The sequence below is a fragment of the Pelodiscus sinensis genome, chromosome 15 (assembly GCF_049634645.1).
Source record: "Pelodiscus sinensis isolate JC-2024 chromosome 15, ASM4963464v1, whole genome shotgun sequence".
NCBI classification, from domain to species: Eukaryota; Metazoa; Chordata; order Testudines; family Trionychidae; genus Pelodiscus; species Pelodiscus sinensis.
Window position 1 is genome coordinate 4,855,004 of NC_134725.1, and position 63,897 is coordinate 4,918,900.

The 63,897-nt window shown below is 62.8% G+C and overlaps 4 protein-coding genes and 1 long non-coding RNA gene across 5 annotated transcripts; 3 read left to right on the top strand and 2 right to left on the bottom strand.

Annotated features, from left to right (window-relative positions):
* The first annotated feature begins 266 nt into the window (after positions 1-266).
* Positions 267-3,777, top strand: LOC142818441 (ubiquitin-like protein ISG15). Its single transcript, XM_075897870.1, has 2 exons — positions 267-388; positions 2,057-3,777. Exons 1-2 carry the CDS (start codon positions 386-388, stop codon positions 2,837-2,839), a joined length of 786 nt encoding a protein of 261 aa, XP_075753985.1. The 5' UTR covers positions 267-385; the 3' UTR covers positions 2,840-3,777.
* A 10,748-nt stretch (positions 3,778-14,525) lies between these two features.
* PLA2G3 (phospholipase A2 group III) lies at positions 14,526-19,762 on the top strand. Its single transcript, XM_075897892.1, has 6 exons — positions 14,526-15,235; positions 16,334-16,466; positions 16,581-16,715; positions 17,067-17,404; positions 17,553-17,811; positions 19,531-19,762. Exons 1-6 carry the CDS (start codon positions 14,785-14,787, stop codon positions 19,691-19,693), a joined length of 1,479 nt encoding a protein of 492 aa, XP_075754007.1. The 5' UTR covers positions 14,526-14,784; the 3' UTR covers positions 19,694-19,762.
* Positions 19,763-20,438: 676 nt separating this feature from the next.
* INPP5J (inositol polyphosphate-5-phosphatase J) lies at positions 20,439-43,749 on the bottom strand. The gene is made up of 13 exons (XM_075897882.1): positions 43,645-43,749; positions 41,727-42,256; positions 39,887-39,997; positions 39,200-39,308; positions 38,451-38,567; positions 38,070-38,245; positions 35,770-35,881; positions 29,536-29,645; positions 25,767-25,956; positions 25,050-25,187; positions 23,556-23,633; positions 23,278-23,382; positions 20,439-22,300 (listed from the first exon to the last, which is right to left on the bottom strand). The coding sequence occupies exons 1-13, from the start codon at positions 43,693-43,695 to the stop codon at positions 21,740-21,742; spliced, it is 2,388 nt and encodes a 795-aa protein (XP_075753997.1). The 5' UTR covers positions 43,696-43,749; the 3' UTR covers positions 20,439-21,739.
* Positions 43,750-49,611: 5,862 nt separating this feature from the next.
* Positions 49,612-58,019, top strand: LOC142818442 (selenoprotein M-like). The gene is made up of 5 exons (XM_075897871.1): positions 49,612-49,774; positions 56,127-56,162; positions 56,284-56,318; positions 56,430-56,508; positions 57,669-58,019. Exons 1-5 carry the CDS (start codon positions 49,673-49,675, stop codon positions 57,855-57,857), a joined length of 441 nt encoding a protein of 146 aa, XP_075753986.1. The 5' UTR covers positions 49,612-49,672; the 3' UTR covers positions 57,858-58,019.
* Positions 58,020-58,745: 726 nt separating this feature from the next.
* Positions 58,746-60,233, bottom strand: LOC142818443 (uncharacterized). The gene is made up of 2 exons (XR_012895913.1): positions 59,322-60,233; positions 58,746-59,263 (listed from the first exon to the last, which is right to left on the bottom strand). It is a non-coding gene; the product is annotated as an uncharacterized LOC142818443 (long non-coding RNA).
* Between the last annotated feature and the right edge of the window lie 3,664 nt (positions 60,234-63,897).

Below are 63,897 nucleotides of genomic sequence, written 5' to 3' on the forward strand. Positions count from 1 at the left end.
CCCTGGGTCTGGGCCCCAGTGTGCTGGGTTGGGGGGTGTCCTATGGGTCGGGGCCGCAGTGTGCGGGTTGGGGGGGGGGGTCGTATGGGTCCGGGCCCCAGTGTGCCGGGATGGGGGGTGCCTTGTGGGTCCGGGACCCAGGGTATGGGTTGGGGGATGCCCTATGGGTCCGGGCCCCAGTGTGTGGGGCGGCGGGTTCCCGGGGCGCCGCGCCGCGGGTCAGTTTCGTTTCCCGGCGGATGCGGGGGGGGGGGGGGGGATCGAAACCGACCCGGGGCCGCGGCTGGTTTCGGTTCCCGGCCGGGGGGGCGGAGCCGGGGGGGATAAAAGCGGAGCCGGCGGCGGGGCCGGGCAGAGCGGAGCGAGAGACCCGCGGGCTGCGGACATGGTGAGTCGGGGCGGGCGGCCCGCGGGACACAGGGGGGCGGCCCGCGGGCCGGAGCGAGAGCGCGGAGCGGCTGCCTGCCCCGGGGGGCCCAGCCCCACCGATCCGCTTCTTCCCCGTCCCGGGCCCGGCCGGGCAGCGGCTGCAGCCTGGATCCCTGCCCCTGCCAGCCCCACATCTCCTGGTGACCCCCAGATCCAGCGCCCCACGGCCCCTCCCACCCCATCTCTTAGTGACCCCCAGATCCAGCGCCCCACGGCCCCTCCCACCCCATCTCCTAGTGACCCCCAGATCCAGCGCCCCACGGCCCCTCCCACCGCATCTCTTAGTGACCCCCAGATCCAGCGCCCCACGGCCCCTCCCACCTCATATCTTAGTGACCCCCAGATCCAGCGCCCCACGGCCCGTCCCACCGCATCTCTTAGTGACCCCCAGATCCAGCGCCCCACGGCCCCTCCCACCCCATCTCTTAGTGACCCCCAGATCCAGCGCCCCACGGCCCCTCCCACCTCATATCTTAGTGACCCCCAGATCCAGCGCCCCACGGCCCCTCCCACCCCATCTCTTAGTGACCCCCAGATCCAGCGCCCCACGGCCCCCACCTCATCAACCCCTCCCACCCCATCTCTTAGTGACCCCCAGATCCAGCGCCCCACGGCCACCCACCCCATCAGCCCCTCCCAACCCATCTCTTAGTGACCCGCAGATCCAGCGCCCCACCGAACCCCACCCCATCAACCCCTCCCACCCCATCTCTTAGTGACCCCCAGATCCAGCGCCCCATGGCCCCCACCCCATCTCTTAGTGACCCCCAGATCCAGCGCCCCACGGCCACCCCACCCCATCAGCCCCTCCCACCCCATCTCTTAATAGCCCCCCAGGTCCAGCGCCCCCCCACCCTCCCGCGTAACCCCGAGCAGCCTCCTCCTCCTCCGACGTAACACGATGGGGCGAGTGTTCCCCAAGCCCTCGTGCACTCGCACGCCACTCGTGCAAACGGGGTGAGCGGTCGGTCACGTACCCCTGCAGGGGCTCTGGGGTACGGCGGCACCAGGTGCTGGCCAGCCGGGGTGGGAGCCTGATCCCGATGGTACCGGGCCCCTGAGTCCCTGCGGGGTGGGTGCCCAATGCCCCTGGATCAGATGACTCCAGGGATCTGAGTCTCTGCGGGTCTGGTGCCCGATCCCCCTGGGTCCTGACAGCTCCGTGGCTCTGACTCCCTGAGGAGTCGGTGCCCAATCCCCCTGGGTCCTGACAGCTCAGGGGTTCTGAATCCCTGAGGGGCAGGTGCCTAATCCCCCTGGCTTCTGATCGCTCTGGGGTGCTGAGTCCCTGAGGGGCGGGTGCCCGATCCCCCTGGGTCCCTACAGCTCCGGGGCTCTGACTCCTTGAGGGGCGGGTGCCCGATCCCCTTGGGTCCCGACAGCTCCGGGGCTCCGACTCCCTGAGGGGCGGGTGCCCGATCCCCCTGGGTCCTGACAGCTCCGGGGCTCCGACTCCCTGAGGGGCGGGTGCCCGATCCCCCTGGGTCCTGACAGCTCCGGGGCTCTGACTCCCTGAGGGGCGGGTGCCCGATCCCCCTGGGTCCTGACAGCTCCGGGGCTCTGACTCCCTGAGGGGCGGGTGCCCGATCCCCCTCGGCTCTGACGGCGCCGGGTGTCTCCTCCCCAGGCGTTGTCGCTGCGGGTGACGCTGCTGACGGGCGAGACCCACACGGTGGCGGCCTCCGGCGCCACCCCCCTGGCGGCGTTCAAGGCCCAGCTGGCCCGGCAGACGGGGGTGCCCGCGGCCCAGCAGCGGCTGGCCTGCCCCGACGGCGTGGAGCTCCGCGACGGCTCCCGATTGGCCGACTACCCGCTGGCGCCCGGCGACACCGTGCTGCTGATGGTGAGGAGGGAGGAGCCCTGCCCCGTTTTCGTGAAGAACCCCAAAGGCCGCACCAGCACCTACAGCGTCCTGCCCTCCGAGGGGGTCGCCTCCTTCCGGGCCCGGGTCCAGCGGCAGGAGAACGTCGACGCCGGGCAGTTCTGGCTCAGCCTGGAGGGGAAACCGCTGGAGGACGGCCACACCCTGGGGGACTACGGCGTGGCCCCCCACTGCACCATCTTCCTGCACCTGCGGCTGCGGGGGGGGCCGAGCCCCACGGAATGGTCCTGCCTCCCTGCCCCCTTCCTCGGGTCTGATCTCGACTTCGTAGCTACACCCCCCTCACCCAGCTGTGGACTCGTGGAGGGGGGACCTCTTGAGGTTCGGGGTGGAGCGGTGCCCGGATCTGACACTTATGGGGTGCGGAGGGGGCACCGGGAGAGGGTCCTCCCTCCAGCTCCTCCTCCGCCGTCCGTCCGTCACGCTCCAGCCGGGCCTGGTGGCCAACCTAAGACTGGGCTGGAGAACGTGGTGGAGATATCTCCCATAGCTTCGCTCAGCTCCTACATGGGAACGAGGACTTCCTGACCCTCCCTGTCTGTTGTGCGACCTTTTGTGGTGCCACCTGTGTAGCAAGTTGTGTGTGTTGTGGGTCCCCTGGAGGGCCGAGTGGCCGACATCGGGCTGGGTTGGAGAACGTGGTGGAGATATCTCCCATAGCTTTGCTCAGCTCCTACATGGGAACGAAGACCTCATGACCCTCCATGTCTGTTGTGCGATCCTTTGTGGTGCCACTTGTGTAGCAAGTTGTGTGTGTTGTGGGTCCCCTGGAGGGGCGGGGGGCCGACCTCCATCTGGACTGGAGAACGTGGTGGAGATATCTCCCATAGCTTTGCTCAGCTCCTACATGGGAACGAAGACCTCACGACCCTCCATGTCTGTTGTGCGATCCTTTGTGGTGCCTCTTGTGTAACAAGTTGTGTGTGTTGTGAGTGCCCTGGAGGGGCGGGGGGCTGACCTCCATCTGGACTGGAGAACGTGGTGGAGATATCTCCCATAGCTTTGCTCAGCTCCTACATGGAAACGAGGACCTCCCGACCCTCCCCGTCTGTTGGGCGACCTTTTGTGGTGCCACTTGTGTAGCAAGTTGTGTGCGTTGTGGTTCCCGGGGAGGGGCGGGAGGGAGCCAGGTCCCAATCTCGCTGCACCAGGATCGAACTCACCACCCCACAATCGTCCCGAAAAGGTGCCCCACCCGTCCCCGCCGCTGCTCCCTGGCGGCCGCCCTGTGCCGTCCCGGTGGGCGGGTCTGGCGTGAATAATTGCTTAGGGGCGGGGCTAAGCTCAGCCCTCCCACCAGGGGGCGTGGCCTGTGAAGCGAGGAGCCGGCGGATCCGGCCGGGTCCGTGTGGGGATTGGTCGGGACTGTACGTGGTGGGTCGGCCGGCCAGGGGGGGGTGTTACGCCGGGCGATGGGGGTACGCGGCGAGGTCAATAAAGAAATTTCACATCCCACCTCTTCCTTTCGTGTCTGATTGGGATCAACTCTTCTGGGGGGCTGGCCCCCAAAAGAGAGCGGGGTCCCCCACTAATTTTTGATGGGAGGGGCCACACCAAGAATTCGGTCAGTGGCCAAGGGTCGGGCTCTTCCTACGATTTGAACGGAGGAGGTGCCGGGTCTGGGGTGTAGGAGGGGGCTCGGGGTAGGGGAGTGGGGTGCGGGGTCTGGCTAGGAGCTGGGGCGAAGGAGGGGGTGGTGACATGGGGCAGAGTCTGGGATGGGCGTGGCTTCCGGAGCGGCTGCCGTGTGGGAGGCGGGAGTGCCAGGGGCTCAGCTCCGGCCCGGCCTGGGCGTGGGCATGGGTGCCGAAATCTCTCCAGCCCGCCCGTCTCGCCCCGACATAGCCTGCATCGGGGCTGGAAACCCCGGATGGAAGCATCTGGGAAAGGTGCCCCAGAGGATCTATGGTCCCCCAAATATTTTCCAGCCGTCGGTAGATTTTTTTCCCACCCATGTGCGGAATAATTTTATGAGCACCTGGGAGCGCGGATGTGCACCACCCAGGGACACACCAAACCTAGCAGTGGGGGCTTTGCTGATCCTTTGCTCCTGATGCTTCCACACCCCAGCTGATCCATCCGCAACCGCCCGGGGGTGAAGCTGCCCCACCCAGGGTCCCTAATTCCCATCTCTGGGGCAGATCCTCTGCAGGGAACAAGGCAGCAGCTGTCTTGCTGGTCCTGCTTTTTTGATGCAGGCAGAACGACCCATAGGCTGCCCTCCAAGTGTGGGTTGTGGCGGGGTGCCACAGACCCGGCCAGGACCCGTTCCCATCTCAGGCTCCGACTGCACCCTGGGGTGCCACCTTGCGACACACACACACACACACACACACCCCGCCACAGGTCGGGCAGTCTGAGGGTCCAGCAGGAGGCGTGGCATCCAGCTCTTGGCCCGGCCGCCCGCCCGCTGCACGTGCCTCAGTTTACCCCACTGTCCAACCAGGCCACAGCTTGGACAGCAGCTGCAGGCAGGCAGATGGCCACTAGGGGGTGGCAGAGAGCGGCTCCCACCTGAGGTGGGGGGCGGGGTTTGCCAGAGGGCGGGACCAGGCGGCGGAGGGCGGAGCCAAGCCAGCTGCCCCAGCACAGGGGGGATATCTCCCCCTGGCCCAGGCCTGGCAGCGTGGGGCTGGCACACTGGGGCTCAGATGGGGACTCTAAGGCCGGGGAGGGGGGGGCTGGCTTGCCTGGCGTTGGCCCCCAAGGCTCAGGTCTCCCCCCCCCCGCCTCCAGCGTGGGGCAGTCGATGTTGGCCCCCACCCAGACCTCCCCCCCACCTTCCCAGCCCGACCTGGCCCCCCCCCCACTCCGCTCCTGCACCCTCCCCACAGCCCCCAACTCCTGACCCCCTCCTGGACCCTTCCCCCCCTTCCTGTGCCCCCAACTCCCCACCCAATCCGCCACCCCCCTCCTGCCCAATCCCCCCCCCTCCCAAGTCTCCTTCCCGGCAGCCCCCCCTCCCTCACACAGAGCCCCTCAATTTTGCCCCACAAAAGCCACTCCCCCCCCCCAGGCTCTGTGGGCGAGGGGAACGTGGGGAGGGGCTTTTTCCTTCTCAGTTGGGGGCCGCGTCAGTGACGTGTTGGGCGAGGGGGGGGTGGTGTGGCCCTGGACTGGTTTTTCTGTGGGTCCCCAACCCCCCCCCCCCAGGCAAGGGGGCGGGGGGTGCTGCTGGGGCACTGGAAAGGGGAGTCGACAGGGTCGTGTGGGGCACCCCAGTGGGAGTAGGCCTGGCGAGAAGTCCTGGCCCGTCTGCCCCCCAGCTGGGGCACCGGAAAGGCGAGTCGACAGGGTCGTGTGGGGCACCCCAGTGGGAGTAGGACTGCAGAGACGGCCCGGCGCGTCTGCCCCCCAGCTGGGGCACCGGAAAGGCGAGTCGACAGGGTCGTGTGGGGCACCCCAGTGGGAGTAGGACTGCAGAGACGGCCCGGCGCGTCTGCCCCCCAGCTGGGGCACCGGAAAGGCGAGTCGACAGGGTCGTGTGGGGCACCCCAGTGGGAGTAGGCCTGCAGAGACGGCCCGGCCCGTCTGCCCCCCAGCTGGGGCACCGGAAAGGCGAGTCGACAGGGTCGTGTGGGGCACCCCAGTGGGAGTAGGCCTGGCGAGAAGTCCCAGCCCGTCTGCCCCCCAGCTGGGGCACCGGAAAGGCGAGTCGACAGGGTCGTGTGGGGCACCCCAGTGGGAGTAGGACTGCAGAGACGGCCCGGCGCGTCTGCCCCCCAGCTGGGGCACCGGAAAGGCGAGTCGACAGGGTCGTGTGGGGCACCCCAGTGGGAGTAGGCCTACAGAGACGGCCCGGCCCGTCTGCCCCCCAGGAGCCGGGCGGGAGGAGCCGGGCTCTTTGGACTCCGAGAATTGCCTGGCGGAGTCACCCCGGGGCGGTGACACGGCAGCCGGGAGACCTTTGCGACACCTCAGGTGAGGGCCTGGCGTGGGGGCCGTTTCACCGCCGGGCCCTGGACTCTGCCCCCCGGGTCTGTTGGCCTCCCGGCGTGTGGGGATCAGCTGGCAGCCACCCAGCGAGGCCTCGCCTGCGCGGGTCCCGGAGCTCGCGGGGCTCTTCGGGGCAGGGGCCTGCCTCATGCTGAGGGATGTGTGGGGCTGACTGGGGGGGCTGTACCCACCTCATGCTGTGGGGCTGACTGGGGGGGGGGGCCGTGCCCAGCTTACACTGAGGGGGTCATGTGGGGCTGACTGGGGGGGCTATACCCACCTCATGCTGTGGGGCTGACTGGAGGGGCCGTGCCCACTTTACGCTGAGGGCGTCATGTGGGGCTGACTGGGGGGGCTATACCCACCTCATGCTGTGGGTCTGACTGGGGGGGGCCGTCCCCGCCTCACACTGAGGGGTGTGTGGGTCTGACTGGGGGGGGGGTGCCCGCCTCATGCTGAGGGGCTGACTGGGGGGGGCCGTGCCCAGCTTACGCTGAGGGGGTCATGTGGGGCTGACTGGGGGGGCTATACCCACCTCATGCTGTGGGTCTGACTGGGGGGGGCCATCCCCGCCTCACACTGAGGGGTGTGTGGGTCTGACTGGGAGGGTGTGCCCGCCTCACGCTGAGGGGCGTGTGGGTCTGACTGGGGGGGTGTGCCCGCCTCACGCTGAGGGGTGTGTGGGTATGACTGGGGGGGTGTGCCCGCCTCACGCTGAGGGGCGTGTGGGTCTGACTGGGGGGGTGTGCCTGCCTCATGCTGAGGGGTGTGTGGGTCTGACTGGGGGGGTGCCCGCCTCACGCTGAGGGGTGTGTGGGTCTGACTGGGGGGGTGCCCGCCTCACGCTGAGGGGCGTGTGGGTCTGACTGGGGGGGTGCCCGCCTCACGCTGAGGGGTGTGTGGGGCTCACTGGGGGGGTGCCCGCCTCACGCTGAGGGGTGTGTGGGGCTCACTGGGGGGGTGCCCGCCTCACGCTGAGGGGCGTGTGGGTCTGACTTGGGGCCGTGCCCACCTCATAATGTGGGGGATGACTGGGGGGCGGGGCCGTGCCCACCTCACAGTGTGGGGCCATGTGGGTCTGACTGGTATTTAGACACAGCCCCCCAATTCTCCCCACTTTTTCAGCTGCCCCCAAACTGCTCCAGAGAGTTCAGACCAACGCCGGCTGTGACGTGCTCCAAACCGATCTCCCCAAACGACGGGATTGGCCCACCAGACGACACCCGAAATTTAACGCTGGGCTATGCAAAGTCACGCCCACGGGAAAACACCCCCCCCCCCCAGCTGGCCGGACAATTTGAGGGGGGCTCATTTGGCTGCAACTCCACCAGAGAGATGGGGGCGTCGTTGGGGCGCAGGCGCACGAGGAGGAGTCACCGAAAAAGGATCGAGCCCGAGACCGAAAATCTCTCTGTATAAATCTCGAGGTCCCTTCCAGGCCTCGTAGTCTAGGATTCGAGGAAAATTGTGACAGGCGTGGAAAAAACGAATCAGGAAACGTTAGTTGCTTCGTCCCACGTGAGAATGAGGGACCGTCGGAGGAAAGGAATAGGTTTCCAACAAACAGAGGGACGTTTTTCCGTCGCGCGGCGCACCGTTAACCTGTGGAACTCCTCGCCGGAGGAGGTGGCGACGGCCGGGACTTGAACGGGGTTTCAAAAAAAGCCTAGATAGATTCATGGAGGTGAGGTCCAGGGGTAAAGACACAGCCCCTCCACTTGGCCCCCCCCCCCCGCCCCCAGCGACATGGGACAGGCCCGCCCAGCAGTACCCACCCCCCATCCCCGCTGCCGCTTCTCTGGCCAAGTCCTTCTGGCTGCTTTATCAGCCACGTCAGGTGATCTGTCAGCGCCACGTCACCCGCTCCTTGTACACAAACAGCCGCTGGCCAGCGCACAACCGCACTGCCCCAGGGACAGCACCCAAACACCGTCCCCGCCCCACAACAGCCTTGTAAAACAACCCCCACCAATGGTCTGCTAGCACTTTAGAGACTAAGAAAACATGGCGATGCTGTCATGAGCTTTCGTGGGCACAGCTCACTTCTTCAGACGCCCTCCTCCGACACCTGCTAGAGACAGCCGCACACATAGACACAACACCCCTGTACCAACACCCCACCAACACCCCCCAGAGACAGCCACACACACAGACACAACACCCCTGTACCAGCACCCCACCAACACCCCCCAGAGACAGCCATACAGACACAACATCCTGTAAGAACACCCCTCAACACCCCCCCAGAGACAGCTGCACACACAGACACAACACTCCTGTGACAGCACCCCACCAACACCCCCCAGAGACAGCCGCACACACAGACACAACATGCCTGTACCAGCACCCCACCAACACCCCCCAGAGACAGCCATACAGACACAACATCCTGTAAGAACACCCCTCAACACCTCCCCAGAGACAGCCGCACACACAGACACAACATTCCTGTACCAGCACCCCACCAACACCACCCAGAGACAGCCGCACACACAGACACAACATGCCTGTACCAGCACCCCACCAACACCCCCCAGAGACAGCCATACAGACACAACATCCTGTAAGAACACCCCTCAACACCCCCCCAGAGACAGCTGCACACACAGACACAACACTCCTGTGACAGCACCCCACCAACACCCCCCAGAGACAGACACATACAGACACAACACTCCTGTGACAGCACCCCCTCAACGCCCCCCAGAGACAGACACATACAGACACAACACTCCTGTAACAGCACCCCCTCAACATCCCAAGACAGACACATACAGACACAAACACCCCTGTAACAGCAGCCCCTCAACACCCCCCAGAGACAGCTGCACACACAGACACAACACTCTGTAGGACCACTCCCCAGGGACAGCTGCACACACAGACACAACACCCTGTAAGACCACCCCGCTAACATCCCCCAGAGATAGCCACACACAGAGACACAACACCCCTGTAACAGCACCCCCTCAACACCCCAAGACAGACACACGCAGCCACAACCCTCCTGTAACAGCACCCCACAAGCACCCTCCAGAGACAGCCGCACACACAGACACAGAGACACAACACCCAGTAAGACCACGCTGCAAACACCCCCCCGGAGACAGCCGCACACATGGCCACAACACCCTGTAACAGCCTCACACACACAGACTTAGAGACACACCCCTAAGGGAGGCCTCCGCCCCAAACTAACCTCTGCTGTCCCAAACTACACCCGCCTGCAACACAATCGTTCTGACAGATGGCACACCATGCCACCAGCCACCCTGCCACATTGTGCCTGCTCACAGTCACCAACACCCGGAACACCGCCTGTACAAGACACCACCAGCCAGCCCCTGACAGGATCCCTCCCAGCTGGTCACAAGCAGGGGTCTTGGACTGGCTTCTCCCACTTCCCCCCCAGTGGGGACAGATGCCTGACACATTAAAATTTCATGGACACAACGCCCTCCCCCCCCCCCCCCCCCACACACACACGCACACACATTCTCTGCAGGAGAAAAAGAAAAGGGCTATGTCTAGACTGCAGGCGGATCTTTCGAAAGAGAAATCCGCTTTTTCGAAAGAGAGCACCCAGCGAGTCTGGATGCTCTCTTTCGAAGACGGCCTCTTTACATTGAAGAACGCCTTCTTTCGAAAGAGGAACTGTCGAAGGAAGGCGTTCTTCCTCGTGAAACGAGGTTTACCGCCATCGAAAGAAAAGCCGCGTTCTTTCGAAATAATTTCGAAAGAACGCGGCTTGAGTCTGGACGCAGGGGAAGTTTTTTTGGGAAAAGGCTACTTTTCCCGAAAAAAACCCTGAGCCTGGACACGGCCAAGGAAAAAAGAGAGAGAAGAGAGAAAAAGGAGGAAAAAAGAAAAAAGAGAAAAAGAGAGAGAAAATGAGAGAGAGAAAAGACAAAAGCAAGAGAAATAAGAGAGGGAATAAAGAAAACAGAGGGAAAAAAGAGAGGGAGAAAGAAAAAAGAGGAAGAAGAAAGAGAAAGAGAGAGAGAAAAAGGAGAACAAAAGAAAAGAGAGAAAGAGAGCAAGAGAGAGAGAAAATGAGAGAGAGAAAAGAAAAAAGAGCGAGGTAAGCAAGAAAAAGTGGGGGAGAAAAAAGAGAGAGGGAGAAAGAAAAAAGAGGAAAAGGAGAGAAAGAGAGAGAAAAGAAGAAAGAGAGGGAAGCAAGAAAAAAGAGAGAGAAGGAAGGAAAAAAGAAAAAAGAGAAAAAGAGAGAGAAAATGAGAGAGAGAAAAGAAAAAAGCAAGAGAAAAAAGAAAAGAGAAAGAGAGAGAAAAGAAAAAAAGGAGGAAAAAAGAAAAAAAGAGAGAAAATGAGAGCGGGAGAAAGAAAAAAGGAAAAAAGAGAAAAAGAAAAAAGAAAAGAGAGAGGAAAGCAAGAAAAAAGAGAAAGAGAAAAAGAGAGAGAAAAGAAAAGAGAGGGAGAAAGAAGAAAAAAGAGAGAGGGAGAAAGAAAAAAGAGGAAAAGGAGAGAAAGAGAGAGAAAAGAAGAAAGAGAGGGAAGCAAGAAAAAAGAGAGAGAAGGAAGGAAAAAAGAAAAAAGAGAAAAAGAGAGAGAAAATGAGAGAGAGAAAAGAAAAAAGCAAGAGAAAAAAGAAAAGAGAAAGAGAGAGAAAAGAAAAAAAGGAGGAAAAAAGAAAAAAAGAGAGAAAATGAGAGCGGGAGAAAGAAAAAAGGAAAAAAGAGAAAAAGAAAAAAGAAAAGAGAGAGGAAAGCAAGAAAAAAAGAGAAAGAGAAAAAAAGAGAAAAAGAGAGAGAAAAGAAAAGAGAGGGAGAAAGAAGAAAAAAGAGAGAGGGAGAAAGAAAAAGGGAAAAAAGAGAAAAAGAGCAAAAAAAAGAGAAAAGAGAAAAAGAAAAAAGAAAAGAGAGAGGAAAGCAAGAAAAAAGAGAAAGAGAAAAAGAGAGAGAGAAAAGAAAAGAGAGGGAGAAAGAAGAAAAAAGAGAGAGAAAAAGAAAAAAGACAAAAATTAGAGGGAAGCAAGAATAAAGAGACAGAGAAAAAAGAGAGAGAAAAGAAAAACAGAGTGAGGGAGAAAGAAAAGAGAGAGAAAAAAGAGAGAGAGAAAAGCGAGTGAGAAGCAAGAAAAAAAGAGAGAGGAAAAGAAAAACAGAGCGAAGGAGAAAGAAAAGAGAGAAACAAGAAAAAAGAGAGAAAAAGAGGAAAGAGCAAGAAGCAAGAAAAAAGAGAGAGAGAGAGAGAGAGAGAGAGAGAAAAGAAAGGATCGGGCCCACTCCAGCCCTGTGAGAAGTACCCATTCCCCACCCCCACCAGCTGCTCCTCTGGCCAAGACCTTCCGGGTGTTTTATCAGACACGTCAGGTTATCTGTCAGCACCACATCACCTGCTCCTTGTACACAAACAGCCGCTGGCCAGCGCACAACCGCACAGTCCCCGCCCCACGACATCCTTGTAGAGGCCCTCCTCCAACACCCCCCAGAGACAGCTGCACAGAGACACACACAGACACAACCCCCCTGTAACAGCACCCCACCAACACCCTCCAGAGACAGCCGCACACACACAGACACAGAGACACAACACCCTGTAAGACCACGTTGCAAACACCCCCCAGAGACAACCACACACACAGACACAACACCCTGTATGACCACCCTGCAAACACCCCCCAGAGACAGCCGCACACACAGACACAACAACCTGCATGACCACCCTGCAAACACCCCCAGAGACAGCCGCACACACAGACACAACACCCTGTATGACCACCCTGCAAACACCCCCAGAGACAGCCGCACACACAGACACAACACCCTGTATGACCACCCTGCAAACACCCCCAGAGACAGCCGCACACACAGACACAACACCCTGTATGACCACCCTGCAAACACCCCCCAGAGACAGCCGCACACACAGACACAACACCCTGTATGACCACCCTGCAAACACCCCCCAGAGACAGCCTCACACACAGACACAACAACCTGTATGACCACCCTGCACACCCCCCCCCCGAGACAGCCGCACACACAGACACAACACCCTGTATGACCACCCTGCACAGACACCCCCGAGACACACAGACACAACACCCTGTAACACCCTCACACGCACAAACCTAGAGACACCCCCCTAACGGAGGCCCCATCCCCAAACGACACCCTGCTGTCCCAAACTACACACACCTGCAACACAACCATTCTGACAGAGGGCACATGCCTCCTGCCACATTGTACCCGATCACAGCCGCCAACACCCGGAACACCGCCTGTACAAGCAACACCAGCCAGCCCCTGACAGGAGCCCTCCCAGCTGGTCACAAGCAGGGGCCTTGGACTGGCTCATCCCATGTGACCCCAGATCCGCCGGCCCAGATTGACCCAGGCAGATGGTTGACACTGAACTCGGCTCTGCACAGCGGCCGGCTGCCTACCCGGGCCAAGTTCTCCCCGGCCCTCGCCTCTCAGCTGCAGCGGGGCGAGGGCCAGATCCCAGAGATCCAGGGGCCAGATCCCAGGGGGCGAGGGCCAGATCCCAGTGATCCAGGGGCCAGATCCCAGGGGGCGAGGGCCAGATCCCAGTGATCCAGGGCCAGATTCCAGGGGGCAAAGGCCAGATCCCAGTGATCCAGGGCCAGATCCCAGGGGGCGAGGGCCAGATCCCAGTGATCCAGGGCCAGATCCCAGGGGGTGAGGGCCAGATCCCAGTGATCCAGGGCCAGATCCCAGGGGGCGAGGGCCAGATCCCAGGGGGCGAGGGCCAGATCCCAGTGATCCAGGGCCAGATCCCAGTGATCCAGGGCCAGATCCCAGTGATCCAGGGCCAGATGCCAGGGGGCGAGGGCCAGATCCCAGTGATCCAGGGCCAGATCCCAGGGGGCGAGGGCCAGATCCCAGGGGGCGAGGGCCAGATCCCAGTGATCCAGGGCCAGATTCCAGGGGGCAAAGGCCAGATCCCAGTGATCCAGGGCCAGATCCCAGTGATCCAGGGCCAGATGCCAGGGGGCGAGGGCCAGATCCCAGTGATCCAGGGCCAGATCCCAAGGGGTGAGGGTCAGATGCCAGGGGGCGAGGGCCAGATCCCAGTGATCCAGGGCCAGATCCCAAGGGGCGAGGGCCAGATCCCAGTGATCCAGGGCCAGATCCCAGGGGGCCAGGGCCAGATCCCAGTGATCCAGGGCCAGATGCCAGGGGGCGAGGGCCAGATCCCAGTGATCCAGGGCCAGATGCCAGGGGGCGAGGGCCAGATCCCAGGGGGCGAGGGCCAGATCCCAGTGATCCAGGGCCAGATTCCAGGGGGCAAAGGCCAGATCCCAGTGATCCAGGGCCAGATCCCAGTGATCCAGGGCCAGATGCCAGGGGGCGAGGGCCAGATCCCAGTGATCCAGGGCCAGATCCCAGGGGGCCAGGGCCAGATCCCAGGGGGCCAGGGCAGCATGCACCAGGGAGCCCCCAAAGAGCAGGCCGCCCACAGCTCGGTGGGTGTTTCTCTGGTGGTGCGCACCCCCAGGCGCCTTGGTGCACCCAACACAATTATTCCACACACGGGTGCCAGGCCTGCTGGCCAGCTAGCCAGGGCGGGGCTCTCACCACTAGACCGCTCCGCCTCCCGCATGGGGGGGACTGCCCCTCCCTTCCTGTCTCCCGGGGGTCTCGCTCAGGCGCGGGCCAATCAACGGAGCCGTTTCTCCGGGCCCAGCCCGCGCTCGGAATGCCCCCAGCGAGGGGGCGTGGTTTGAGCAGGTGCGGCTCAATCCGCGGAGGCCCAGCCAGCGCTCGGAATGCCCTGCCCGCCGAGGGGGCGTGGCTTAGGAAGGCGCGGCCCAATCAGCGGAGCCGCCTCTGCGGCCCAGCCAGCGCTCGGAACGCCCGGCCAGGGAAGGGGCGTGGCTTAGGAAGGCGTGGCCCAATCAGCGGAGCCGCCTCTGCGGCCCAGCCAGCGCTCGGAACGCCCGGCCAGGGAAGGGGCGTGGCTTAGGCAGGCGCGGCCCAATCAGCGGAGCCGCCTCTGCGGCCCAGCCAGCGCTCGGAACGCCCGGCCAGGGAAGGGGCGTGGCTTAGGCAGGCGCGGCCCAATCAGCGGAGCCGCCTCTGCGGCCCAGCCAGCGCTCGGAACGCCCGGCCAGGGAAGGGGCGTGGCTTAGGCAGGCGCGGCCCAATCAGCGGAGCCGCCTCTGCGGCCGAGCCAGCGCTCGGAACGCCCGGCCAGGGAAGGGGCGTGGCTTAGGTAGGCGCGGCCCAATCAGCGGCCGGCCCGAGGCCGAGCCCTCCCATTGATGGAAGCCCTCGGCCGCCGATCACCCCACGCGGCTGCCGCTTAAAGCCGGGGCCCGCCGCGCGCCGCTTCATTCATTCCTCCCCGGCGCGCGAGGCTTCATTCATCCCTCCCGGAGCGCGCCGCGCGCGGCTTCATTCATCCCTCCCCGGAGCGCGCGGCTTCATTCAACCCTCCCGGGGGCGCGCGGCTTCCTTCGTTCTTCCCGGGGCGCGCCGCGCGCCGCTCCATTCATCCCTCCCTCCCCGGGCCGCGCGGCTCCATTCATCCCTCCCGGGCCGCGCAGGGCCATGCGGCGCCTCCTCTGCGCGCTTTTTGCGCTGGCGCTGCCCGGCGCTTCCGCCGCCTTCCGCGGCGGCGCCACCTTCTGCCACCTGGAGACGCCGGGCAGCCGCTACCTGAGCTTCCTGGCCCGGCGCTCGGGGGGCCTGGCCCTGGTCCAGAGCGCCTGGGACGCGCAGGGGCACCTGCTGGCTTGCGCCATTCACCACGATGCGCGCCTCACCCGCCGGTACCGGGCGTCCTGTGCCAAGCGGAGCGGCCTCTCCCGGAGCCCGGCGCGCCGGCGAGCCCTGGCCACCCTGGCCCGGCGGATGGGCACCTGCCGCGGGGCGGGCGGCCTCCGGGAGAGGCGGGCGCCCAGGGAGGAGCTGGGGCGCAGGAGGACTCGGAGGGGCTGGACCATGCCGGGGACGCTGTGGTGCGGGGTGGGGGACTCCGCTGGAAACCTCACCGAGCTGGGTAAGAGCAGCCTGGCACCGGGGGGGGGGGGGCGAGGTCAAAGAACTGCCTGCGTTTGGGGTGCTGGGGGCGGGGGCCCCCTCCTTATGGGGCTGAGTCGCCTCTTGGGACCCTGTGGAGGGGGGCGGCAGGGGCAGGGACCCCTCCTTATGGGGCTGTGGGTCTCCCCATGGGAGCCTGTGGGGGGGGCGGCAGGGACCCCTCCTTATGGGGCTGTGGGTCTCCCCATGGGAGCCTGTGGGGGGGTGGCAGGGACCCCTCCTTATGGGGCTGTGAGTCTCCCCTTGGAACCCTGCAGGGGGGGCATTAGGGGCAGGGACCCCCTCCTTATGGGGCTGTGGGTCTCCCCATGGGAGCCTGTGGGGGGGTGACAGGGACCCCTCCTTATGGGACTGTGGGTCTCCCCATGGGAGCCTGTGGGGGGGCGGCAGGGACCCCTCCTTATGGGGCTGTGGGTCTCCCCATGGGAGCCTGTGGGGGGGGCGGCAGGGACCCCTCCTTATGGGGCTGTGGGTCTCGCCCTGAGACCCTGTGGGGGGGTGGCAGGGACCCCTCCTTATGGGGCTGTGGGTCTCGCCCTGAGACCCTGTGGGGGGGTGGCAGGGACCCCTCCTTATGGGGCTGTGAGTCTCCCCATGGGAGCCTGTGGGGGGGCGGCAGGGACCCCTCCTTATGGGGCTGTGGGTCTCCCCATGGAAGCCTGTGGGGGGGTGGCAGGGACCCCCTCCTTATGGGGCTGTGGGTCTCCCCATGGGAGCCTGTGGGGGGGGGCGGCAGGGACCCCTCCTTATGGGGCTGTGGGTCTCCCCATGGGAGCCTGTGGGGGGGTGGCAGGGACCCCCTCCTTATGGGGCTGTGAGTCTCCCCTTGGAACCCTGCAGGGGGGGCATTAGGGGCAGGGCCCCCCTCCTTATAGGGCTGTAGGTCTCCCCTTGGGGGCCCCCTCCTTATGGGGCTGTGAGTCCCCCCATGGGACTCTGGGGACCGCCCCCACTGCGGATGGGGACCGCCATTCCCTCCTCCTGCCTTGCCAAAAGGGGGGGGGGTTCTGCGAAGGTGCAGCCCCCCCCTAAGTGAACCCCCCCACCCCCCCCGCAGGTCTTTTCCAGGGCCCGGACCTGTGCTGCCGGGAACACGACCAATGCGCGGAGCAGCTGGCCCCGCTGGAGTTCAGATACGGCGTCCGCAACCTCCGCCTCCACACCGTCTCGCACTGCCGCTGCGACGCCAGGTGGGGGGGGGAGAGAGGCCAGGCCGGGCCGGGGGGGGGGGGGAGAGGCCGGGCCGGGGGTCCCTGGCACGCTGCCCGCGGCCCTAACCCCCCTCTCCCACGGCTCCCTCGCAGGTTCAGGCGGTGCCTCCGGCGGCTGAACGACCCCATCGCCGACCTCGTGGGCGCCGCCTTTTTCGAGGCGCTGGAGCTGCCCTGTTTCATACTGGAGCCGGGCAAGGCCTGCGTGGAGTGGCACTGGTGGGGCGGGTGAGTGCCCGCCGGCGACCCCCACCCGCTCTGGGGCAGGGGCCGGCTTCCCCCCCCCTCCCCGCCCCCCCAAGGGTTAGGGTGCCAAGCTAGGCACAGGCTCACCCCTCCGTTTCTCCCATGGGGCCTGGGAGGGGGGAGGGGAAGCGTGGCAAAGCAGCCCCACGCCTTGGGGGCGTGCCCGGCTCCCTGATTGGCTGCTGCGGGTGGCACGGCTCGGCAGGTGAGGGGTGGGGCCGGCCCGCCCCATCCCGCCACTCCCCCAAGCTGGGGCACCGGGTGCCAGCTGAGGACTCCGCGGAGGGCGGGGCGGATCACCCTGGCTTCACACCCCCTTCTTCCCCCCCCCAGGTGTAAACGCTACGGCTCCATCGCCCTGGCCCGCATGGTGCAGCAAAGCCGGTACAGCCCCCGTGGGGCCGGACTCCCCCCAGGGAAACCCACCCGGAGGAAGAACCGGAAGAGGCCGGGCCAGGGCAGCGTGGCCCAGTGGTCACAGAGCCCCGGAGATCAGGGACCTGGCACGCCCCCGCCAGGCAGGGGTCTGGGCACGCTGCCCCCTGCCCCCGCTGAGGGGGAGGCCTCCACCCCACGGCGGCCCGTGGGGCGGGAGCCACCCCTCCCCACAACAAGAGCCCCGGAGCGAGGCCGCACGGACGCACCGCGCCTGCCTGAACTGAGCCACTGGGGTGAGTGCGTGTTCGGGGCACGGGGGGCGCAGAGCAGGGGGTCTGGGGGGCGCAGAGCAGGGGGTCTGGGGGGCGCAGAGCAGGGGGTCTGTGGGGCAGAACATGCCTCAATTGAGCCCCTCTCTTCTCCCCCCCCTTTGCCCCCCAGCCAGGAGCTGCGGCGGCTACCGGCGCCTGGACCGGTGCCCGCACAAAATCGGGCCCCAGGAGGTCCGGTACCAGCTGCAGAACCCGGATTCCCGCGTCCTGTTCCACTGCAACTGCACCCGGGGGCTGGCGCGGGCCCTGCGCCGAGCCCCGGGCCCCAACGCCGTGGCCGAAGAGCTGCTCGCCGGCGCCGTGTCTCCCGCCTGCTTCGTGCTGGAGCCACCCCCGGGCTGCGCGGCCGGGGAAGACCAGCAGCCCAAGTGAGTGGAACCGAGGGGGGGGGTAGTGGGATGTGTCGGGGGAGCCCTGCCAGTCTCCTGCGCACCTGGGTGTCTCCAGGTGGTGCACCCATCTCGGCGCGTTGAACAAAATTGATTCCGCACAAGGGTGGGCAACCGAGGGGGGGCCCTGCCAGTCTCCTGTGCACCTGGGTGTCTCCAGGTGGTGCACCCATCATGGCGCGTTGAACAAAATTGATTCCGCACAAGGGTGGTCAACTTTTGGGAATGCCGCCCCCTACCTGTCGGATGGCGATGCAGGGTGTCTCCAGGTGGTGCACCCATCTCGGCGCGTCGAACAAAATTGATTCCGCACAAGGGTGGGCAACCGAGGGGGGGCCCTGCCAGTCTCCTGTGCACCTGGGTGTCTCCAGGTGGTGCACCCATCTTGGTGCGTCGAACAAAATTGATTCCGCACAAGGGTGGGCAACCGAGGGGGGGCCCTGCCAGTCTCCTGTGCACCTGGGTGTCTCCAGGTGGTGCACCCATCACGGCGCGTTGAACAAAATTGATTCCGCACAAGGGTGGTCAACTTTTGGGAATGCCGCCCCCTACCTGTCGGATGGCGATGCAGGGTGTCTCCAGGTGGTGCACCCATCTCGGCGCGTCGAACAAAATTGATTCCGCACAAGGGTGGGCAACCGAGGGGGGGCCCTGCCAGTCTCCTGTGCACCTGGGTGTCTCCAGGTGGTGCACCCATCTTGGTGCGTCGAACAAAATTGATTCCGCACAAGGGTGGGCAACCGAGGGGGGGCCCTGCCAGTCTCCTGTGCACCTGGGTGTTTCCAGGTGGTGCACCCATCACGGCGCGTTGAACAAAATTGATTCCGCACAAGGGTGGTCAACTTTTGGGAATGCCGCCCCCTACCTGTCGGATGGGGATGCAGGGTGTCTCCAGGTGGTGCACCCATCTCGGCACATCGAACAAAATTGATTCCGCACAAGGGTGGGCAACCGAGGGGGGGCCCTGCCAGTCTCCTGCGCACCTGGGTGTCGCCAGGTGGTGCACCCATCTTGGCGCGTCGAACAAAATTTATTCTTCACAAGGGTGGGCAACCGAGGGGGGGGGTAGTGGGACATGGTGGGGGGGCCCTTGCCAGTCTCCTCTGCACCTGGGTGTCTCCAGGTGGTGCACCCATCACGGCACGTTGAACAAAATTGATTCCGCACAAGGGTGGGCAACCGAGGGGGGGCCCTGCTGGTCTCCTGTGCACCTGGGTGTCTCCAGGTGGTGCACCCATCTTGGTGCGTCGAACAAAATTGATTCCGCACAACGGTGGGCAACTTTTGGAAACGCCGCCCCCTACCTGTCGGATGGTGATGCAGGGTGTCTCCAGGTGGTGCACCCATCTCGGCGCGTCAAACAAAATTGATTCCGCACAAGGGTGGTCAACTTTTGGAAACGCCGCCCCCTACCTGTCGGAGGGCGATGCAGGCGGCCTAGCTGGGGCTGGCCCCCTTCTGCTTGCTCCCCACTAGGTGGCAGCTCCGGATCGGCGCCTGGCCCCCCGGCGGGTGGGGGGCCGGGAGGGAGTTGAGGTCCCTTGCTCGTGTGGAGTTGTGGGCGCGTGGAGGAGCCCTGCCCCATAGCTCCCTGGTTTCCTAGCAGCACGGGGGAGGCTGGTAGATCGGGGGGGGGGGGGGGTCCGTGCCTCGGTTGCTCCCTTGCCTGACCCCCACTTCTCTTGCTCTCTCCCCCAGCTGCATCGGGGAGGGCCGGGCCGTCCTGGTGCCCACCCGGCACCTGCCGAACACGCTCCGGGCGCGCTGGACACGGCCGGGGCCCCAGGCCACGTGGCAGGCGGGGGGCGCCCCCCTTGGACTCTACGCCCAATGTCTCCAGTTGGCCAGGACCGTCCACTGAGACCTGGCTGCAGCCGGCGGGGGGGGGGGGGTGTCCCTCTACCGCTGCCCATAGGGGAGAGAAACTCCAGGCCGGGAGCCGCGGTTGGGGGGGGGGGTCCCACATCAAGATGGGGGGGGGTGCTGGAAGCCAACCCCCCACCCCCAGCCGCGCGTAGGGGGCAGGAGGACCCAGCTGTACCTGCCTATGGGGGAGAAGAGGGGGTGCATTGGGAAGGGGAGGCTGTTCCATTTTTGGGGGGCTGTGCCCCCCACCCCCAACTTTTGCCCCACGGCGCGGCCGGTCCGTGCCCCCCGGGGCCTCCCCTCTGTAAATAAAACCTTTCCGTCCTGTGAGGTGGGGGATCCGTGTGGGGGGGGCCCCCTTGTACCCTTCCAGGGGCCACTCCCCCCTCTCTTCCATGCCCCACCCCCACCGAGAGCCCACACCAGCCAATCAGAGCAGTGGGGGGGCAGGTCATTTATTCCAGTAGGTGCAAGGGGGTAAGAGACGGGGTAACTCCAGAGCCAGGATGGCGGGGGGGGGGGGTAGTTTTCCCCCACACCCCTGGCCCCATGGGCTGGGTCCTTTCCTCCCTCCTGGGGGGCAGTGACCGTCCGTCCTTGTCTTGCACAGGTCCACTTCCTGCCCCACGGCACCACTCCCCCCCCCTCTCCCCATGCCCCATGGCATCATTCACAGCGGTTGGGGGCAAAGAGAAACTGCCCTTTAGTGCCCCATGGCTTCATTCCCACTGCCTGGGGCTAGGGAGATCCGGCCCCTCCAGTGCCCCATAGCGCCCTCCCCTTCTCCTGGGGCCAGGGAGATCCTGCTCCTCTAGTGCCCCATAGCGCCCTCCCCTTCTCCTGGGGCAAGGGAGATCCTGCCCCTCCAGTGCCCCATAGCGCCCTCCCCTTCTCCTGGAGCCAGGGAGATCCTGCCCCTCCAGTGCCCCATAGCGCCCTCTAGTGCCCCATAGCACCCTCCCCTTCTCCTGGGGCAAGGGAGATCCTGCCCCTCTAGTGCCCCATAGTGCCCTCCAGTGCCCCATAGCGCCCTCCCCTTCTCCTGGGGCAAGGGAGATCCTGCCCCTCCAGTGCCCCATAGCGCCCTCCCCTTCTCCTGAGGCCAGGGAGATCCTGCCCTCCAGTGCCCCATAGCGCCCTCCAGTGCCCCATAGCGCCCTCCCCTTCTCCTGAGGCCAGGGAGATCCTGCCCTCCAGTGCCCCATAGCGCCCTCCAGTGCCCCATAGCGCCCTCTCCTTCTCCTGGGGCAAGGGAGATCCTGCCCCTCCAGTGCCCCATAGCGCCCTCCCCTTCTCCTGGGGCAAGGGAGATCCTGCCCCTCTAGTGCCCCATAGCGCCCCCCAGTGCCCCATAGCACCCTCCCCTTCTCCTGGGGCCAGGGAGATCCTGCCCCTCCAGTGCCCCATAGCGCCCTCCCCTTCTCCTGGGGCAAGGGAGATCCTGCCCCTCCAGTGCCCCATAGCGCCCTCCAGTGCCCCATAGCGCCCTCCCCTTCTCCTGGGGCAAGGGAGATCCTGCCCCTCCAGTGCCCCATAGCGCCCTCCAGTGCCCCATAGCGCCCTCCAGTGCCCCATAGCGCCCTCCCCTTCTCCTGGGGCCAGGGAGATCCTGCCCCCCAGCTCCCCACGGCATCATTCCCAGCACCTGGGGCCATGCAGACCTTGCCCCCCGCCCTGCCCCATGGCAGCCTCCCCTTCTGCAGCCAGGGAGCTCCATGCCAGCTGGCCTCACCCCACAGCACGGCCACTTGGTCGGCCTGCCTCAGGCCCACGCCCCCTCACCCCCACCGCCTTCCCTGCCACGTGCTCTAGGGGGCGGGGAAGCTCATGGAGCGGACAGAATTGGAGCAAGCGCCCAGCCCCCCCCCCCCCGTCTTCCCCCATGTGGGGGGCAGAGGGTTTCATGACTGGGGGGTGGCCAGGCTGGGCCACAGGGGGGGTCGGTTATGTCACCCCCCGTGGGGACACCACAGCACGCCCGGGCGGGAGAGACGGCACATGGGGAGGGGTACAACACAGGGGATCGGGTCCTGCCCCACGGTCAGTGCGGGGCCCCGGCCGCCCGGCCCTCCACGGCGCCAGGGGGCGGGCTGTCCCGGGAGCCGCGCCTGCCGAAGAGGCCGGCGGCCCCGGCCGTGGGGCTCATCCGGCGGGGGGGGTACCCCTGGTCGGCGCTCGGCCCCACGGCTTGGTCCACAGTCTCCAGCCGGAGGGCGGGCAGCAAACCCAAGCTCCGGGGGTCGGCCTGGGCCAGGGGGCTGGCGTCCGCCCGGCCCCACATCCCCCCCACGGTCCGGCCGCTGCCCTCCTGCTGCCAGGCCGGCTCCTCCGGCAGCTGGATGCTGGGGATGTCGCCCTGCAGGGGGCGCCGGTTGTGGGGGGACGGGCTGCGGCTGACCCCCCGCTCGCGGCTCGCCGGCCGCCCCAGGAGGCCCTGCAGGTGGGACAGGCTGGGGCTCCGGCTCCGGTGGGTCTTCAGCTGCCCGGGGCTGGGGCTGCGGGATTTGGGGGCCAGCAGGACCAAGGTGCTGTCGTCTTCGTCCTCCGAGCTGGGGCTGGAGCTGTCTGGCCGGCTGCTGGCCTGGGAGGCGGGTAGCGAGATCTGTGGGGCCCCCGGGGGGCGCGTCAGCCGCCCGGGTGGGGAAACAGCCCGGGAGAGGAGGGGCCCCAAACCGGCACCTCCACGGTGGGGAGCGGGCAGCAGGGTGCTGCAGAAGACCTGCCCCACATCTGGGGGGACTGGTCTGCAGCTGGGCCTGTGCTGGGCGAGGCTGGCCCCACATTGGTGGGGACTGTCAGCAGCTGGTGCCATGCGGGGCAAAGTCCGCCCCGCAGCTGTGGGGACCGGGCAGCAGCTGGCCCTGGGCTGGGCGAGGCTGGCCCCACATTTGTGGGGATTGTCAGCAGCTGGTGCTATGCGGGATGAGGCCAGCCCCACATTGGTGGGGACTGTCAGCAGCTGGTGCCATGCGGGGCAAAGTCCGCCCCACAGCTGTGGGGACCGGGCAGCAGCTGGCCCTGGGCTGGGCGAGGCTGGCCCCACATTTGTGGGGATTGTCAGCAGCTGGTGCTATGCGGGGTGAGGCCCGCCCCACATCTGTGGGGACCGGGCAGCAGCTGGTACCATGCGGGGCAAGGCCTGCCCCACATCTGTGGGGACTGGGCAGCAGCTGGTACCATGCGGGGCAAGGCCTGCCCCACATCTGTGGGGACTGTAAGCAGCTGGTATCATGCAGGGCAAGGCCTGCCCCACATCTGTGGGGACTATCAGCAGCTGGTACCATGCAGGGCGAGGGCCGCCCCACATTGGTGGGGACTGGTCATACGGGGTGAGACCTGCCCCACATCCATGGGGACTGGTGAACAGCTGGCCCAGGGCGAGGCCCACCCCACATCCGGGGGGACCAGGCAGCAGCTAGCCCCATGGGCCCCCGGAACAGCAAACTGCCCCGTTATTCATCGAACACCCCCAGCCGCAAATCTCCCCTCCCCCAGGGGGATGCCTGTCTTGTACCCAGCTCAATCGCCCCACCCCTCTGGCCCCCGTCCCCCCCCGCCGTGGGGCAGGAAGCTGCTGACCTGGAAAGGCTCCGTCACCCCGGTGATGCTACTGTAATTGTTGCCGTAGTAACCAAGGATGTATTCCCCCTTCCCTTTGGGTAGCGTCTCCTCCGAAAACACCACCTGGAGCAAGGGGGGAGGCAAGGGGGGGGTCAGGGCCGTGCCCCCCACAGACGCCCCCAATCTTGGCAGGGGGGAGCCCAGGCACATCCCAGCACGCTGGGGCGTCCCAGGAAGGGGGCCGGGCCCCCCAAGGACGTGCGAGAAGGGGGGGGGGATCCCTCGTGCGCACACACCTGGTACACGCTGCCCTCCGGGTCCTCGTGTTTGGCCCACACGTAGCCCACGTAGTCTTTGGCGTGCCGGAAACCCACCTGGAGAGGGTGCCGAGGGCGAGTTAGGGGGCACGGGACCCCACCCCACTGGGAGAGGGTCTGACGCCAGCCCTTGGGCCCCCCCCCACCCCGAAACACGGACCCACAGGACCCAACCCTCTTGGAATATGCTTCATCGACACCAACCGTGTTCCACGTCCCCAGACCGTGCCAGCTCTAACCCCTAGGCCCTGCTACCGCAGAGCAGACCTACCCTGACCGGCTGGACCCCCAGAGCCGACCCGCCGCTCCCAGCCTGGTCTGATCTGGGGTCTCCATTTAAGCCACACAGGGCCAGATTTTCAGGGGGGCCGACGAGCTAGGCGTCCCCCTGCTCTCTCCTGTCGGGAGCTGGCCAGGGTTTACCCACAATGCACTTGCTGGGCTCTGAGCTACGAGGGGCCTTACCATAGGGTTCCCCTTCCCGGCTGGGGGGGCGGGGGTGCCACTCCATTTTCAAGTAGCCAACAGAGACTCCCCTCTCAGGGCCCCCGGCGCGGGAAAGTTGGTGAAGACGCGGGCGATCCGACCCTACCCTGGCTCCCTGGTCGGGCCTCCTGGAGCCCAGGCACCTGCCTCCAAGGGGGCAGACTCCTGGGCCATCTCTTTGCCCCACAGGGGGGCTCAGCTGCCCCTCCTTGGGCCCAGCCCATCCCCCCACTTGCCCCCATGGGTCACTGGGGCTTGGCGGCTGTAACCCCAGTGACCCACGAGCTCCTGGCGAATGCAGGGGGCAGCCCCTGGCCTGGTGCCCCACAAGGGGTGAACTGAGAGGGAGAGGCACCCGACTCCTCCCTGAGCTGGAAAAGGGAATAGGGAAGAATCGGGCCCAGGAAGCCAGGGGGCCTGGGCCCATGGGGGATGCCCAGCGCCTGGAGAGGGGGGCAGGGGCTGGCTGCAAGGGAGGCTGGCACCCAGGGGGTTAGCTCTCCCGCTTCAGGGGCAGCAGGAGGGGGAAGGGCAGCAGGCCTCAGCCACCCAGTGGGGCAGGACAACTTCCCTCAGATCTAACTCCAGGGCATCCAGGCATCCACCTCAGCTGTGTCCCCTATTCAGACGTGGAGGCAGGGGTGGGAGCTACTTCCTGTGGGGGGGGGGGGTGTGGATAGGCTCTGTCAGGGTGTGGGACTCTGGGGGCGGAGGGGGGAGCAGCCCATGAAACCCTCACCCTCCATCTCCATCTCCAAGCGCAGGAGGCACCTGCCTCCTGGCCATGCCCCCCAGCCATCTGCGCACGGTTCCCCTCACCCCTCCAGGTCCCTTCCTACCTGCTGGGAAAGGACCAATGAGGGCCCCACAACCTCCCCCCCCCCATAGCTCCTTACCCGGTAAAGGCCGATCCAGTAGGTCCCTTCCCATCTGCTGGGGAAGGACCCACGTGGGCCCCGCCACCTCCCCCTCGCCACAGCCCCTTACCCGGTAGAGGCCGATCCAGTCCCAGGAGCTCCTGTGGAAGACGGCAGCCATCCGGTATCGGACAACGGCTTGCTCCGGCCTGGTCCACTCGTCGGCCACTTGGAGCTCCACCAAGGGCTTGTCAGCCTTGGAGGCAAACTGCCACGGAGAAGCCCGGGATGTGAGTGAGACCCACGGCATCCCCCTCCCTGCAAGGCTGGGGTCCCCTGCTGGGGAGCGGCTAGGGTTGCCAGATGGTTTAACCAAAAATACCGATCACGCCCCCCCCAAAAAATGGGGGAAAATACTGTTGATTAAAAGGGGCGGGAGGACCAAAGTTGTTGAGCAAAAAAAAAGGGGGGGGGGCCCAGAGAGTTATTTAAAAAAAACAGCATGGCCCCTTTAAGAACAGGAGGGGCTGGGCTCTGCCTAGACTAACAGGCTGCCAGTGGCCATCTTGCCTCCCTCCCTGCTCCGAACCAGCCAGCTCCCCTGCAGAACCAGGTAACCGTGGGGGGGAGAGCTGGGCCCGATTGCTGAATGGAGGGTTACCAGGTGTCCGGTATGGACCCGGACAGTCCGGTATTTTCGCCCCCGGCCTGGAAAAAAAAATCAGAAGATACCAGCCATTTGAAGTGTCCGGTATTTTCTGAATTTTGTTACCGGAGAGGAGGCGGAAATACGGGACTGTCCGGGTCAATACCGGACACCTGGCAACCCTAGGAGCGCCGGACCCACCTGCACGGCGAAGATGGCAACCACAGGCTTGTGATCGCTGACCACGTACTCCATGTGGCTGCAGTAGCATAGCTGGCTCACGGCCAGGAGGGAGCGGCTGGGCCGCCGGCCGCTAGGATTGTGTGGGGCCCTGGAGCTCTTGATCTTCCAGAGGATGCGGTCTGTCCAGGCTGGCTTCCGCTTCTTGGCGCTGTGGGGCAGACGGGCGCTGGTCAGCTGGCCCCGGGCAAAGGGGCTTCCCTGCAAACTTCCCTGCCGCCCCTATGCCCTAATACGCCCGCCCGTATTCTCCACCAATCCCTGTGCCCCCACGCTGAAACGCCCGCCCGTATTCTCCACCGATTCCTGAGCCCCCACACTGAAACGCCCGCCTGTATTCTCCACCAATCCCTGTGCCCCCACGCTGAAATGCCCACCCGTATTCTCCACCAATCCCTGTGCCCCCACGCTGAAACGCCCGCCTGTATTCTCCACCAATCCCCGTGCCCCCACGCTGAAACGCCCGCCTGTATTCTCCACCAATCCCTGTGCCCCCATGCTGAAACGCCCGCCCGTATTCTCCACCAATCCCCGTGCCCCCACGCTGAAACGCCCGCCCGTATTCTCCACCAATCCCTGAGCCCCCACGCTGAAACGCCCGCCCGTATTCTCCACCGATTCCTGAGCCCCCACGCTGAAACGCCTGCCTGTATTCTCCACCAATCCCTGTGCCCCCACGCTGAAACGCCCGCCCGTATTCTCCACCAATCCCCGTGCCCCCACGCTGAAACGCCCGCCCGTATTCTCCACCAATCCCTGTGCCCTCACGCTGAAACGCCCGCCCGTATTCTCCACCGATCCCTGAGCCCCCACGCTGAAACGCCCGCCCGTATTCTCCACCAATCCGTGCCCCCACACTGAAACGCCCGCCCGTATTCTCCACCAATCCGTGCCCCCACACTGAAACGCCCGCCCATATTCTCCACCAATCCCTGTGCCCCCACACTGAAACGCCCGCCCGTATTCTCCGCCGATCCCTGAGCCCCCACACTGAAACGCCCGCCCGTATTCTCCACCAATCCCTGTGCCCCCATGCTGAAACGCCCGCCCGTATTCTCCACCAATCCCCGTGCCCCCACGCTGAAACGCCCGCCCGTATTCTCCACCAATCCCTGAGCCCCCACGCTGAAACGCCCGCCCGTATTCTCCACCGATTCCTGAGCCCCCACGCTGAAACGCCTGCCTGTATTCTCCACCAATCCCTGTGCCCCCACGCTGAAACGCCCGCCCGTATTCTCCACCAATCCCCGTGCCCCCACGCTGAAACGCCCGCCCGTATTCTCCACCAATCCCTGTGCCCTCACGCTGAAACGCCCGCCCGTATTCTCCACCGATCCCTGAGCCCCCACGCTGAAACGCCCGCCCGTATTCTCCACCAATCCGTGCCCCCACACTGAAACGCCCGCCCGTATTCTCCACCAATCCGTGCCCCCACACTGAAACGCCCGCCCATATTCTCCACCAATCCCTGTGCCCCCACACTGAAACGCCCGCCCGTATTCTCCGCCGATCCCTGAGCCCCCACACTGAAACGCCCGCCCGTATTCTCCACCAATCCCTGTGCCCTCACGCTGAAACGCCCGCCCCTATTCTCCACCGATCCCTGAGCCCTCACGCTGAAACGCCCGCCCCTATTCTCCACCAATTCCTGAGCCCCCACGCTGAAACGCCCGCCCGTATTCTCCACCGATCCCTGTGCCCCCACGCTGAAACGCCCACCCGTATTCTCCACCAATCCCTGTGCCCCCACACTGAAACGCCCGCCCGTATTCTCCACCGATCCCTGTGCCCTCACGCTGAAACGCCCGCCCGTATTCTCCACCAATCCCTGTGCCCTCACGCTGAAACGCCCGCCCGTATTCTCCACCGATCCCTGAGCCCCCACGCTGAAACGCCCGCCCGTATTCTCCACCAATCCGTGCCCCCACACTGAAACGCCCGCCCGTATTCTCCACCAATCCGTGCCCCCACACTGAAACGCCCGCCCATATTCTCCACCAATCCCTGTGCCCCCACACTGAAACGCCCGCCCGTATTCTCCGCCGATCCCTGAGCCCCCACACTGAAACGCCCGCCCGTATTCTCCACCAATCCCTGTGCCCTCACGCTGAAACGCCCGCCCCTATTCTCCACCGATCCCTGAGCCCTCACGCTGAAACGCCCGCCCCTATTCTCCACCAATTCCTGAGCCCCCACGCTGAAACGCCCGCCCGTATTCTCCACCGATCCCTGTGCCCCCACGCTGAAACGCCCACCCGTATTCTCCACCAATCCCTGTGCCCCCACACTGAAACGCCCGCCCGTATTCTCCACCGATCCCTGTGCCCTCACGCTGAAACGCCCGCCCGTATTCTCCACCGATCCCTGTGCCCCCACGCTGAAACGCCCGCCCGTATTCTCCACCGATCCCTGTGCCCCCACGCTGAAACGCCCGCCCGTATTCTCCACCGATCCCTGTGCCCCCACGCTGAAACGCCCGCCCGTATTCTCCACCGATTCCTGAGCCCCCACGCTGAAACGCCCGCCCGTATTCTCCACCGATCCCTGTGCCCCCACGCTGAAACGCCCGCCCGTATTCTCCACCGATCCCTGTGCCCCCACGCTGAAACGCCCGCCTGTATTCTCCACCAATCCTTGAGCCCCCACCGATCCCTGTGCCCCCACACTGAAACGCCCGCCCCTATTCTCCACCGATCCCTGAGCCCCCGCGCTGAAACGCCCGCCCGTATTCTCCACCAATCCCTGTGCCCTCACGCTGAAACGCCCGCCCGTATTCTCCACCGATCCCTGTGCCCCCACGCTGAAACGCCCGCCCGTATTCTCCACCGATTCCTGAGCCCCCACGCTGAAACGCCCGCCCGTATTCTCCACCGATCCCTGTGCCCCCACGCTGAAACGCCCGCCCGTATTCTCCACCGATCCCTGTGCCCCCACGCTGAAACGCCCGCCTGTATTCTCCACCAATCCTTGAGCCCCCACCGATCCCTGTGCCCCCACACTGAAACGCCCGCCCCTATTCTCCACCGATCCCTGAGCCCCCGCGCTGAAACGCCCGCCCGTATTCTCCACCAATCCCTGTGCCCCCACGCTGAAACGCCCGCCCGTATTCTCCACCGATTCCTGAGCCCCCACGCTGAAACGCCCGCCCGTATTCTCCACCGATCCCTGTGCCCCCACGCTGAAACGCCCGCCCGTATTCTCCACCGATCCCTGTGCCCCCACGCTGAAACGCCCGCCTGTATTCTCCACCAATCCTTGAGCCCCCACCGATCCCTGTGCCCCCACACTGAAACGCCCGCCCCTATTCTCCACCGATCCCTGAGCCCCCGCGCTGAAACGCCCGCCCGTATTCTCCACCAATCCCTGTGCCCTCACGCTGAAACGCCCGCCCGTATTCTCCACCAATCCCTGTGCCCTCACGCTGAAACGCCCGCCCGTATTCTCCACCAATCCGAGCCCCCGCGCTGAAACGCCTGCCCGTATTCTCCACCAATCCCTGAGCCCCCACCGATCCCTGTGCCCCCACACTGAAACACCCGCCCGTATTCTCCACCAATCCCTGTGCCCCCACGCTGAAACGCCCGCCTGTATTCTCCACCAATCTCTGTGCCCCCTGCCCCGACACACCTGCCCGTATTCTCCACCAATCCCTGTGCCCTTTGCCCTGACACACCCGCCCACAGTCTCCACCCATCCCCAGCAGGAAGGAGTTCATGCAGCACCCCCCTACCTGGTGTCGTACTGGTTGGTACCCACATCAAATTTGAAGGTGGGCGGGAAGTTGAGAGGCCCCTCCTGGAAGCCACTCAAGATGGGCCAGGTGCTCTTGGCGATATTCAGCTGGGGGGCAAAAGGAACAGATTGATTTGCGGAAACTTTGTAGCACGAGGAACACAACATTAAACATGATGGAATACATGATACAGCCTTTCTTCATTTTCCATTTTCGCCAGTAATATTTCTAAGCTGTTCTACGTTGTAACTAAACTCTTAAGCCTTCCTCAAGTAATCATTCCCTATGACGAGATATTTCAACTCATGGAAACCGTTCGTGGTGGTTTACGGTTTGCTTAGAAACAAGTTTACGGTTTGTTTCGAAACAAAGACGTTATTTTAAACGGTCGGAGCAGTGTAGTGTTTTGTGTACAAAAGGTCGACACTTTTCCACAAAGACACGGTCACAAAATTTCACTATACTTTGTGGGAAATAATCGACCGTTGGTATAAAAAATACTACACTGGTCTGACCGTTTAAAATAACGTCTTTGTTTCGAAGCAAACCGTAATCCACCACGAACGGTTAGGAAAATACATGGCATTTTCCTAACAAGATATGGTCACAAAATTTCACTATACTGTGTGGGAAAGAATCGACCGTTGGTATAAAAAACACTACACTGCTCCGACCGTTTAAAATAACGTCTTTGTTTCGAAGCAAACCGTAATCCGCCGCGAACGGTTAGGAAAATACATGGGATTTTCCTAACAAGACACGGTCACAAAATTTCACTATACTTTGTGGGAAAGAATCGACCATTGGTATAAAACACACTACACTGCTCCGACTGTTTAAAATAACGTCTTTGTTTCGAAGCAAACCATAATCCGCTGCGAACGGTTAGGAAAATACATGGGATTTTCCTAACAAGACACGGTCACAAAATTTCACTATGCTTTGTGGGAAATAATCGACCGTTGATATAAAACACACTACACTGCTCCGACCGTTTAAAATAACGTCTTTGTTTCGAAGCAAACCGTAATCCGCTGCGAACAGTTAGGAAAATACATGGGATTTTCCTAACAAGACACGGTCACAAAATTTCACTATACTTTGTGGGAAAGTATCGACCGTTGGTATAAAACACACGACACTGCTCCGACCGTTTAAAATAACGTCTTTGTTTCGAAGCAAGCCATAAACTTGTTTCTAAGCAAACCGTAAACCACCATGAACGGTTTCCGTGAGTTGAAATATCTCATCACCTGGAACGATTACTGGACGAAGGCTTAAGAGTTTAGTTACAACGTAGAACAGCTTAGAAATATTACTGGCGAAAATGGAAAACGGAGGAGGGCTATAGCATGTATTCCATCATATTTAATGAAAGCTACATCTACACGGCAGAGTTTTTGCCCAAAACCAGCTGTTTTTTGAGCAAAAACTTGTGGTGCATTCACGCGCAAGAAGCCGGCAGTGTAAACTTAGCCTCTGGGTTTGTCTTAAAATAGGTATTCAAAAATGTTAGACATGTACAAGGGTTGTATATCTTCAGAAGGTATTGATTGTGGTTCTCTTCAAACCAGCTCATCAAATAGTCGGAAGTAAAACGGAAATTCATTTGCCCAGCTAGCTGGAAGAAAACGAATGTCTCTTTGAGGTGGACGGTTCTCTTCAACCTAGCTCATCAAATAGTCGAAAGTAAAACGGAAATTCATTTGCCCAGCTAGCTGGAAGAAAACGAATGTCTCTGAGGTGGACGGTTCTCTTCAAACTAGCTCATCAAATAGTCGGAAGCAAAACGGAAATTCATTTGCCCAGCTAGCTGGAAGAAAACGAATGTCTCTTTGAGGTGGACGGTTCTCTTCAACCTAGCTCATCAAATAGTCGGAAGTAAAACGGAAATTCATTTGCCCAGCTAGCTGGAAGAAAACGAAGGTCTCTTTGAGGTGGACGGTTCTCTCCAAACTAGCTCATCAAATAGTCGGAAGTAAAACGGAAATTCATTTGTCCAGCTAGCTGGAAGAAAACGAATGTCTCTTTGAGGTGGACGGTTCTCTTCAAACTAGCTCATCAAATAGTCGGAAGTAAAACGGAAATTCATTTGCCCAGCTAGCTGGAAGAAAACGAATGTCTCTTTGAGGTGGACGGTTCTCTCCAAACTAGCTCATCAAATAGTCGGAAGTAAAACGGAAATTCATTTGCCCAGCTAGCTGGAAGAAAACGAAGGTCTCTTTGAGGTGGACGGTTCTCCTCAACCTAGCTCATCAAATAGTCGGAAGTAAAACGGAAATTCATTTGCCCAGCTAGCTGGAAGAAAACGAATGTCTCTTTGAGGTGGACGGTTCTCTTCAACCTAGCTCATCAAATAGTCGGAAGTAAAACGGAAATTCATTTGCCCAGCGAGCTGGAAGAAAACGAATGTCTCTTTGAGGTGGACGGTTCTCTTCAACCTAGCTCATCAAATAGTCGGAAGTAAAACGGAAATTCATTTGCCCAGCTAGCTGGAAGAAAACAAATGTCTCTTTGCGGTGGACGGTTCTCTTCAACCTAGCTCATCAAATAGTCGGAAGTAAAACGGAAATTCATTTGCCCAGCTAGCTGGAAGAAAACGAATGTCTCTTTGAGGTGGACGGTTCTCTTCAAACTAGCTCATCAAATAGTCGGAAGTAAAACGGAAATTCATTTGCCCAGCGAGCTGGAGGAAAACGAATGTCTCTTTGAGGTGGACGGTTCTCTTCAACCTAGCTCATCAAATAGTCGGAAGTAAAACGGAAATCCATTTGCCCAGCTAGCTGGAAGAAAACGAATGTCTCTTTGAGGTGGACGGTTCTCTTCAACCTAGCTCATCAAATAGTCGGAAGTAAAACGGAAATTCATTTGCCCAGCTGCAGGTTAGGTTTTTTGGCCACATCAGGCTCCCATCGGCCGCCAGATGGCTCCCCTGCACCTGGGGAGCCCAGGGAGCTGGGGGTCATTTGTAGGGTGCTATGGGGCAACTTCGTGAGCTGCGGAGGTTGGGGGGGGGCGGGTTTCGCGAGCCGCACTTTCAGAGGTGAAGAGCCCTGGACTATAGGAATTAAAATTGGTCCAGCTCCGTGGTTCCCAAACTTTTCGGCATCAATCCCCTTTTTGATTGTTGAGAAACCTTCACGCCCCCCCCCCAAAAAAATTTTTTTGCAGCCAAAAAATATAAATATATAAAGTTGCCCTTTTAAGAGCAGAGTAGGCATTGCCCTTTGAAGTCTGCCCAGCAAGCTGTGGGGGGGGGGGGAGATTAGAGAGGGCTGGATCGCTCTGCGCCCCCCTGGCATATCTTCACCCCCCTCCCAGCGGGTGCGCCCCCCAGTTTGGGAACCTAAGATCTAGACCATCCTCGCGATAAGTCCAAGATACGGCCCCCCAAAAATTGGACTTCCAGCGAAACAGCTGAACACGGGGAATATTTTTCCCCCGCCCGCGGCGGACTTCCGTTTCCGCAAATTGCATTGGTGTTTCTTTGCGCGCCGGTAGAGCGAGGAACGGGAGGGCCGTATATTGTATCCATTCCTACGCGCGGCGGCGAGGCGGACCGGAGCGGTTTAGACGCGGCTGGTCTTTTTCGGAATTTTTTTTTTTTAAATACGTTCCGAAGAGCCGGGCATGGAAGGCGAACGCAATAGCGGTGCCTGGATTTCTTTTTTTTTTTTTTTTTAGAGACGGGATTCAGAAACACCGGAACGACCGATGCGCGGCAAATTGCCACGGAGGCCCTGCCGACGGGATTCAGAAACACCGGAACGACCGATGCGCGGCAAATTGCCCTGCCGACGGAACGCCCGACTGGTTTTGCGAGTCAGACCAAGGCTCGGCACGTGGGTTCATTACCCGGTGGCGGCTGGGTCGCGGGTTCAACGTTATGCTAATAGGTCTGGCACGCTGGAAGGCTTTTCACTTACGTTAACGGCTGCCGGAGCCGTCAGGAAGAAATTGACGAGAGGCCAGGGTGAGCACTAGGACCCAGGGGAGGCGTTCCCTGGCCTTCCCTCGAAGACCGACCCATCCCACGCACTAAGCTCAGGACTTTGTCCCCAGCGCAAGTTCGTAGTTGCGCCTTGCCACTCCTGTGCCCGTCACCCGCCTCCTGGCAACTCTGAGCTGCTCAGGCCGCAATGGGGCAGCAGATCTAAAGCCCCGCCTCCCCTCGGCTCCCACGTCTTTCCGAACACCGCAGACCCCTACCGTTTTCCGAACGCCTCTCCCCTCCCTCCAGCCCTAGCGGGCCCCACGTGGGACCCAGTTGCAAAAAAAAAAAAAAAGGGGGATTCTGGGAGGCGTTCACAGGAGCGTGGCGAGCCAGACACGAGGAGCCGTTCTTCTACTCTACTCCGCCCGGATTCAGCCTCAGCTGGAGTCTTGCGTCCAGTTCTGGGCACCGCGTTTCAGGAAAGAGGTGGGGAAGGTCCAAAGAAGAGCAACAAACAAAGGAGGAAAGGTCGAGGAAAGGGGAGCTGCGAGGGAAGGCTGGAAGAGTTCCCGTTAACCTGCGGAACTCCTTGCCGGAGGATGTGGCGAAAACTAGGACTTGAACAGGGTTCGAAAAAGAGCTAGATAGATTCATGGAGGGTAGGTCCATCCATGGCTATTAGGATGGGTAGGAATGGTGTTCCTAGCCTCTGTTTGTCTGCAAATGGATGACAGGAGAGGGACCATGTGACGATCACCTGTTGTGTTCCCTCCCTCTGGGGCATCTGGTGCTGGCCACTGTCGGCAGACAAGATACTGGGCTGGATGGACCTTTGGTCTGACCCAATCTGGCCGTTCTCATGTTATGTTCTAATTGGGTTTGTTTAGTTCGGAAAAGAGAAGACGGAGAGGGGACGTAATCGCAATTTTCAAGTATCTAAAAGGGTGTCCCAAGGAGAATGGGAAAGTGGAGGTCCTCGGAGGATAGAACGAGAAGCAATGGGCTTCAATTGCAGCAAGGGAGGTAGACGTGGGAAAAGCTCCCTATCCGGGCGATGAAACACGGGAATAAATTGCCAAGGGAGGTTGTGGAATCTCCATCGCTGGAGATATTGAAGAGCAGGTTGGATAGACATCGACCAGGGATGGTCTAGATGGGACTTGGTCCTGCCATGAGGGCAGGGGAGTAGACTTGATGACCTCTTGAGGTCACTTCCAGATCTAGTGATCTAGGATTCTGTAGACATCTACCAGGGATGGTCTAGATGGGACTTGGTCCTGCCATGAGGGCAGGGGAGTAGACTTGACGACCTCTTGAGGTCGCTTCCAGATCTAGTGATCTAGGATTCCGTAGACATCTACCAGGGATGGTCTAGATGGGGCTTGGATGTGCTGGCGGGACAGGGGACTGGACTTGATGACCTCTTCAGATCCCTTCCTGTTCTAGGATTCTGTAGACATCTACCAGGGATGGTCTAGACAGTGGTTGGTCCTGTCGTGAGGGCAGAGAATGGGACTTGATGACCTCTCAAAGTCCCTTCCAGTTCTAGTGTCCTATGATTTTGTAGACGTCTACCAGGGATGGTCCAGATGGGGCTTGGTCGTGCCGTGAGGGCAAGGGATTAGATTTGATGACCTCCTGAGGTCCCTTCCTGTTCTACAATTCTGTAGACATCTACCAGGAATGGTCTAGATGGGGCTTGGTCATGCCATGAGGGCAAGGGAGTAGACTTGATGACCTCTTGAGGTCCCTTCCTGTTCTAGGATTCTGTAGACATCTACCAGGGATGGTCTAGACAGTATTGGGACCTGCTGTGAGGGCAAAGAATGGGACTTGTTGACCTCTCAAAGTCCCTTCCAGTTCTAGTGTCCTATGATTCTGTAGACATCTACCAGGGATGGTCTAGATGGGGCTTGGTCCTGTCATGAGGGCAGGGGACTGGACTTGATGACCTTTCAAGGTTCCTTCCAGTTCTACGATTCTGTAGACATCTACCAGGGATGGTCTAGATGGGGCTTGGTCTTGTTGTGAGGGCAGGGAAGTAGACTTGATGACCTCTCGAGGTCCCTTCCAGTTCTAGGATTCTGTAGACATCTACCAGGGAAGGTCTAGATGGGGCTTGGTCCTGCCGGCAGGGCAGGGGACGGGACTCAGTGGCCGCTCGAGGTCCCTTCCAGATCTATGAATCTCGGAGGACCACTCAGTGCCGCTATGGCGGGGGGGATGATCACGCTGGACCCGGCCAGGGAAGGAAGCCAGTGCCTGCCCCCCACGGGACACCCCGGCCCACCGCTCACCTGGTCCTTCTCCCACAGCTGGCTGAGGAGGCTGTTGGCGATGGCGTACTTCACAAAGCGGATGTCCAGGCTCTCGATGCGGAAGTTCAAGTCCCCGAACCAGAAGACGATGCTGCGGAGGGCAACAGGGTGAATGGGCCCAGCCACGCAGCGTCCCCTGGGGGCAGCGACTGCCCCAGCTTGGGGGGGGGGCGGGGCACGAGAAGTCCCGGCTCCCAGGCCTGGGATCCAACCACTGAGCAGCGCTGCCTCAGAGGGCAGTGTCCTGGGTGAAAGCAGCCTGGCCTCCGGACCCTCCCGCCAGCTCCAGCACGCCACATGGGGTGACCAGAGGACGGGGGTCAGAGCAGGGCCGCTTCTGGGTTGGGCCTAAACAGGGGGGCAGAGGGCAGGGGCCTGGATACACTTGGGGGGGGGGATCTGGGTGCTAGTGAGTTGTAGGGTGGAGACCTGGATGCTTGGGGGGGCCGGGTGAAGATTGTTGGGGGGGGGCTGGACTCACTGGGGGGCATCTGGATTCTTAGGGGGGCTGGGTGGAGATTGTTGGGGGGGTGGACTTACAGGAGGACCTGGCTGCTTGGGAGGGCTGGACTCACGGGGTGGAATGGGTCTGGATGCTTGGGGGGGCTGGGTGGAGATTGTTGGGGGGCTGGACTCATGGGGGGGTGCTTGGATGCTTGGGGGGCCGGGTGGAGATGGTTGGGGGGCTGGACTCACCAGGGGGGTGCCTGGATGCTTGGGGGGGCCAGATGAAGATTGTTGGGGTGCCTGGATGCTTGGGGGGGCTGGGTGGAGATGGTTGGGGGGCTGGACTCACCGGGGGGTGCCTGGATGCTTCGGGGGCCGGATGAAGATTGTTGGGGTGCCTGGATGCTTGGGGGGGCCGGGTGGAGATGGTTGGGGGGCTGGACTCACCGGGGGGGTGCCTGGATGCTTGGGGGGGCCGGATGAAGATTGCTGGGGGGCTGGACTCACCGGGGGGTGCCTGGATGCTTCGGGGGCCGGATGAAGATTGTTGGGGTGCCTGGATGCTTGGGGGGGCCGGGTGGAGATGGTTGGGGGGCTGGACTCACCGGGGGGGGTGCCTGGATGCTTGGGGGGGCCGGATGAAGATTGCTGGGGGGCTGGACTCACCGGGGGGTGCCTGGATGCTTCGGGGGCCGGATGAAGATTGTTGGGGTGCCTGGATGCTTGGGGGGGCCGGATGAAGATTGCTGGGGGGCCTGGATGCTTGGGGGGGCCAGGTGGAGATGGTTGGGGGGCTGGACTCACCGGGGGGGTGCCTGGATGCTTGGGGGGGCCGGATGAAGATTGCTGGGGGGCTGGACTCACCGGGGGGTGCCTGGATGCTTCGGGGGCCGGATGAAGATTGTTGGGGTGCCTGGATGCTTGGGGGGGCCGGATGAAGATTGCTGGGGGGCTGGACTCACCGGGGGGTGCCTGGATGCTTCGGGGGCCGGATGAAGATTGTTGGGGGGCCTGGATGCTTGGGGGGGCCGGGTGGAAGTGGTTGGGGGGCTGGACTCACCGGGGGGGGGGTGCCTGGATGCTTGGGGGGGCCAGATGAAGATTGTTGGGGGTGCCTGGATGCTTGGGGGGGCCGGGTGGAGATGGTTGGGGGGCTGGACTCACCGGGGGGGTGCCTGGATGCTTGGGGGGGGGCGGATGAAGATTGTTGGGGGCCTGGATGCTTGGGGGGGCCGGGTGGAGATGGTTGGGGGGCTGGACTCACCGGGGGGGTGCCTGGATGCTTGGGGGGGCCGGGTGGAGATGGTTGGGGGTCTGAACTCACCGGGGGGGTGCCTGGATGCTTGGGGGGGCCGGGTGGAGATGGTTGGGGGGCTGGACTCACCGGGGGGGTGCCTGGATGCTTGGGGGGGCCGGGTGGAGATGGTTGGGGGGCTGGACTCACCGGGGGGGTGCCTGGATGCTTGGGGGGGCCGGGTGGAGATGGTTGGGGGGCTGGACTCCTGGCCCCCCCCCGAGCAGAGCAGGCGCCGGATCACGCGGCTCTGAGGCCGGCGAACGTTTCCGCGGCCGCGCCGAATGTAGGTCAGCGCTTTGCCGATCACACGCTGGCCGGCTGCCAGCCTGGCTCAGGTGCGGGGCCCGGCCGCCGAAACCCGCTCGGCTCCCCCCCCCCCCTCCCCCGGGCCCTGGGTCACATGGCCGAGCACGGCCCGGGAGCGGAAATTTCCACTGCCGAGAACCGGCGGGAGGGGGGCGCACGAGGGGCCTGCGGCCTTTCCAGCCCCGAGGGCTGCTGGGAAACGGGCCGCCCCAACCCCCCGGCTCCGTACTCGTGGTCCAGGATACCGCTGGCCGCCTGCCCCTCGAACTGCTGCATGTGGAGGATGGTGGTGAAATCGTCTTTCCGTTGCTCCGCCTTCTCCAGGTGGGCCGGCAGGTGGCAGTTGAGGAAGCAGAGCATGTGGCCGAAGACGGACAGCCGCACGCTCACCCCGCCCTTGTTGCCCTGTCCGAGAGGGACCCCAAAATGGGTCAGTGCCCCCCAAGTCATATCCCCTCCCCCGCCCGCCTGGAGAGCTGGGATCAGCCAGCGGGAGGGCGGTGGGACTGGTCCCAGCGGCCTTCTGGCCTCCGGAGCCTGGACGGTGGCCTTGGGGTCCCCCCCCCCACGTGCCCCCCACGTCCCAGTGGGCACTGCACGTGCGTCTCACCCAATAACCGCCCAGCCCGGTCCGGGTGCAATCCGTCTGGATGTCCTGCAGGAAGGGGAGGTGATAGTATTTGGCAAACACCAGCAGGATCACGCCCTGCATCCGCACCGTGCTCACCTGTCGCGGGGGAGGGAAAGGCATGAGGAGGGAAACTGAGGCAGCGAGCACGGCCAGCTTTGGTGATGGGTAGGGAGCAGGGCTGGCCTTTTCTGAATATCCCACCGCTGCCACCATGTCAAGGCTGTTCCCCGCTCTGGCTCGAACCGGGCGCTTTCTGCTTCAGGAGAGGGGCCCCCGCGGGGGTCAGAGAAGACCTCCTGGGAGGACGGGGCGGAGCCTAAGGCAGCCCCGCCCACCCTGAGCCTCCCAGTGGAAGCGTTTTCGCTTCCCTGTCTCATGTTGCGGGGAGGACCTCACCCCCCCCCAAACGGCAAAGAAGTTACCCCAACTAGCAGGGCTACGACTAGATTCTCAGCCCCCTACAAACATGGGGCGGGGTGTGTCTGCTCTGTGGTGCCAGGAGGGAAACTGAGGCAGCAAGCACAGACAGGCAGGTCCTGCTGGCCAGCTTTGGTGATGGGTAGGGAGCAGTGCTGGCCTTTTCTGAATATCCCACCGCTGCCACCATGTCAAGGCTGTTCCCCACTCTGGCTCGAACCGGGCGCTTTCTGCTTCAGGAGAGGGGTCCCCACGGGGGCTAGAGGACAATTTATTTGGGGGGCAGCCCTCACCCCGTCCCCCCCCCTTACCAGCACGAAGTGAAAGGGGCTCAGCACGTCCATGAAGAGTTCGCTCCACTGGTCCGTGAAGAGGGCATCCTTCAGACGCTTGTTGATCATGGAGTTTACCTCCTGCAGCCTGAGAGGGGAGACACGGGGGGCTGATCGCAGGCCAGGGCTCCCCCTTCTGGGAGATCTTTTCTGCTAGGGGACCCTGGGCAACTCCGCCACCCCACACCCGGCGTGGCAGGGCAAGCAGCTGATCTCATAGGGGGACTGGAGAAGGGCAGTGGGGAAGGCGGGACTGGCAAAGAAGAGCCAAGGAGAGTCGGGCACCCAAATCCCACAGATGTTCGAGGAGATTTGGGCGCTCGGCTTTGCCCGTCCCGGCTGGAGGATTCCTAGCGGATCAGGCCGGGAGCCAGGAAGAGACATGGAGCGGATGGAGAGAAGCGAGGAGGGGGGTGCTCTCAAAAGCGGTGCCAATCCTGCGACGGGTAGGAAGCGTGCGGGTCTTTTCTGAATATCCCACCGCTGCCACCATCTCAAGGCTGTTCCCAGTTCTGGCTCGAACCTGGATCTTTCTGCTTCGGGAGAGGAGCCGCCGCATGACCTAGAGGACATTTTCTTTGGGGGACAGCAGATCCCGGGGACCCACATCCTGGAGGGCAGCGCACAGAGGGGCCAAGAGGGTCTCTCGGCCCACGAGTCCCTTACCCTATGGCGATCATGTCGGTCTCGTTCGTGTCGCCCGTGTTGAGGTGCAGCAGGGAGGTCACGTCGCTCGGGGGCATGGCGGTGCCGACGTTCCACGTGACCACGGTGATCCTTGCAACGAGAAAGGGACCCACAGTGACGAGCAGCCCCGTGACTTTTCCTCCTGCCCCGCCGCTCAGGGCAGGACGCCGCAGCTCTCGGCACATGCAAATTATATGCAAAACTGGAAGGCGGCTCGTTAGCACATTTGCATTTAGCTGCCGTGACGAGGGGGAAAAAGGGCCCATCCTCTCTGTTCTTCATCCCAGACCCAGAGCCCATACCCCCTCCTGTACCCTGACTCCCACCCCAGAGCCCAGACCCCCTCCTGCACCCTGACTCCCACCCCAGAGCCCATACCCCCTCCTACACCCCACCCCAGAGCCCATACCCCCTCCTGCACCCTGACTCCCACCCCAGAGCCCATACCCCCCCTACACCCCACCCCAGAGCTCATACCCCCTCCTGCACTGACTCCCACCCCAGAGCCCATACCCCCCCTACACCCCACCCCAGAGCTCATACCCCCTCCTGCACCCTGACTCCCACCCCAGAGCCCATACCCCCTCCTGCACCCGACTCCCACTCCAGAGCCCATACCCCCTCCTGCACCCTGACTCCCACCCCAGAGCCCAGACCCCCTCTTGCACCCTGACTCCCACCCCAGAGCCCATACCCCCTCCTGCACCTGACTCCCACTCCAGAGCCCATACCCCCTCCTGCACCCTGACTCCCACCCCAGAGCCCATACCCCCTCCTGCACCCGACTCCCACCCCAGAGCCCATACCCCCTCCTGCACCCTGACTCCCACCCCAGAGCCCATACCCCCTCCTGCACCCGACTCCCACCCCAGAGCCCATACCCCCTCCTGCACCCTGACTCCCACCCCAGAGCCCATACCCCCTCCTACACCCCACCCCAGAGCTCATACCCCCTCCTGCACCCCGACTCCCACCCCAGAGCCCGTACCTCCTCCTGCATCCTGCACCCAACTCTGAGCCCATACCCCCTCCTGCACCCTGACTCCCACCCCAGAGCCCATACCCCCTCCTACACCCCACCCCAGAGCCCATACCCCCTCCTGCACTGACTCCCACCCCAGAGCCCATACCCCCTCCTGCACCCCACCCCAGAGCCCATACCCCCTCCTGCACCGACTCCCACCCCAGAGCCCATACCCCCTCCTGCACCCTGACTCCCACCCCAGAGCCCATACCCCCTCCTGTACCCTGACTCCCACTCCAGAGCCCATACCCCCTCCTGCACCCTGACTCCCACCCCAGAGCCCATACCCCCTCCTACACCCCACCCCAGAGCTCATACCCCCTCCTACACCCCACCCCAGAGCCCATACCCCTTCCTACACCCCACCCCAGAGCCCGTACCCCCTCCTGCACCCTGACTCCCACCCCAGAGCCCATACCCCCTCCTGCACCCTGACTCCCACCCCAGAGCCCATACCCCCTCCTGCACCCCACCCGTCCTGCACCCTGACTCCCACCCCAGAGCCCATACCCCCTCCTGCATCCTGCGCCCAACTCTGAGCCCCCCCCCACCGCCCCTGTGAATTTGGTTACCAGCACCATTACGAAGGCGGTGCGTCGCACATCCCCTGCACGCTGGTGCACAGAACAAAATTCATTCCCCACGGGGCGGGCCCAATGAGCAGGCAGCCTGCCTAGGAGCCCGGGGTCTGCTGGGGGAGCAAGGAGGAGACCTGACCGCCCCCCCACTTCCCTCCCCCAGGGTCTGCCCGGGCTCCCCTCCCCCATGATCTGCCCGGGGAGGGGGAAAACTCACCGGAAGGCGCCGTTTTCCTTGGCTCTGCCCAGCCAGGCCTCCGGCGGCTCCGCACAGACGGGCAAGACGAGGGACGGGCTCCTCCTCCCGAAGGGGGGGAACTCCTCCGACTCCGCTTTGGCCAGGGGGCCCTGCTTGGAGGGCCCGAGCCGGCCCCCGGAGAGGAACTCGCTGGAGACGGCTTTGGGGAGGCCCCCGGGCCGGGGGGGACCGCCCGTTCGCCCCCCAAGAATGGGGTCACTGGATTCCGCCCGGGGCAGGGCCTCTCTCCGCTCGCCGGGGAGACAGCCCGGAGCCGGGGGGCAGAATTCGGGCAGCGCCGGGGCGTCCGGGGACACCGGGCGAAAGAAGCCGAACAGGGCCCCGGCGGGGGACGGCTCCGCGGGCCCCACGGAGAGGCAGCCCTCGGGCTGCGGGCGGGGGGAGACGGGCGGGAAGGGGGCGGCGACGGAGCCCCGGGGCGATAGAGACAGGGCCCCCACGGTGCAGGACGGACCCGGGTCCTTCGGGCCACTAGGGGGCGACTCCGTCTGGGAGGGGGAAAAAAAAAGAGCAGGCGGGGGTCGGGATCGAACCGGCCACCGACGGATCCCGAAATTGACACCCCGGGGACTAGGCTCACCCGACCACTAGGCCCTGCGGAGGTGCAGGGTGGCCTCGAGACACCCGGGGGACCCCCTTGACCGGAGCCCCGGCGACCCCCCCTATGGCTCCTAACCTGCCCCCTTTCCCCCTCCTGGCCATAGGCCCGGCTCCGTTGGGGTGGGGGCCCCAGACGGAGCGATGCATGCTGGGATCTAGAGTCGAGAGACGGGGAGGGGGCTGGTTCCCCTGGGGACGGAAAGTCGGGGAGCTCTCTTGGCGCGCCTAAGTCTGCCCCCCAAATCGAGAGACGGGGGGGCTGGTTCCCGTGGGGACGGAAAATCGGGGGCCTTTCTTGGAGTTTCCCCCCACCTCTCAGCTCTGGGGGGGGACACCCCTAAAACCAGGCCCCCCCCAGCGATGCACAGCCCCCCTTCCACTCCCCTAGAAACCCAGCGCGGGCCGGAGCTGCCAGGGTAGCCATGCCTAAGAGTTAGGGCACCTTCACCCGTGCCGGGCTGGGGGGGTGGGCACCGTGGGGCCGGCGGGTCTGGGGGGCACCGAGCCCCCCCCCCCCCCCGGTCTTAGGACTCCGGCGGCTGCTTCCCTGCACTGTTGGTGGCAGGAAGGGGATGTGGCTCTTGCATAACGCCAGCGCGCCGGAGTGTGGGGGGGGGGGAGCGAACCAACGAGATGCCACCCTTGGGTGGCGGCGGGGGGGGGCATCCTTGGCTTTTTCCCGAGTTCTATTCCCGGCACCGGAGTGGGGGGGCCCCCGCCTGCTGTGTCCCCCCCCCCCGCCGCTGCCAGCGTGCCAGGCGAATAGCTGGGCACCCCCACGCTGCCCGGGGGTGGGGGGGGCACCTAGTCGTGCTTTCACTCAGCTGGGGGGGGCAGCCTGAACCAGCTGCCGGGGGGGGGAGGAGGGGATCCTGGCCGGCGTGTGTGTGAGGGGGGGGCCAGCGCCAGGTCGAAACGGGCACCATGTGGGGGGGCGAAGGGGGCGGGGCCTTACCTGGGGGGGGGCTGCGGCTCTGCCCCTGACCAGGTGTGGGGGGGGGCTGGAGGGGGGGGCCTTACCTGGGGGGGGGCTGCGGCTCTGCCCCTGACCAGGTGTGGGGGGGGCTGGAGGGGGCGGGGCCTTACCTGGGGGGGCTGCGGCTCTGCCCCTGACCAGGTGTGGGGGGGGGGCTGGAGGGGGCGGGGCCTTACCTGGGGGGGGGCTGCGGCTCTGCCCTTGACCAGGTGTGCGGGGGGGCGGAGGGGGCGGGGCCTTTCCTGGGGGGGGCCGCGGCTCTGCCCTATCCCAGGTGTGCGGGGGGGGGCGGGGCCTTACCTGGGGGGCTGCGGATCTGCCCCTACCCGGCCTCCGGGTCCCCGGCTCCATCGCTGCCTCCCGACGATGCTCCCGCTCCCCCCCCCCCTTTCCCCCCCCCCCCCGCAGCCCGGGGATTCAGTGACGTCATCAGCCTGGCAACCTGCGAAGGATTTAAAGGCGCAGGAGCCCAATTCCGGGGGGGGGGGGGAGCAGGCTGGGAAAACGGGGGGGGGGGGGAGCCCAGGCTAGGGGGGCTGGGAGGGATTGGGGGTGCCCGCTGGGGACCCCCCCTTGCAGCCCAGTTGGGGTCTGGGGAGGCTGGATGGGGGGGGCGGAGCAGATGGGGCGACCCCAGTGCCGGGGAGCCCACAGGCCTAGGCGCTGAGGGGTCGCAGGGCGGGGGCCAGCCCGGGGGTGTCTGCCCCACGGGCCCAGGAGGAGACAGTGGGGGGGGGCGATACTGGCGCTGGCCCCCCACAGACGGGGCAGGAAGATCAGCTGCCCCACGGATGCCCCGGAGACGGGGCTAGTGTCTCGCCCGCCCCATTGGCACCGTGTGGGTCAGGGAAGACCCGTCTGGACTCCCTGCCTCAGTTCCCCGCGTCAGCATCCGGCACCTGTGGACTCCCCGCCCCACACCTGCCGTGCCCCACAAGTGCGCATCTGGGCTGTGGCCCAGGGCAGGGCGGCCCAGAGAAGCATGAACCCCCCCCCCCCCAACACACACACCTGTCCCAGCCTGCTGCGCCCAGCTCTGGGGAGGCAGCAGTGGGAACAGCCTGCCCCCTAGTGGCCACTTCTAACAGCACAGCCTGGCCACTGCAGCCTGGACGCCCCCCTGCAAGCCTCTAACTTTTCCCACCCATGTGCGGAATAAATTGTGTCCGGTGCACCACAGCTCTCAGGGGGGTGCACCACCCATACACACACACCCGGCCGGGGGGCGCTCTGCTAATTAGCTGGGAAGCGTTTGAATCTCGCCTGGGTGTCCGCCCAAGCGCCCAGCTTACAGGGAACCCTGGGTCTGAGCTGAGCTGGCAGACCATGGTGTAGGGAATTGTAGCAGCCTCCTCCCTTTGCCAGGGTCCCAGGAGCGGGAGAAGCCAAAGAGACACAGACATCGGGGCAGCAACGCCTTGCGCAGGGTCCCGGGAGCGTGCCAAGCAGGGTTCCTGGTGGCCACTCATGAGAGATTCCAGGGCCGCCCCGAGCAGCATGGGTTGTGTTCCGACGGGTGGTGCACATTCACACAGGCCGCCGCGCATGCAACAAAATTTATTCCGCACACAGGTAGGAAAAAAACCCATTGCTCGTGGGGACCGTCCCAGGGCACTGACCCGGAGCGCAGCATCTACACCTGAACCGCTCCCGCCAGCACGGTGCACCCCAGTGACACCCCAATACTAACACACACACCCCCGGTGCCATGCTGCGACGTGGGCTCAGGGCTCACACAGAGGGGAGAGCGGCCCCTGATGAGAAAGCGGAGAATTTTGTATCATTTGGCCTGACAAATGCGCGTGCCTCAGTTTCCCCTATGAAGTTGGCGGGCATGGGGGGGGGGTACAGTTGGCTTGTGCTTTGCTGAGATCCAGAGAGACGCGCAGGAGTGAGGACCGTCTGGATTGGTGCTGAGTGGGCGAGGGAGGGGGCGCCCCTACCCCCCAACGATTTAGCACAGGACCTTGCGTGACTAGCAGGGGAGGGGCGGCCAGCTGGAGAACAGCCTGGGGAGGGGCTGCCCCCCTCTTCTAGAGCAATTGGGGCGCAGTGACCCCATGGGTGCCTCCCGCCCAAAATCGACCCGCCCCTTCAGGAAAGTGTCGCCGGCCCTTTAAATTGCCGCCGGAGTCCCTGTGCTCCGAGGGCTGTCACGTTTCCTCCGGCCACGCCCTTTCCCGATGAGGCCACGCCCTTTCTGGGAGCATGGCGCTCCGCTGAAGGACCCGTCCTATGGGAACGGAGCTTGCCGGGGGTCGGGCCCGGTTCTGGTCTGGACTCTCCTATCGGGCAAAGAGTCGGCCATCTTAGGGGAGGAGCTAGATTTCGGTTGGAACCTCTCCGAGTCCTCGGTCGATGCCTGGTCCCCGAGATCCGTGACGGGACTGACATTCCTCTGGCCACGGCCACGCCCGGGCCACGTTTCGATCCCAATATTAGCGTCTCTTTTCCGAGCTGAAAAGTCCCCGATTTTTGAGCTCTACCATCCGCCGGAGCGTTCGGGCTGCCCTTCCCTGGCCCGTTTCCGATCCCAACGTGTCGTTTTGGAGAAAAATCGACTAAATCGGCACGTAGGATTCCGGACGTGGGGGGTCTAGACAGCGGCCCGGCGCTATTCTCGGCCTCTGTCTCCGCCCCTTTGGACACGATTCCCTACGGACCGTTCCGTTGGGCTGTGGGTTTGCTTTGGGGTGTTTTGTGTCTTGGGTGGTTGGTTTCGTTTTTTCGGTTTGTTTGGGTTTTTTGCTGGTTCGGTTGTTATTTTTTGTTTCTTTTTGGTTTTTGGTTGTTGTCGGTTATTTGGTTTTTGGTTGGTTTTGGTAGGTGGTCTTTTTGTGGTGGTTATTTTTTGTTTGTTTTTTGTTTGTTGGTGGCTGTTCGGCTGTTGGGTTTTGGTTTTTGGTTTTGGGGGGGTTAGTTTTTGGTGGGTGTTTTTTTTAGTTTTTAATTCTGTGGGGGGGTTTTTTTGGTTTTTGTTTGTTTTGGTTGGTTTTTTCGGTGGGTTTTTGGTTGTTGGTTTTTGGTTGTTATTTGTTGTTTCTTTTTGGTTTTTGTTTGTTGTTGGTTGCTTGTTTTTGGTTTGGGGGTTGTTTTTTGGTTGCTATTTTTTGTTTGTTTTTTCTCATTTTTGTTTGTTGTCGGTTGCTTGTTTTTGGTTTCGGGGGTTGTTTTTTGGTTGCTATTTTTTGTTTGTTTTTTGTCATTTTTGTTTGTTGTCGGTTGCTTGTTTTTGGTTTCGGGGGGTTGTTTTTTGGTTGCTATTTTTTGTTTGTTTTTTCTCATTTTTGTTTGTTGTCGGTTGCTTGTTTTTGGTTTCGGGGGTTGTTTTTTGGTTGCTATTTTTTGTTTGTTTTTTGTCATTTTTGTTTGTTGTCGGTTGCTTGTTTTTGGTTTCGGGGGTTGTTTTTTGGTTGCTATTTTTTGTTTGTTGTTGGTTGCTTGTTTTTGGTTTGGGGGGTTGTTTTTTTGGTTGTTATTTTTTGTTTGTTTTTTGTCATTTTTGTTTGTTGTCGGTTGCTTGTTTTTGGTTTGGGGGTTGTTTTTTGGTTGTTATTTTTTGTTTGTTGTTGGTTGCTTGTTTTTGGTTTGGGGGGTTGTTTTTTTGGTTGTTATTTTTTGTTTGTTTTTTTGTCATTTTTTGTTTGTTGTCGGTTGCTTGTTTTTGGTTTGGGGGGTTGTTTTTTTGGTTGTTATTTTTTGTTTGTTTTTTTGTCATTTTTTGTTTGTTGTTGGTTGCTTGTTTTTGGTTTGGAAGGTTGTTTTTTTTGGTTGCTATTTTTTGTTTGATTTTTTGTTGTTTTTTGTTCGTTGGTTGGTTGGTTTTGGTTGGGGGTTGTTTATTTGCTTGATATTTTTTGTTTGTTGTTGGTTGTTCATCTGTTTGGTTTTTGTTTTGTTTTGGGAGGTTTTGTTTTTGGTTGCTTTTTTGGTTTTGGATTTTGTGGGGGGGGTGTTTTTCGGTGGTTTTGGTTGTTATTTTTTGTTTCTTTTTGGTTTTTGTTTCTGTTTTTTGGTTTTTGTTTCTTGTTGGTTGGTTGTTTTTGGTTTTGGGGGTTGTTTTTTGGGTCCCTATTTTTGTTTGTTAGTTTGTTGTTGTTTTTTGCTTGTTGTCGGTTGGTTGGTTTTGGTTGAAGGGGTTGTTTTTTTGGTTGTTATTTTTTGTTTGTTGTCGGTTGGTTGTTTTTGGTTTCGGGGGTTGTTTTTTGGGTCCCTATTTTTGTTTGTTAGTTTGTTGTTGTTTTTTGCTTGTTGTCGGTTGGCTGTTTTTGGTTTCGGGGGTTGTTTTTTGGGTCACTATTTTTATTTGTTTGTTGTTGTTTTTTGCTTGTTGTTGGTTGGTTGTTTTTGGTTTCGGGGGTTGTTTTTTGGGTCCCTATTTTTGTTTGTTAGTTTGTTGTTGTTTTTTGCTTGTTGTCGGTTGGCTGTTTTTGGTTTCGGGGGTTGTTTTTTGGGTCACTATTTTTATTAGTTTGTTGTTGTTTTTTGCTTGTTGTTGGTTGGTTGGTTTTGGTTTCGGGGGTTGTTTTTTGGGTCGCTATTTTTGTTTGTTAGTTTGTTGTTGTTTTTTGCTTGTTGTCGGTTGGCTGTTTTTGGTTTCGGGGGTTGTTTTTTGGGTCACTATTTTTATTAGTTTGTTGTTGTTTTTTGCTTGTTGTTGGTTGGTTGGTTTTGGTTTCGGGGGTTGTTTTTTGGGGTGCTATTTTTGTTTGTTAGTTTGTTGTTGTTTTTTGCTTGTTGTCGGTTGGCTGTTTTTGGTTTCGGGGGTTGTTTTTTGGGTCACTATTTTTGTTTATTAGTTTGTTGTTGTTTTTTGCTTGTTGTTGGCTGGTTGGTTTTGGTTGAGGGGGTTGGTTTTTTGGTTGTTATTTTTTGTTTGTTCTTGGCTGTTCATCTGTTTGGTTTGGTTTTGGGGGGTTTTGATTTTGGTTGATTTGTTTTTGTTTCTTGTCGGTTGTTTGATTTTTGGTTGGTTTGGGGGTAGGTTTTTGGTTGTTATTTTTTGTTTGTTTGTGTTTTGTTGTTGTTTGCTGTTGGCTGTGCATCTATTTTGTTTCGTTTCTTGTTTGCTGTCGGTTGTTTGCTTTTGGGTCGGGAGGGTTGCTTTTTGGTTGTTATTTTTCTTTGTGTTTTGCTGGGTTTTGTTTCCTGTCAGTTGTGCGTCTGTTTGGTTTCGTTTTTTGTTTGGGGGTATTTTGGTTGGTATTTTCTGTTTCGTTTTGGTTTTTGGGGGGTTGATTTTATGGTTTGTTTTTTCGGTGGGTTTCTGTTTTGTTCGTTTCGGGGCGTCGTGATCTTTTTTCGTTTTTTGGGGTTTTTCGGGTGGATTGCTTGCTTCGCTTTGCTTCCTTTTGGTTTTGCGGCGATTTCCAGCAAGCCTTTCTTGCTTGCTCGCTTGAGCCAGGCCGGCAAAATCCCGGAGCCACAGATCCCGGCTTTTCCCCACTTTTCCGGCCAATGTCTGTGGCATTTCTCCCAGCCCTAAGTCACAGGCATGGATGCTGGTCTTTTCCCCATCCTAGACGGCCCGAGCAACGAAGACGGCCGCGGGGGGAACATGTAGCGGGGTGTCCCCCATAACTAGGCCATTTTGAAGCCATGGGGTGAATTCCCCAGCGGGATCCCTGCCCTTCAGAGCCCGGCTCGGGCGGCGAATTCGGCGTGCGGCCCGAGCGACTCGGCTACTCAGGGGCCATGCTTTTCGGCGCGCCGTTGTCTCCGTGCCAAAGAGGCTGATTTCTCAGAGCAGCGTTCCCGCTGCGGGGCCAGGCCGGGGGGGGAGCTCCGTGGCAGCGGTGCCTAGTGGTGACTGCTGACGAAACGCTCCGGGGAGGGGGGGGGGGACCAGTCCTTCCTCCCGCCTCCAGACCCTGGCACTAAAACTGAACCCCCTAAATCAGCAGGACACCCCCCCCCACACACACACACACACTCCCGTGGGCCGATCGGTGTCTCATCCCCGAGAAGTCGTGCGCTCCGTTCCCGGAAAGTTCTGATGCCGGCGCTCGGGGGGGGGTCCTTTGGGGGGGCTTTCTGCTGCTGAAGCGGGGAGGGGGGCTAAGGGGGGGCTTGCCCCCGCCCTGGCATCCCGGGACTCCAGGAGCTGGTGCTTGATGGGATGGGCCTGGTTCTCCCCTCCACCCCCCCCCCAGATTTAAGGAGACTGGTTTCCACGTGGGATTGGCCGGCCCGTGTCAACGCGGTCACTCCGGAGTGAGCTCGCGCCGGGCGCGAGGCCACGGGGAGGGGCCGGGCGCGGCGCCACGGGGAGGGGCGCAGCGGCGCCCTCCGCCTCCCACCGACGTGGCAGCGGCCCCGGCCCGCTCCGATGAGCCGCCGGCTGCTGCTCTTGGCTGCGCTGCTGGCGCCGCTGCGCGCCCCCGGCCCGGACCGGGCGAGACCTCCGGGGCTGGCGCGGGGAAAAGTGGAGGTAAGGGGGGGGGGGGAAGGGGACTGGGAACTGGGGGGGCAGAGCGCTGGGGAGGGGCACGGGCCGTGGGGGGCTTGGGGAAGGGGGGCAGAGCGCTGCGGAGGGGCACGGGCCGTGGGGGGCTTGGGGATCGGGGGCAGAGCGCTGCGGAGGGGCACGGGCCGTGGGGGGCTTGGGGATCGGGGGCAGAGCGCTGGGGAGGGGCACGGGCCGTGGGGGGCTTGGGGATCGGGGGCAGAGCGCTGCGGAGGGGCACGGGCCGTGGGGGGCTTGGGGATCGGGGGCAGAGCGCTGGGGAGGGGCACGGGCCGTGGGGGGCTTGGGGATCGGGGGCAGAGCGCTGCGGAGGGGCACGGGCCGTGGGGGGCTTGGGGATCGGGGGCAGAGCGCTGCGGAGGGGCACGGGCCGTGGGGGGCTTGGGGATCGGGGGGCAGAGCGCTGGGGAGGGGCACGGGCCGTGGGGGGCTTGGGGAAGGGGGGCAGAGCGCTGCGGAGGGGCACGGGCCGTGGGGGGCTTGGGGAGCGGGGGGCAGAGCGCTGGGGAGGGGCACGGGCCGTGGGGGGCTTGGGGAGCGGGGGGCAGAGCGCTGGGGAGGGGCACGGGCCGTGGGGGGCTTGGGGATCGGGGGGCAGAGCGCTGGGGAGGGGCACGGGCCGTGGGGGGCTTGGGGATCGGGGGGCAGAGCGCTGGGGAGGGGCACGGGCCGTGGGGGGCTTGGGGATCGGGGGCAGAGCGCCGGGGAGGGGCACGGGCCGTGGGGGGCTTGGGGAAGAGGGGGCAGAGCGCTGGGGAGGGGCACGGGCCGTGGGGGGCTTGGGGAAGGGGGGCAGAGCGCTGGGGAGGGCACGGGCCGTGGGGGGCTTGGGGAGCGGGGGGCAGAGCGCTGGGGAGGGGCACGGGCCGTGGGGGGCTTGGGGAAGGGGGGCAGAGCGCTGGGGAGGGGCACGGGCCGTGGGAGGCTTGGGGATCGGGGGCAGAGCGCTGGGGAGGGGCACGGGCCGTGGGGGGCTTGGGGATCGGGGGCAGAGCGCTGGGGAGGGGCACGGGCCGTGGGGGGCTTGGGTATGGGGGGCAGAGCGCCGGGGAGGGGCACGGGCCGTGGGGGGCTTGGGGAAGAGGGGGCAGAGCGCTGGGGAGGGGCACGGGCCGTGGGGGGCTTGGGGAGCGGGGGGCAGAGCGCTGGGGAGGGGCACGGGCCGTGGGGGGCTTGGGGATCGGGGGGCAGAGCGCTGGGGAGGGGCACGGGCCGTGGGGGGCTTGGGGATCGGGGGGCAGAGCGCTGGGGAGGGGCACGGGCCGTGGGGGGCTTGGGGAAGGGGGGCAGAGCGCTGGGGAGGGGCACGGGCCGTGGGGGGCTTGGGGAAGGGGGGCAGAGCGCTGGGGAGGGGCACGGGCCGTGGGGGGCTTGGGGAAGGGGGGGCAGAGTGCTGGGGAGGGGCACGGGCCGTGGGAGGCTTGAGGATCGGGGGGCAGAGTGCTAGGGAGGGGCACAGGCCGTGGGGGGCTTGAGGATCGGGGGGCAGAGCGCTGGGGAGGGGCACGGGCCGTGGGGGGCTTGGGGATCGGGGGCAGAGTGCCGGGGAGGGGCACGGGCCGTGGGGGGCTTAGGGAACGGGGGGCAGAGTGCTGGGGAGGGGCACGGGCCGTGGGGGGCTTGGGGAAGGGGGGGCAGAGCGCCGGGGAGGGGCACGGGATGTGGGGGGCTTGGGGATCGGGGGCAGAGCACTGGGGAGGGGCACGGGATGTGGGGGGCTTGGGGAACGGGGGGCAGAGCGCCGGGGAGGGGCACGGGATGTGGGGGGCTCGGGGAAGGGGAGGCAGAGCGCCGGGGAGGGACACGGGCCGTGGGGGGCTTGGGGAACGGGGGGCAGAGCGCCGGGGAGGGGCACGGGATGTGGGGGGCTTGGGGATCGGGGGCAGAGCACTGGGGAGGGGCACGGGCCGTGGGGAGCTTGGGGAACGGGGGGCAGAGCGCCGGGGAGGGGCACGGGCCGTGGGGGGCTTGGGGATCGGGGGGCAGAGCGCTGGGGAGGGGCACGGACCGTGGGGGGCTTGGGTAATGGGGGGCAGAGCGCTGGGGAGGGGCACGGGCCGTGGGGGGCTTGTGGATCGGGGGGCAGAGTGCTGGGGAGGGGCACGGGACGTGGGGGGCTTGGGGATCGGGGGCAGAGCGCCGGGGAGGGGCACGGGCCGTGGGGGGCTTGGGGATCGGGGGCAGAGCGCCGGGGAGGGGCACGGGCCGTGGGGGGTTTGGGGAACAGAGGGCAGAGTGCTGGGGAGGGGCACGGGCCGTGGGGGGCTTGGGGATCGGGGGCAGAGCACTGGGGAGGGGCACGGGCCGTGGGGGGCTTGCAGAATGGGGGGGTAGAGTCCAGCGGAGGGGCACAGGCCGTGGGGGGGCCTTCGTCCCACCTCTCCCCCCCCAACACATTTGGGCAGCGCTGAGTGGTGCTTGCAACCTGAGGAGTCGAGTTTGGGGCAGGGAGGTTGCTATGGGGCGGGGAGGGGGAGGGGACTCCTGCCTCCAGTCCCTGGTACTGAACAGCAAAGCCAGGCCTGGGGGGGGGGGGGGGAAGCCAGGGGGCCGGGTCCCCTTTCCCCACGAGCAGCAGGCCGCTGGGTGCAAGCAACCTCCCTGGGGGACAGTGGGGACGGGCCCAGCCCTAGCCGGGATCCACTCCCAAACTTTGGGCGAGGGAGGGGGCGGAGCCTCCCTGCGCGTTCCCCTGGAAACCGTGAACGTGGCCCGTTGCCAGGACAACCGGAGGCATGTGGCGTTACCATGGCAACCAGGCATTCGTCGCTGGTGACCTGGCTTTGGAATCCTAGAACAGGAAGGGACCTCGTGAGGTCATCGAGTTCCATCCCCCGCCCTCCCGGCAGGACCCAGCCCCATCTAGACCATCCCTGGTAGATGTTTACAGAATCCTAGAAGTGGAAGGGACCTTGAGAGGTCATCAAGTCCCATCCCCCGCCCTCCCGGCAGGACCAAGCCCCATTAGATCATCCCTGGTAGATGTCTACTGACTCCTAGAACAGGAAGAGACCTTGAGAGGTCATCAAGTCCCATCCCCCACCCTCCCGGCAGGACCAAGCCCCATTAGACCATCCCTGGTAGATGTCTACTGACTCCTAGAACAGGAAGAGACCTTGAGAGGTCATCAAGTCCCATCCCTCGCCCTCCCGGCAGGACCAAGCCCCATTAGACCATCCCTGGTAGATGTCTACTGACTCCTAGAACAGGAAGAGACCTTGAGAGGTCATCAAGTCCCATCCCTCGCCCTCCCGGCAGGACCAAGCCCCATTAGACCATCCCTGGTAGATGTCTACTGACTCCTAGAACAGGAAGAGACCTTGAGAGGTCATCAAGTCCCATCCCCCACCCTCCCGGCAGGACCAAGCCCCATTAGACCATCCCTGGTAGATGTCTACAGAATCCTAGAAGTGGAAGGGACCTTGAGAGGTCATCAAGTCCAGTCCCCTGCCCTCCCGGCAGGACCAAGCCCCATTAGATCATCCCTGGTAGATGTCTACTGACTCCTAGAACAGGAAGAGACCTTGAGAGGTCATCAAGTCCCATCCCCCACCCTCCCGGCAGGACCAAGCCCCATTAGACCATCCCTGGTAGATGTCTACAGAATCCTAGAAGTGGAAGGGACCTTGAGAGGTCATCAAGTCCAGTCCCCTGCCCTCCCGGTAGGATCCAGCCCCATCTAGACCATCCCTGGTAGATGTCTACTGAATCCTAGAACAGGAAGAGACCTTGAGAGGTCATCAAGTCCCATCCCCCGCCCTCCCGGCAGGACCAAGCCCCATTAGACCATCCCTGGTAGATGTCTACAGAATCCGAGAACAGGAAGAGACCTTGAGAGGTCATCAAGTCCCATCCTCCGCCCTCCCGGCAGGACCAAGCCCCATTAGACCATCCCTGGTAGATGTCTACAGAATCCTAGAACAGGAAGAGACCTTGAGAGTTCATCAAGTCCCATCCCCTGCCCTCCCGGCAGAACCAAGCCCATCCCTAGTAGATGTCTACCCAACCTGCTCTTCGATATCTCCAGCGATGGAGATTCCACAACCCCCCTCGGCAAAATAGTCCAGTGTTTCACCATCCTGAATAGTCGGGAAGTTTTTCCGAATGTCCATCCTCAACCCCCCCTTCCTGCAATTGAAGTCCCTAGCTTCTTCTCCAATCATCAAAGGACCTACCATGTCCTTGCTCCTCCTCTTGCTTCTAATATATTTGGAGAATGCTTGCTTGTTGCCGTTTCGGTCTCCACTCTGTTTTGTACCTGGGCCTTTCTAATCCGGCACTCTTACGGCACTTTTATTTGTCTGCTTCTTGTAGGACGCCTCCTTTTTTATTTTTTTTTGAGCAGTGTTTCTCAACCAGAGGTTCACGTCCCCTCCGTGATAGTCGAGAGCAGTCTCGGGGAACGTGAACACCGCTGACATTTGGAGAACGCTGAATTTGTGTTGGATGTTTTACCGCTTATTTTTGTCCTTTTTACTCCCCAAAATCTCAACGCCTGCCCAGTGACGATGACGTTGTTTAAACGAATGTGTTGCAATGGTAGACAAAAATTGTGGGTCTGAAAACTGGTTAAAAGACAAAGGGTAGGGATAAATGGTCAGTTTTCAGACTGGAGAGGGGGAACTAGTGGTGTTCTCCACGGGTCAGTCTTAGGACCAATCCTATTCAACGTATTCGTAAACGATCTGGAGAAAGGGGTAAACAGAGACGGGGCAAAGTTTGCAGACGACACTAAACTCAAGGTAGTTAAGACCAAAGCAGACTGGGAAGAGCGTCGACAAGATCTCGCCAAACTGAGCATTTGGGCAACAAAACGGCAAACGAAATTGAACGGGGAGACATGGAAAGTAACGCACATGGGGGAAAAATAACCCCAACTCTACGTACAATATGATGGGAGCTAATTTAGCTACGACTCATCAGGAAAGAGATCTTAGAGTCATCGTGAATAGTTCTCTGGAGACGTCCCCGGCGTGGGCAGCGGCCGTCCAAAAAGCCAACCGGATGTGAGGGATCGTTAAAAAAGGGATCAAGCACAAGACGGAGAATATCGTATGCCCTTATATAGAACCACGGCACGCCCACATCTGGAATACTGTGTCCAGGTGTGGTCTCATGTCAAAAAAGAGATACTGGCATTAGAAAAGGTTCAGAGAAAGGCGACTAAAATGATTCGGGGTTGGGAACCGGTCCCATCTGAGGAGAGATTAAAGCGACGGGGACTTTTCGGCTTGGAAAAGAGGAGACGGAGGGGGGATAGGATCGAGGTCTATAAAATCAGGAGTGGTGTGGGGAGGGTGAATAAAGAAAAGTGATTTATAAATTCCCTAAATAGAAGAACTAGAGGACACCAAAGGAAATTAATGGGGAGCAGGTTTAAAACGAATAAAAGAAAGTTCTTCTTCACACAGTGTGTAGTCAACCTGTGGAACTCCTCGCCGGAGGAGGCTAGGACTATAGCAGAGTTTAAAGAGAAGCTAGATAATTTCATGGAGGTTACGTCCATCAAAGGTGATTAGCCAGGGGATAGAAATGGGGTCCCTAGCCTCTGTTTGTCAGAGGCGGGAGAAGGATGGCACGAGACAAGAACGGCCATGCGGATGAGACGAAAATGCTTGATTTGGCATCTCCGCGTCCAGGAGAAAGTGGCCAAGGAAACGTGTTCCCCTCACCTAAGAACTAGGCATCAGCCAATGACGTGAATAGGCCGAACCCAAACAAAAGGGTGTTTTTTCGGCGCCCCGTGCACAACCAGCGGAACTCCTTGCTGCAGGATGTGGGGGACGATCAGGCTTTGAACGGGGTTCCGGACAGAGCTAGAAAAATTCATGGAGGACAGAGGGGTAGGGATAGTGGGTTTTTCGGCGCCCCCGTGCACAACCAGTGGAACTCCTTGCTGCAGGAGAGGGATGGCAGGAGACAAATCGCTTGATCCTTGTCTTCGGTGCACCCCTTCTGGGGCCGCTGTCGGCAGACAGGCTACTGGGCTAGATGGACCTTTGGTCTGACCCCGTCCGGCCGTTCTTCTGAGATGAAGACCGGTGTGAGGCAGGGAAGGGGAGGCCCAGCTGCCCGAGGGAGGAGAGGACGGGTGGGTTGGAGACTTGTGGGGTCCCCCGGCAACTTGCCCTCGACGCGCATGACCGACGGGGCGATCAGAGGGCCCAGGCGGGTCCGGGAAGGGCTCCGAGCGGAGGACGGGGAGGGGGGGAAGGTGGCTTGGAGGGCGATCCTACGGAGGGCGAGGAGGTGGGGGGGGGCTGGAGACGGCAGTGGGGCTGGAGGGGTCGCTCACGCTGCTCTTGCTGCCCCACAGACGTGCGGCGGATGATGGCTGAACCGCTTGAAGGAGGTGAGTGGCAGGCTCACCGAATTCTGCCCAGCCCCCTCCCGTTGTGGGGGGCAGGCCTGGGGGGGCTCTGCGGCGGGGGGGGGGAGCATGCGGGTGCTGCTCACAGTCTGCTCCTTTCCAGGTGAAGGCCTTCGTCACCGAGGACCTCCCTCTGTAGTATCCTTTGCCGGGCCGGCCGGGGTGGGGTGGGGGTCGGGCGTTCTTGCCCCCCAGCCCCGGGGAGCCTCCCTGCCCCCCATGGCCAGGCTCCTTAATTCCCCCTTCCAGCCACAACCTGGTCATGAAACACCTGCCGGGAGCCGACCCTGAACTCGTGCTGCTGAACGGCCGCTACGAGGAACTCGAGGTACGAGCTGGGTGCGGGGAGGCGCTGTGATCCCGGCCCGGGACAGCAGGGGGCGCTGTGCAATACTTGGCGGGGAGGGGGGTCTCCTGGCTGCTCCACCCTGGCTGTGCCCAGCAGGGGGCGCTATGGGGAGCACAGCCTGGAGTACGTACTGGGGGGGGTCCCCTGGCTGGTCCACCCTGGCCGTGCCCAGTAGGGGGCGCTATGGGGAGCAGGGCCAGGAGTACATACTGGGGGGGGTCCCCTGGCTGCTCCACCCTGGCCATGCCCAGTAGGGGGCGCTATGGGGAGCAGGGCCAGGAGTACGTACGGGGGGGGGGGTCCCCTGGCTGGTCCACCCTGGCTGTGCCCAGTAGGGGGCGCTATGGGGAGCAGGGCCAGGAGTACGTACGGGGGAGGGGTCCCCTGGCTGGTCCACCCTGGCTGTTCCCAGTAGGGGGCGCTATGGGGAGCAGGGCCAGGAGTACGTACTGGGGGGGGGTCCTGGCTGCTCCACCCTGGCTGTGCCCAGTAGGGGGCGCTATGGGGAGCACGGCCAGGAGTACGTACTGGGGGGGGTCCCCTGGCTGCTCCACCCTGGCCGTGCCCAGTAGGGGGCGCTATGGGGCGGGAGCTGGGTGTGGGGAGAAGCCATCGGCTGCTTGTCCCCATGGGGTGGGCAATTATGTTTCCGGGGGGGGGGGGGTGCACTTCATGATTTTTGATAGGCAGGCGTGGGCTGGCTCCGTTCCTAGAAGGGGCGGGTCCTCCTGATTAAAGGGGCGGGGCCTCCTGATTAAAGGGGCGTGGCCTCAGAGGAAAGGGGCGGATCCCTCTGGGCCCCCCGTTCACGACATCGTTCGCTATCACAAACGGCCCGTGGTTCCGGCAGGGAGAGGGCCAATGACTTCACAGGCTCCTCCCCCCGTCCCCTGATCTCGATTGGTCTGGGGGCGGGGCAGCGTGGGGGCGGGCCCTGAGCTGGCTCCGCCCCCGGGGCCGGTTCCAATGGCCCGGTGGGCCGTATTTTGCCCGCTGGTTTACCGCCACCCTTTGGAAGCCAGGCCCACCCAGAGGTGCCCGGCCAAACCGGAGCCCTGAGGCCTACGGTGGCCCGGTTGGGACGCCCACGCCCGGCGCGGGAGGGCAGACCCCCACGGCTCTCCCCCCTCTCGTTGCAGCGAATTCCTCTGAGCGACATGAGCCGGCAGGAGATTAACCGGCTGCTGCAGGACCTGGGTTTCTACCGCAAGGAGGCGCCCGAGGCCCCGGTGCCGGAGCCGTTCCAGCTCGCCCCGGCCGGGTTTTCGCCCGCGCCGGAGCAGGACCCGGGCCCGCCGCCCCCCGGCCGGGACCACCCCGATCTGTAGCGGGTACGGCCGCCCCCTACCCGCCGGGACCGAATGAAGCCCTCGGCAGAAAGTCTTACGTGCTGAGGGCAGATGTGGGGAGTCCCGGGGGGGTGGCACGCTGGGGGGCACGGTCCCAGGGTGTGGGTCCAGAGCAGGAGTAAAGCCGCCTTCAGCCCCCCATGCTGCGGTGTGTCGTCTTCCCTGTCGGATCGGGATCCTGGGGGTGGGGGGGCAGCCCTCCGGACTCGGCATGCGGCGATGGGCGATTTCGATGGGTGTCCCTCCTGGAGCAGCCAGCAGGGGGCGGCCGCCGCCGCGGTGCCCATTGGCTGGCCGTTGCGGCCAATGGGAGAGGCAGAGGTGGGGCCTGAAGGCCGTGGGTGGAGCCACCTGGAGGGCCAGGCTGGTCACTTCCAGGAGTCGGCGGGAGTGCCCTTGGACCCCTAGTGCCTCAGTTTCCCTACCTGCACAGCCGGGAGGAGTGCCTTAGCTGGGAGCTAGGGAGCCCCCCCCCCCACCTCCTTTGGGCCCCGGGACCTGTGGCCCTTAGGGGCCAGCCCCTGTTTAGTGGTGCCTAGGTTGAGTCCTACAGAAGAGCCGGACTCGGGGTCTGCCACGAAGGGGGGGTAGCTGAGCCCCACATGGGGGGGGCACGGCTTTCCACAGCCAATGGGGCACCCCCAATTCTGCTTCCCCGTGGGGCAGGAGCTACCGCCAGGCCCACCAATGGGGCAGGCGGAAGGCCCCCTAGGGTGGTCCCGAAGCCCCCACCCCATAGCGATCCTCCTTACAGGAGCCAGGTGGGGGACGGGGTAGAGCCATGAATCCACTGGGGGGGGGGGGAGAGCAGCTGGGGGGGGCGGGGTTGGAAGGGCCCAGCCCTGCCCCACAAAAAGGACCCACAACCGGTCGATCACAACGTTTATTGGCCGGATGGTGGTGAGACACGTCCATGCCCGTGTCCACAGTGACCTGCTCACTAGGCTCGTGGCACGGCGTGCAAAGGGCCCGGGGGACACGGGGGAGGAGGGGGCCAGGCCCTGGGGGGCTGCTCCGTGGGGTAGGATCTGTCCCCCGGAGCCGGCCTCTTCACCGGGTTCCAGTCCGGCTCCCCCTAACTGACGGGGAGGGGGGGTCCCGGGAGGGGGAGGTGGGGGGGTGAGCCAGCAGCAGGCAGCGGTGTGCCGGGGGGGGGGCTGTCGCTGTGTGTGGGCCCAACGCCGGGCAGGGAGGGAGAAGGCTACAAGCAAGAGGGCAGGGCAGGGCCCCCCCTCTGCCCCACATAATCCGGACACCAGCTGCCCAAGCTGGGGGCCCCATGGGTGGCCGCAAACCCAGCAGCGTAGCAGTGGCTACAGCCAAGACGGACACGACCACAGACAGAGGGGGCGGGGCCTAGCCCAGACAGCCAGATGGGGCGGGGCCTGGGCCACACAGCCAGATGGGGTGGAGCCTGGGCCAGACAGCCAGATGGGGCGGGGCCTGGGCCAGACGGGGCGGGGCCTGGGCCAGACAGCCAGATGGGGTGGGGCCTAGCGCAGACAGGGCCTTGCCCATACAGCCAGACGGGGTGGAGCCTGGGCCAGACAGCCAGATGGGGCGGGGCCTGGGCCAGACGGGGCGGGGCCTGGGCCAGACAGCCAGATGGGGTGGGGCCTAGCGCAGACAGGGCCTTGCCCATACAGCCAGACGGGGTGGAGCCTGGGCCAGACAGCCAGAAGGGGCGGGGCCTGGGCCAGACGGGGCGGGGCCTGGGCCAGACAGCGCCTCAACCAGCTAGCCAGACAGGGCCACAGCTAGATCAGATAGGGCTTTGCTCATACAGCCAGATGGGGCGGGGCCTGGGCCAGACAGCCAGACGGGGCGGGGCCTAGCCCAGACAGGGCCTTGCCCACACAGACAGATGGGGCGGGGCCTGGGCCAGACGGGGCGGAGCCTGGGACAGACAGGGCCTTGCCCATACAGCCAGACAGGGCAGAGCATGGGCCAGACAGCCAGATGGGGCGAAGCCTGGGCCAGACAGGGCCACAGCTAGACCAGCCAGCCAGACGGGGCGGGGCCTGGGCCGGACGGGGCGGGGCCTGGGCCGGACGGGGCGGGGCCTCAGCCCGCCCAGCCTTGTGGCCTTGCCCAACACAAACCCGACTCCTTACAGCAAATAACTTAACCAGCAACTCTAAAAAGCGCAGGGGAGAGGGGCTGAGCCCCAAGCTGGGTGGGGGGCAGGCCAGGGCTCCGCCCGCCGTGGGGCAGAGGCGCCGGTGTGGGGCGCTCGCAGCATGAACAGCCAGTGCAGAGCCAGTCTTTCAGCCTCGCCCGGGGCCTTTGGGGCGGGCGGTGCCTCCTGGGCCCCCCAGCCCCGGCGGGAGGGAGCCGTGGGGCGGGCCCCTTAGCGCTTGCTCTGGCGCAGGCGCAGCTCGTGGCGCCGCAGGTGGTTGTAGAGGGACTGCACGTAGGTGAAGACGCATTTCGAATCCGGCCGCTTGCCCATGATCATCATGTCTTCCACCTCCACCAGGGGCACGCAGTCCGCCAGCATCCTGGGGGGGGGGGAGGGCAATGGGTCGGGGCTGCCGGACCCCCTGCTCGCCACCGGAGCAGCCCCCCCAACTGCTCAGGGCCCCCCCCCAGGCCTCTCCGTGCACCCCCAGGCTATGGTGCCCAACGTGGGGCGGGTGCTCAGATATTTGCACCAGGGCCTGACCACCCCGCTGTGGGGCTCACCCTATGGCTGAGCCACGCTGGGCCCCCCCCACCTGGCACCCTCAGCCTGTGCCCATATCCCCCCCCCCCCCCGGCACGATCATCCCTCCACACCTTGTGTCCTGGGTGCCCCTCTCCACGCCCACCTCAATGGGGCCCCCAGGGCCCGTCACCCACCCCCTCAGTAACCAGTGGGGCTGGGCCCCACAAGCCCCTTCCCCCCCGGGGACAAGAGTGCCCTGCCAAGGCTGCCTCGTTTTTGGGGTGCCCCAGGAAGGCCCTGCACCCGGCCAGGCTGGTGGAGACTACAACTCCCAGCCTGCCGCTGCCCGATTGGGCAGCGCTGCTGCAGTGCATGCTGGGAGCTGTAGTTCCTAAGCCACGCTAGGAGGCTGGGCTTTGACATACAGTCGAGCGGGTAGAACGGGTCGGACCATAGGTCGGACCCCCCCCTCCTGCTTCTTGCCTTCCCAACATCCTCCGGCGAGGAGTTCCACAGGTTAACAGCGCCCCAAGTGACGAAAAACATCCTTTGGTTTCTTTCCCTGCTACCTATTCATTTGGGGACCCCCCCTCCCCCTAGTTCTTGCCTCCCCACCCTCCTCCGGCGAGGAGTTCCACAGGTTAACGGGGCACCAAGTGACAAAGAAGGTGCCCCAGAGGGAGCAAACAGACCAGGGAATCAAGCAATCCCGCCCCATGATCCATTTCCAGCCTCCGGCAAACGGGCTACGGCCACCATCCCTACCTGTCCTGGCCAATCATGAGCCGTGGCAAGGAGGGGTAGCTCAATGGTTAAAGCACTGGCCTCTTCAACGCAGGGTTGGGAGCTCAATCCTTAACAGAGATCTAGGGCAAATCTCTCAGGAGGGATGGGACTTCATCCCCCCCCCCTGTGACGGGGGACGACTGGCCTGGACCTCCCAAGATAGAAATATCCCCATATTTGAATGGCCCTGTTCCCCCACGAATGTGCCTAGCTCCTTTTTGGAGCCCTGTTAAAATCCGGGTCGTCCCACCATCCTGCGGCGAGGAGTTCCACAGGTTAACAGCGCGCCAAGTGACGAAAAACATCCTTTGGTTCCTTTTCCTGCTACCTAGTCGTTTGGTGACCCCTTCCCCCTAGTTCTTGCCTTCCCGACACCCTCCAGCAAGGAGTTCCACAGGTTAACAGCGCCCCAAGTGACGAAAAACATCCTTTGGTTCCTTTTCCTGCTACCTAGTCATTTGGTGACCCCTTCCCCCTAGTTCTTGCCTTCCCGACACCCTCCAGCGAGGAGTTCCACAGGTTAACAGCACGCCAAGTGACGAAAAACGTCCTTTGGTTTGTTTTCAACCTGCTACCTCTTCAATTGGTGACACCCCCTCCCAGTTCTTGCCTTCCCAACATCCTCCGGCGAGGAGTTCCACAGGTTGACAGCGCGCCTCGCGAAGAAAAAACGTTTCCTTTCTTTGAAACCTCTGGCCTAGTCATTTCCTCGAGTGGCCCTGGGTGTGATGGGAACACGCCAATCATTTTTCCTTAGTCACGTCCCTCCACATATGCTGGGGGGCAGGGGGGTCAGGGCACAGGCTATGACCCAAACAGGATGGCCTAGGCGACATGGTCACGGCCAAGGTTGCAAATAGGGCTAGACAGCTGGGCGTCTGGGGCACAGCAGGGGGCTCCAGGCGGGGACCACCGGATTCAGGCTACAGCAGGGGGCGACAAGTTGAGGGCAGGGTCCAGGATACAAGAGGGGACTCCACGTTTCAGGAGGGGTGAAGGCCCGGGGGGGCGGGGGGTAGGAGAAGATGTAGACTCCAGCCTCCATGAATGCATCTCGCTCTTTTTTGGAACCCTGCTAAAACCCTGATCTTCCCTGCATCCTCTGGCGAGGAGTTCCGTAGGTTAACCAAGTGGCCCGGGAAGAAAAACGTCCATCTCTTTGAAACCGGCTGCTGCGTGGGGCCTGGCCTGCGGCTGGGGAAGAGGCCTCTCCCCCCACTGCACCCCAGAGCAGAGCGGAGGGTGATACATGGGCCCAGAGGGAGCCAACGCAGGTCTAGCTCATGCTGCCCCAGGGCAGGACACCCACACAGGATGGTGGGCCCCGGCCCGACTCCTCTCCCAGAGGCGGGGCAGCGCCTCCTGCTGGCCGCAGGGTGCCTCTCCCCCTCCCCCAGCTCCCAGCCAAGGCACTCCTCCCAGCTGTGCAGGTAGGGAAACTGAGGCACTAGGGGTCCAGGGGCACACCGCATGCCAGGGCCACGGTTCCCAGCATGCACCCCGAGCCATGCACGACTCTTCGAGTTTGAGTGTGAGAACATGAAAGGATGCACGCTCCCTCCTGCCCCCAGATGCCCCCCACCGGCAGGGAAACAGCAGGGCCCGGCCGCACCTTCGGAAAAGCAGCCCTGGCCGGGTTTGTAACAGAAACACCGAGGCAGCCTCCAGAGACAATCCCTGCCCTTATAAAGACATAACCGAGCCGGCCGTGGGTCCCCCCCACGAGCCCAAACACGGACAGGGAGCCGCGTGCCTTGAGTCACACTTTCCAGGCAGCCGGCTCCTGTCCATATATGAGAAGGAGGCATCTTGGTGGAGAACGCGAGCGCATCGCGCCTGATCTCCCCGGGAGCCAACAAAGCACGGAGAGGCTGAGCAAACAGCCAGGGGCCGGGAGAGGGGGGAGGCTACTCTGCCAGCTTTGGGGCCGGGGGGGCTGACTCTGCCAGATTTGGGGTTCGGGGGGTCCCCACGCTGCCAGCTTTGGGGCCGTAAAATTGGAGCAGCCACCTGCGTGGCCCTTGGCCGAGCCGGGGAAGGGAAATCCGTTAGGGCGGTGGTGCCCAAACTTTTGGGGCTGCCGGGCGCCCGGGGGTGGGGTCACTCACGTGCCGGGTGCCCGGGCGGCGGGGCCACCCATACGCCCGGGGGCGGAGCTGCACACACGCCCAGTGCCGGCGCCAACCATACGCCGCACGCCCGAGGCCGGCGCCGCTGCTGTGCTGCGCGCCCAGGGTTGGGGACATCCATACGCCGCACACCCGGAGCCAGCCTCGCTGCTGTGCTGCGTGCCCGGGGTTGGGGACACCCATACGCCACACGCCCGGAGCCAGCCTCGCTGCTGTGTTGCGCGCCCGGGGTTGGGGACACCCGTATGCCACACGCCCGGAGCCAGCCTCAGTGCTGTGCTGTGCGCCCGGGGTTGGGGACACCCATACGCCACACGCCCGGAGCCAGCCTCGCTGCTGTGCTGCACGCCCGGGGTTGGGGACACCCGTACGCCACACGCCCGGAGCCAGCCTCGCTGCTGTGCTGCGCGCCCGGGGTTAGGGACACCCGTACGCCGCACGCCCGGAGCCAGCCTCG

Bases quoted from the DNA above. Each gene is read 5' to 3' on its own strand.
- PLA2G3 (XM_075897892.1), top strand. From the start codon at position 14,785: ATGCGGCGCCTCCTCTGCGCGCTTTTTGCGCTGGCGCTGCCCGGCGCT. The intron at 16,467-16,580 runs GTGGGGGGGGGA...GCTCCCTCGCAG, and splicing joins CACTGCCGCTGCGACGCCAG to GTTCAGGCGGTGCCTCCGGC. The intron at 17,812-19,530 runs GTGAGTGGAACC...TCTCTCCCCCAG, and splicing joins GGGGAAGACCAGCAGCCCAA to CTGCATCGGGGAGGGCCGGG.
- INPP5J (XM_075897882.1), bottom strand. From the start codon at position 43,695: ATGGAGCCGGGGACCCGGAGGCCGGGTAGGGGCAGATCCGCAGCCCCC. The intron at 29,646-35,769 runs GTGAGCGGTGGG...TTTGCCCCCCAG, and splicing joins AGCTGTGGGAGAAGGACCAG to CTGAATATCGCCAAGAGCAC. The intron at 23,634-25,049 runs GTAAGGGGCTGT...CACCCTCTCCAG, and splicing joins ACTGGATCGGCCTCTACCGG to GTGGGTTTCCGGCACGCCAA.